General features: G+C 41.8%; 4 protein-coding genes across 7 annotated transcripts in view; all 4 read left to right on the top strand.

Moving 5' to 3' along the window:
- LOC310812648 (rho GTPase-activating protein 6) overlaps positions 1–8,845 on the top strand; it is a 16,333-nt gene extending 7,488 nt beyond the window's left edge. The window contains exons 2-12 of the mRNA XM_083681293.1: positions 385–544; positions 1,240–1,311; positions 2,277–2,539; positions 2,805–3,003; positions 3,141–3,196; positions 3,320–3,470; positions 3,712–3,860; positions 4,483–4,662; positions 5,972–6,069; positions 6,376–6,641; positions 6,934–8,845. Of these exons, the coding sequence (XP_083537419.1) occupies positions 385–544; positions 1,240–1,311; positions 2,277–2,539; positions 2,805–3,003; positions 3,141–3,196; positions 3,320–3,470; positions 3,712–3,860; positions 4,483–4,662; positions 5,972–6,069; positions 6,376–6,641; positions 6,934–7,532 (2,193 nt within the window). The 3' untranslated portion in view covers positions 7,533–8,845. The remainder of the gene's footprint in view (positions 1–384; positions 545–1,239; positions 1,312–2,276; positions 2,540–2,804; positions 3,004–3,140; positions 3,197–3,319; positions 3,471–3,711; positions 3,861–4,482; positions 4,663–5,971; positions 6,070–6,375; positions 6,642–6,933) is intronic.
- Positions 8,846–14,190: 5,345 nt separating this feature from the next.
- Positions 14,191–44,414, top strand: mid1 (midline 1). Of its 4 annotated transcripts, none has more exons than XM_083682182.1 (11): positions 14,191–14,279; positions 31,440–32,161; positions 34,041–34,094; positions 37,803–37,898; positions 38,739–38,846; positions 40,302–40,450; positions 40,561–40,688; positions 41,459–41,602; positions 42,319–42,480; positions 42,574–42,781; positions 43,049–44,414. In XM_083682182.1, the coding sequence occupies exons 2-11, from the start codon at positions 31,496–31,498 to the stop codon at positions 43,395–43,397; spliced, it is 2,064 nt and encodes a 687-aa protein (XP_083538308.1). In that variant the 5' UTR covers positions 14,191–14,279; positions 31,440–31,495; the 3' UTR covers positions 43,398–44,414. The 4 variants fall into 4 exon arrangements, with proteins under 4 accessions (XP_083538308.1, XP_083538307.1, XP_083538306.1 ...); XM_083682181.1 differs by lacking the exon at positions 14,191–14,279 and adding an exon at positions 24,072–24,197; XM_083682180.1 differs by lacking the exon at positions 14,191–14,279 and adding an exon at positions 28,789–29,328.
- Positions 44,415–46,877: 2,463 nt separating this feature from the next.
- On the top strand, positions 46,878–54,856 carry cog3 (component of oligomeric golgi complex 3; the record flags this gene model as incomplete). Its single annotated transcript, XM_083681616.1, has 23 exons — positions 46,878–47,048; positions 47,683–47,829; positions 48,018–48,079; positions 48,201–48,366; positions 48,489–48,563; positions 48,686–48,778; positions 48,917–49,042; positions 49,148–49,228; positions 49,325–49,368; positions 49,456–49,582; positions 49,815–49,906; positions 50,251–50,390; positions 50,606–50,766; positions 50,877–50,985; positions 51,125–51,243; positions 51,447–51,536; positions 51,744–51,864; positions 52,118–52,206; positions 52,312–52,446; positions 52,797–52,872; positions 52,985–53,112; positions 53,414–53,512; positions 53,676–54,856. 23 exons carry the CDS (start codon positions 46,878–46,880, stop codon positions 53,703–53,705), a joined length of 2,481 nt encoding a protein of 826 aa, XP_083537742.1. The 3' UTR covers positions 53,706–54,856.
- A 10,460-nt stretch (positions 54,857–65,316) lies between these two features.
- LOC310813260 (endothelin receptor type B-like) lies at positions 65,317–67,829 on the top strand (the record flags this gene model as incomplete). The annotated part of the gene is made up of 7 exons (XM_083682122.1): positions 65,317–65,733; positions 65,897–66,009; positions 66,272–66,476; positions 66,810–66,950; positions 67,047–67,180; positions 67,261–67,369; positions 67,695–67,829. The coding sequence occupies 7 exons, from the start codon at positions 65,317–65,319 to the stop codon at positions 67,827–67,829; spliced, it is 1,254 nt and encodes a 417-aa protein (XP_083538248.1).
- Positions 67,830–72,089: the final 4,260 nt, after the last annotated feature.

Raw genomic sequence — 72,089 nt, 5'->3', positions numbered from 1 at the left:
TTCTAAAAACCTGTTTTCGCTTTGTCATTCTGGGGTATTGTGTGTGGATTGATGGCAAATTCTTTTAATTGAATCAATTTTAAATTGAGTCTATAACACAACAACATGGGGAAAAAGTGAAGGGGTCTGAATACTTCCCAAAGGCATTGTACATACCAAGAACCTGAAAAGCAACTCTCTGTGAGCAAAGTCATGAAATGGCAGATGATTGATGTGCTTGAGACTGGAAAGTGAGGCAAAGGTATCTCTGTTAGTTTACGAGTACTTAATGGTCTTCAAAGAGCATGACCAGTCAGGAAATTTCAGAGTGAAAGCAGTGATAGATGTCTCTGACGTGTGTGTGTGTGTGTGTGTGTGTGTGTGTGTGTGTGTGTCTCCTGACAGGGTGACTTCACCTGGAACAGCATGTCAGGGCGAAGTGTTCGCCTGAAGCCTGTGCCCCTCCAGAGCCTCTCAGAGCTGGAACGGGTGCGTCTACAGGAAGTGGCCTTCAGCCGGCTGCTCCAGGACTATGACCTGGGGTGCCAGATCACCATCCCCAAAGGTACACACACAGACCTGGAGACCATCCCACAGTTCCTCTCCTTGTCATTCAGCTAACAGGGCTTTTGTTCCCATGCCTTTGGCAAGATCTTGTCACAACATGACTAAATGTTACTCAACAGACACAGGCACCAAACCAGGGTGAATCAATCGTTTGCAGTTCCCCGTCTAAAGTTTGCATGATGTCATGGACAGCACTTATTACAACTCTAAACAGATCAATTTGTTTACAATTTTGTTCTAAGTGCTATGTACTCTTTTCAATTAAAGAAGCTTTGAGTAGAGTATGTTTAGAGTAACTTTGAGTAGAGCTGTGTTTCCCGACCTACTTGACATGGTGTGAGGTTGTCTGTCTTCACCTTGTGGTCTGTTTCTAGTCAGCCAAGCTCTGCCATGGATCACATTCCCTCATGTGGTTCTGGCTTAACTTCCATATGCTAACATGGGAAAGACAGAACACAGTCATGCTAGCCAGTCAAAATTCTCTTGCCATGACTTCACTATGAAACCTCTGTAGAATAGTGTATAAATATCAGTTATTGTAGGAAAAACTAAATTTTATTATCTGAAATAGCACTCATGTTTTAATCACTCTGTCTACATATGGTTTGAGTTACGTATTAGACGGGAGGACACAGGACACAGCACAGTGGTAGAATGTTGTGAAATCTTAACACCTGTGTATTCTCTTTTCAGACGGTCAGAAGCGTAAGAAGTCACTTAGGAGGAAGTTGGATTCTTTAGCCAAAGAGAAGAGCAAAGACAAAGGTATTGTGGAACTTGGTTGTATTTTCTGTTCATTTAACATTAAGTGTTAAGGGTGTGATATGACATTTCACCGTATCATGTAATATCAATATTGGGGGATTTCCAACAGTCTCCATCACTTGATAGTATTGACTGTCTTGCACGTAGTCAGTGATAATATTATTGTTAGTCTTTCCAACCCGGTGAAGATAAACATAGCTTCGTTCAGTATTTGGGAATGGGAGGCTGTGGGATAGCCACTGGAGTCCTGTAGACCTCTGTTCCCCTCCAGCTGGGTACTGTTTTCTCACACACTGGCCCGGCCAGCCGTTGACAGTGGAAAAGACACTCTTTGATCCGTTTTGCTGGAGCTATGTGGAGCTCACTGGAGCAGGCATTCTCAGCTGTTTATGCCCACAGAGCACTGAGTGAAAATATACAGTGGAACCCCTCTCTCCTGCTGCCTTCAACAACTGCCCAGCCCCCTGCAACAATGTTCACAGGAATGTGGCTTTTCTCTGTCGTCTGGGCGGTCAAGGAAATAACAAAAACAATCTTGAGAGGTGGCTCAGTCATGGAAGCCTATCTTCAGGCATGGCCAACCCCCCTGCTCTCTTCCTTCTCTGTCTCTGTGTTTATAGAGACAAAACAGAAAGTATGTGTTCCTTCACTCTGGATACCGTATACACAATGGAATATTATTTAGGTTCAACTCTGCATTTCCCCGTGGATCTTTAGAGTATTCTTTGGAGATACAGGGTCTTGATATGATTTTTTAATTAGAAGGCCTATGGAAAATGAGAAGAAAAGGGAAACCGTAATAACACCCATGATTTACTGAGGACACAATAACATGATGGTTTTACAGTATACTGTATGTTACTTAATACTCTACTTGATAACAGATATTTGAATATTTCAGTGTTGACTTTGAGCCAATGATGAACATAAGCTCTGACTCTCCCTCTCTCTTCCCCCTACCACAGAGTCTCTGCCCCAGGCGTTTGGCATACCGCTATCGCAGGTGATCTCCAATGACCGCACGCACAAGCAGCGCCAGGACCCCCAGCGAGAGGAGCCCAGGGACCACAACGACCTGGTCACCTCCTTCCTCCACCTCACCTCCAACACCAAGAGGCCCAGCAGGGATCTCTCCAGCAGCAACTCCTCCCTCAGCTCCACCTCCGAGACGCCCATCGAGTCACCCCTGTCCAACACGCCAGAGGCACCCCCGCGCACACGCAGGAGGGTACGGATTACAATACAGAACTGTCAACCCAACTCATGGGCCTAAATACATTCTGGAACATATATACCAATATCTGATTGCATGATGATCAGTGGCAGAAACAGGGCTCACCCATCAATGTACTGTATACTTCACTGTATGCAAACCGCAATACTGCCATCACTTGCCAGGGTTCCCAACTGCAAGTCTATGCAACCAACTGCATGCTCTCTGTCACCTCTCCATACGTATGACTGTATTTTCCTCGCCTGTCTGTGTCTGGTAGGGAGGCGTGTCTGTCGATTGCATCACTGATTTGGATGACGACCAGTCTCGTCTTCTGGAGGCCCTCCAGCTGTCCCTCCCCGCTGAGCCTCCCAGCAACAAGAAGAAACATCGGGACAACAAGAAGCTGACCCTCAACCCCATCTATAGACAGGTGCCCAGGGTAGTGGACAGCTGCTGCCAGCACCTGGAGAAATATGGTAGGCACACACACACACACAAACACACAAACACACACACACACACACTTAAAACTGTGGGACTTCTGAAGAATTGCAGGGGTTTAAATCCTTACTGTTGTTAATGTGCACAATTTCCTTTTCTCAATTTCCTTTAGGTCTACAAACCGTTGGCATTTTTCGCGTTGGGAGCTCAAGAAAGAGAGTACGGCAGGTAAGCTACAGTTGCCACAGATGAACACAAATTGACACATAATCACTGACATGATTACACATCAAACATCTCGCACATGGTTCCAGTTGTTGAAGTGTGTGGTGTGTATTGCTTTGTCCCCAGCTGCGTGAGGAGTGTGACCAGGGTGTGGAGGTCCAGTTGGATGAGGAGCACAGTGTCCATGATGTAGCAGCGCTGCTCAAGGAGTTCCTGAGGGACATGCCTGACCCCCTGCTAACCAGAGAGCTCTACACAGCCTTCATCAACACCATGTGTGAGGAGCTCACTCTGACCCTATACCGGCATACACTCTCACACACTCTCCCCATGTCACACATCCCATACCTCACCTCAAGTCGTGAACTTACCCAAGATTGTATTATTATGCATTCACATGCATGAGTGTTGAATGTTGAACTTGAAGCTCAGAATTCACAGAGCTGGTTTCTGCACCATCTGTATTGTACAGTGAGGGATTTGGTTGAGTTGTGACTGTGTCTTGGCTTCCTCTGCAGTACTGGACCATTCAGACCAAGAGAGCTCTATGCAGCTTCTGCTCTACCTGCTTCCTCCCTGCAACAGTGACACTCTGCAGCGCCTCCTCCACTTCCTGTCCACGGTGGCCGCCCATGCGGAGGACAGCCATGACAGGGAAGGACAAGAGGTGAGGACAGTCTTGGCACTGGTAGGGGAACTCAGTCTCTGTAGTCAGGTAAATTAATGCAAGTCTAATGTATACAAAAGACTGCAGTCCGCTGTTAACACATTCATCTCGAGCTTGAAATCGATCAACATTTTCTCTTTCATTAGTGACCTTGCCTAAGTGTTTTATTATTTGTTCAACTTAAAAAAGAAAAGTCATCAGAATGTTTTATCCAGCGTCCACTTGAATAATATTTCCAATTAATGTCCATCAACGTAATTTTCAGCATGATCCTGTATCACCAAGGGTCAAAGAAAATTCCTTGCTAACAATCACCCACAAAGGCCTGAGCGTTGTGAGGCAACAGGACCGCTGGTCAGACAGCCAGAATCAGATCAGTTCAGGCTTCATTATCCTGTTATTACTGGGGATTTCATGTTGATGCTTAACAAACCCCTTTAATTCCACTGAGCAGAAGGAGTTTAGGTATGCCAGCACTGGCAGGAGAGACAGAATCAGCCACATCCTGATGCTCTCACGAAAAGTTCGAGTGTGTGTGTGTGTGTGTGTGTGTGTGTGTGTGAATACATGTTTTTTTTTTATCAACTCTAAATTGTCCCATTCAATTTACTATTGTGTTTAGATCACTGGGAACAAGATGACATCACTCAACCTGGCAACCATATTTGGGCCAAACCTTTTACACAAGCAGAAGAGCTCAGACAAGGAATTTGCAGTCCAGAGTTTTGCCCGTGCAGAGGAGAGTACGGCCATCATTGGGGTGGTCCAAAAGATGATCACCACGTACGAGACCCTCTTCATGGTAAGCTTTGTTACTGGCTATGACGCCAAGAAGAAGATATCTGACTGTTCACCATACTAGATAAAGAACAAAATAAAACTCTGGCAGCTGGCAAGCAATCCAATTCTCTTAGTCACTACTCCCCTTTCCGAGAAAAATACCACAACGTGTTTAGGGTTCTCGAGCTTAATAGAGTGGCTCCATGTAATGAAATGTAAACAATAAGTTTATACGTTTTGAGAAGGACTAAGCCTGTGTGGACTGTAGAGTCACTTGTAAAAACCAAGCTCCATTACACAAAAGCTAACAAACTCCTGCTATTGTTTTGGACTCCTGGTCCTTGTAAGGCCTAGTGCAATAGACAGAGCAGCTTTTCTTTGGCAGATGGATGGTGACTCACTGGTCCCATCTGATTACCGGGTCTCTCTGCTCCTACCTCTGTTTTTATCAACAGCAGTCTTTTGAGACCTTTCAACACACAACTACTTTGGCTTTTACTCTAACAATCCCTTGCCCTTTTCATTGCATTGTGTACAATAAGCCACAGTATATGAGCATGTGCTAATATACACTCACCGAGAACTTTATTAGGAACACTACACTAATACTGGGTAGGGCCTCCTTTTGCCCTCAAAACAGCCTAAATTCTTCGTGGCATTGATTCCACAAGATGTTAGAAACATTCCTTTGAGATTATGGTCCATGATGACATGATTGCATCACACAATTCCTGCAGATTTTTCAGGTGCACTTTAAAGCTGTGAATCTCACGTTCTACCACATCCCAAAGGTGTTCTATTGGATTCAGATCCGGTGACTGGGAAGGCCACTGAAGAACACTGAACATTGTCGTGTTCATGAAACCAGTTTGAGACGACTTTTGCTTTGTGACATGGTGCATTATAATGCTGGAAGTAGTCATTAGAAGATGTGTAAATTGTGACCATGAAGGGATGCACATGGTCAGCAACAATACTCAAATAGGCTGTGGCATTTAAGCGATTATTGATTGTGCCAAGAAAACATTCCCCACACCATTACACCACCCACCATGAGAAGGTGTACAGGTGTATAAAGTGTTCAGTGAGTGTATGACACAGGACACAGTAGCTTGAAACTGTAGGCTACATAGACCACTGAGATGTTGGACTCTGTTGATAGTGCTGGTATTCCACTTATAGATGATTCAGACGTATACAGTACCAGTATCATGAATGAATGAGTTACAGAATATCCAGTTTAAAAATAACAAGCATTGGGATACATGTACCAATTGTCTGCTCTCCTTAGAGTCTTACAGTAAAAAGATATTCTTTTCTGACCCTCGTAGGTACCACCTGACCTGCAGAATGAGGTTCTGATGAGTCTACTGGAGACAGACCCTGATGTGGTGGATTACCTACTGAGGAGGAAGGCTTCTCAATCCTCGTAAGTGTGGCTTTGTGTGTGTGCTTGGATATGCTGGTACTGTGCCTCTGCCAAAGAGCCCACTGAGAAACTGTGAGTGGCGGTGAGATAGTACATGGTCACCCCCTGGTGGTGCACCTTTGCATCCCAGCGTTCATCTTAATGAATCTCATATTCACCAAAAAATAGCATTTCATCTGATGAAATGCTATCTCACTGTTTTGTTCTCTTTTCTTCTGATAGAGAAATTGGTTTAATCTTGGTTGCAGTTTTTTTCTTACACAGTGACATACCCCAAAATGGGTCTCTCCTCTCTTCCCCACATAGAGGCGCAGGCCTGCCGAGGACAGATGCAGAGGAGTCTTTCTCTCTGAGTGGGAGACGCTCCTCCAGTGACTCTAACAAGGTCTCTAGTGGGGAGGTGTCTCCGTATGACAACAACTCTCCAGTGTTATCAGACCGTCTGCTGTGTCAGTGTCAGGGGGATAGCAGCCCCCTCTCAGACCGACTCTTCAGGGTCCCAGAGCAGTACACACTGGTGAGCCATGTCATAGGCCGGCCCAGCGACATCTGCAGAGCATCCACGGGCAAAGGTGAGTTACTGTCCTGAATGGTCAAGCTATAGGCAGTTTGATTCCCGAGAATAGCACTGATATTCACTATACTGACGCTTATAAAAGTACGCAACTGAAAGGTTTGCATTTGTTCTGTTTCCGTTAGAAACACCTGATGAACATACAAATATCTGGGGGGCCTGGCATGGAACACTGAAAAAAGAGTTTATGGAGCGTCATAGCAGTGGTACATCAAAATGTGCATGCTCATGTGAATGGTGTTACAGGATGTGCTGTATGTTAATCAGATGTAAATGATACACTCTCTCAGGTTCTCATGGGGATGTGTCAGAATACGGCTCCTGCGGTTCATCAGAGGGAATCGACAGTCATCAAGGCAACAGCAAGCTGCCTGTCAGGCGGACAATAACCTCATTGGGGGTGCCAGAGTGTAGGCCACACCCCCCGGTGACTCGTTGCAGCAGTAGCCCACAGGGGCAGAGTGGACAGAGACAGCCGGATGTGGACCCATTGCATGACAGAGCACCAGGCCTATTAGGACCCAGCAGCTCAGAGGACCTAGTGTTAAAGGGCGGACACCCTGCCAGCCCCTCCCTCAGAGGCAGGGCTGGCAGCAGGACTGACGGGAGACCTCCCCCTCCCTACCCTGGACTACTCAGAGGTACACACATATCCTTCTCCACACCCTCCCTCTCCACACAGCTGCAGCCTGGGTATCTGACCCCCCAGGCCCCTCGACGGCCCCCACAGGGTAGAAGCCCCGTGCCCCATACTGTAGCCTCCATGTCTCCCTCTGGTCCTTTGGAGGGCAAGGTACCAGGCAGCCCAGAGTGGCAGAGGGAGAGGTGGCAGATATGGCAGCTCCTATCAGCAGAAAATGCAGACACACTACCAGAGACGCTGGTGTGATGCACAGACACACACACACACACACACACACACACACACACACACACACACACACACACACACACGCACATGCACACGCACACACACTCTTACAGTACTACTGCACTACCACTGAGTAAGGAAAGGAGAGGAAGTGGGCATCCCTCTGTCAGTTGTATGTAATGCTGCCATTTACTTAAGTGCCAATGTCTGTGTACTGTATATTTGTGTTTGTTGATGTTGAAAATGCTTTGTAGTCCAGGTGTACAGTAGGCTCACTGCTCACTCTATACTTGGGGAAACTGCTCCTCACTGCCCCCTGTTTTTGATTGTTTGTTTGTTTCCCATACTTTTATAAAATTGATAGTATTGTCATGAGTTATTTGACTTTGGCTTATTCAACAAGTTACTGTATCTTTCTTTGTCTTAGTGTGTGAGAATGAATTTGAATGTATCCAAAAGTATTTTGTACAAAAGCATTGTAGCCAATATTTCTTTTTTCTATTCTATCTGAATAATTATCAGTTTGCCTGCATTTGCTTCCTGACGTCAAATGATTTTCCTGTTTATTTTAGTGTATTTGTATCCATTTACATTGTATCATATGGAGCTAATGCCAAAACATTTCTGTATTGATTGTTTTAGTGATATTGCACTTATGCAGCTGTTTTGTTCACTAGCTTTTTCACTAATTTTTCTTAAGATATCATAGGATTGTGGATTAGTCTTTCAGGCTTACTGCATGTGGCTGGTGCTATAGTATTTATCATTATTTAACTTACTCAAATACAGCAGACCATGTGTATATTACTGCCTTAATCATTTCATGAGAAATAAATGCAACTGGAAGATACATTTTGAATGTAATTACATAGTATTCAATATAATTACCCTTAGTCTCCTAGTCCAAAGAGAGGTGTTGTAGAAACACTTTTAGAGTGACCATTATTTAGCAGTCAGTTTGTGCTTTAATTTCACCTTTCTAATGTTGTATGTGATGTTGTATTCTCCTTTTACATAACATCTCATGAGGGGATGATTATGGTACTGTATTGTGGTCATGCTTGTTTTTTCCTGGGCAAACATGCCTTTGAACAATGGATCTCACTCTTAAGAGGTTGCGATGGAGCTGCAAAGTCAATATGTCTCATTCATTTTCATCTTGTATTCAGACAGGACATACCATTGCCTTGATGCTTTTATACTTTGTGAACCAGCAACATCAGTATTGTGTTTGAATTTTAATCAAGTTGCTTTAATAATGCCAACATAGACACTTCTTCAGCCTGGTTGTATTACTGTATGTGTTCTTTTGTAATACATCCAGGATGGAATAAATCCAATATTTTGTATATTTATCATCTTTTTTTAGATAATGAACATGAACAGGAAGAGATGGTTACATTATTCCTCACTCTCTTGTATTATGCATTTTGTATTTACTCCACACAATGTTAGTATGCTTCAAGTATAACCGTGCTTGATTCATTTTGCACAGCGTTCCTCAAAGTCCCTCTGCAGGGAAGTCAGGAACAATCAAAACAGTTCACACTCTGATGAAGCGGAGCGGAAGGTGTTTGTTTTGTCAGCTCCTCAGACTCCATTAAGATTTAATTGCAGCATATTTCAACACAGTAATAACGAGCAGGACCCCGAGCTGTCTGCCCTCCCAGAGACCTCTCTCTACCACCAGGAAGTGCACCAGAGGGTTGCAGACAGAACCACAGGGAGGCCACCTCTCTCTGGACCACAGGCAAGTTTCTGATAAATCATCTTACTGTATGACACATATATGACCAATAATTACCATTCACAATTATAGTGCTTAAAAGCATAGTTCACTTTACAGCTTATAGTCAGATGGTTCTTTAACCTGAAAGTAGTCCATGGGCCAGGAGAAACTGTAATCTATGGTTCAGAGGTGTTTAAATAGCCACTACTAACTTGAGCCACCGCTAACAAAAAATCAATGGGTGTGAATGGGATCAAGAGACAAACTTCCAACATTTATGGCCAAATCACCTCAAAGTAACTACCAACCAAGTCAGAAAGTTTATTTGAGTTGATTTGACCATGCACCACTACTTTCTCTCTTGATCCCATTCACATGGAGGAACCATCTGACTGTAAGGTGTAAAAAAGTATCCCTTTAATCTTTATTCATCTTTATGATATGATTTCCACCTGGTATGCTGAACATTAGTGCATATACTGTAAGTTTTGTAATTGGAAATTGAGAGTTTTAAAAAGTACAGTATATACATATATATATATTTTTTATTATGACCTACTGTATATTCTAGCCACCTACATGAACGACCACAAGAGGGAAGCAGGATCATACGAATGCCCCTTTCTCAACAAGCACAGACGTTTCTTTTTTACTTGCTTTGCATATTGAATTTGTGATGACACTATTGATCGATTGAAATATGTTTACAAGGAACATTTGTTCATCACATTATTATCCTATCATCATCATGGTTTTTCTATCTATGTTATAACCAGAAATGGTTGTGTACTGTACCATTACATCTCTTTGGTTAACAGTCTGTGTATACCAAAACATGTAATGTTCAGAGGGAGATGCGTCAGAGTTGTAAGTACACTATCAATATGCCTTTGTTCAATCTTTGCTCAACAGGGGCTGGTGGAGGTAGAAATCAGAGGACGGGCTCATTGTAATGCATGGAATAGAACGAGGAATGGTATCAAACGTGTGTTTCGTACCATTCATTACTCCATTCCATGCATTACAATGAGCCTGTCCTTCCAATTTCTGCCTCCACCAGCCTCCCCTGTTGCTCAATATTCTCCAATATCCAAGTGGGTGGATAAACGATGTGCTGAATGTAATGTCCAGTCATCCTGCTCTCCTAGGTGAAACAATTGCCAAAATAGGACATCTGGCTTCTCTTGTCATAATAAAGCTCTCTCCTTGTTAGGCAAAGCCAGGGGATTTCCTCAACACTGAGAAATGTGGTTAAACTTTGTGGGCCATATCTGGCTCCACATCTGGGTTGGGTTGGGCTGTTTGACTTCGGCCACCATAGAGTCCCAGTCTGACCAGGCCGGACAGACAGAACAGGATGTCTGGATGTGTTTTATATGGAATCCAACCACACTTGTATTTACTTCCTCTTCTCTATCTGTCTCATATAGTAGAACAGTCTTCCTCCACACATCCAAATTCAACCTCCTAACAACTAGCAGACCAAGCCTTGAAAAGCAGCCTGGAGACACAATTCCCTCACTGCTACAGATTTCACTCCTCAAAGCAGCAAATGAACAATCTCACATATTTGATTTCACTTCTTATCAGAGCACCGCTGGGGGATGCAACCTGAGCCTGTGGCTGGCTGAGAGCAGCAGTCTGAGTCCTCCACAGGGGTCCATCCTGTTCCTGTCTGTCTGGGTCCACTGGCATCAGCAGCATCTGCAGGGAGGACGGAGGAAGGTCAGAACACAGACTGTGGTTGGACATCCAGGAACCAGAGTAGGCCTACTCCGATTATATTGGAGCTGGAGGTCGAGGCTGACGGACAGAGCTTTCCCAGAACTATACTGAGCTCATTTCGGGTGTTATCAAATTTGAACTCAGATGCTTATCTTTTTCAATGCAGTTTTCTCAGTTCTGGGAAAGCTCTGTGCGTCAGCCTCAACCTCCAGCTCCAATATAATCTCTTTGACTGACCACTCTAGCTATTACAATCACAACCAAATTAGCTTTCACTGTAACTATCACTGGTAGTTTAGTACTGCATTTGCTATCACAATGTCTTTACTAAAGTCATTTGAAATATCGTCCTAACTGAAGTCACATGAAACACCCAATTGAGGAAGTAAACACTCTTGGTTTAAGGTTATGAATTTTATGTTAAATAAAGGGTTTCAGATTAGAAGATTAGCACTGATTGCATTAAGCCTTTAAACCAAGGCCAATTCAAAATTGTCTTAAAAGACCAAAATGTGAAACTTGATTTCAGATTCTTACTAAGGCGTTCAGAGATAAGACATGTTGAAGTAATTGGGTGCACTTTGTTGTCTATCTTCGGATTCTGAGCAAGACATATATTTCAAAGACTGAAAAAGAGATTTTTCTCTCCAAGGAAACTCAGTTACTTGATCTTTTCTTCAAGGATTAGCACATTGTTGTGAACCTATTTCAATTGTAAGGCCATCTGCGAGATACAAACAATGTTTTAAAGACAGGCCTGGATATAAACACTCTTATACACAGTCTTTCCAAAAATACTCCCTTTAAGTTACCCTTGAGATTAGCACACATAACAAGTCATCCTCATAAACTCTCTTGGTCAAACCTGACAGACGTTTTCTCCTTGTGTTTGCCAGGTTCCTAGTGTGAGGGGAGACACTGGCACTGTGGGTGCACCAACCCAGACCCTCTTATTGTATCTGTCCCATCTGCTCCTCCTCCTGGTCCTCTTGGCGAGGTTCCATTAACTGCACCAACATGTTTGAAGCAGACACAAGCTACAGTAACAGTTAGGTTGGTATCCATACAAATTACACAAAACATCCATCTAGCATTGTTTTCACATTTGCTACATTTAGCTCAGTGTAATCCCTCATCCTGAACTCAATGTTCCAGCCGAAGAATGTAATTATATTCTTCTAAATGTTCGTTTTTGCTCTGCAGTATGAAAGTGAAAGAACTCTGTTTTGGTTTGTTCACTTTTGGCAGCTCTACTTAAACCCCCTATTCAGTCTCCTTGAACTATGCCTAGCTTCCTCTCCATCTTAAACAGAGAGAATGTATGTAGAATATAAAAGGGAAAAGTAAACATGTTGGTCGAGAGGAGAATAAACCATCCTTGAGTCCACATGGCAAAGCATTCTGGCTCATATGGGATGCAGAGGTTTTGGAAATGGACAACAATCGATCAATACTGTATGTCCATCTTCTGGCAACTAGTGCTAAACAATGAAAGAATTGTTTGTGAAAATGTGTTAGCAGTCTGCTTCATCATAACCAAAAAGCAGTTCTCAGGCAGTTGTGTAACAATATCGTGTAGCAATCCAACTTCTGAAACAAACAGAGAATTGTGCAGTTGAAACAAGGACACACTCCCCTCAGAGGCACAGGCATTGTGTATCCAGATGTTTTCCTCCATAGCAGTCAACTGCTTGTTAACGAACTACTTTGAAAGGCCTGATTTTGCTTATCCAATGTTACACTTCTGATGTTATGTTGCACAGCAACCCTTATTTTTACGAACCCTCATATGGTGATGTTACTTTGAGTCATCAATGACATGAATATGCGGTAGTGTTGAAACACTGTCAAGTTTATGCTTGTCTGTTTTGCAACTGATATTATAGAACATGGCATATCTGTGCTATTTCAGATGAGTGCAGTGAGAGTATCACCACAGAAGGTTAGTGAATGTGATGTTTCACACTAGTATGTTTGCTTGGCCCTTAGTTACATTTTGTACAAATTTTTGTAAAAACACAAAATATCCCAACAGTGAATAATTACTGGAAAGAAACATAGTACTGGTTCTTATTAACATTCACTAAGGGTAACTTGTAGCATTGGCTAGAGACATCACGCTGTAGGCTATGTTAATTAACATTCCATGCCATTCCTTCATTTCAATATTAGTTCCTTACTTCATTGATTGGAAGAGAAGCTGGTGCTGCTCAGACAAAGCAGGAGACACACTGCAATAAATCTTGTTCCAACCATGTAATCTTGTGTTTTATGCCTCAAAAGAAAATTCACGTAGAAGCAAGCAGTAATTAAACAGAAGATATGCTATGATAATAAGCAGTCATTTTGTTTTACTGGAGTCAGTGAAACAGGGGAATTTCCTCAAGGTTAGGAAGGTCTTGATTAGGGTTTCTAACATGTTACAAAAACATCCAGTAAGCTTGTCTCTGTGGAGGTAATGGGGTGTTCACCATATGACCTCAACGTTGTAATAATAAAATCAGTTTTCAAACGCAGTCATCAATCCCACAGAGTGTACATTCATTACAGCTGAGAAATCCAATTCTCCCTTTTCTTTTCCCTTTTTTTCATTGTGTTCTAATAACAATGGATTTGTTGTCTGCAGGCCTCTATGAAAGATCAGGCTTTATCCTCTTGTATTTTACTGCTTGGTCTGCTGTGGTAACTCAGTGTTCCCTAGGGCCATGTGGGATAAACAGTTAGGATGAGAGACCATTTATCTGTGTTATCAGGGACTGATATGCCAACAAACAGCAAATAAATCCAGCCACAATCACCATGCAGTACTTCTCCCAGTTTTTCTCCTATTTTCATCTATTTTGTCTGCTTTGGCTGGCTACCAAAAATCTAAAAGTTGCAAAGTGACTGCATGTTTGAAGCAAAGCAAAGGCATTCCACTATCATAGTGGTGAATGTGATGATAATTAATAGTAACTGCTGTGTAATTAAGGTTACTTAGAATTAATCATAGGAATATTTTTGCTCTTTGTACAATGATAGAATTCTAACATTGAGTGCTATAATGTCAGCTCCCTGGGGCTTACATATTCACCTCAGTTTTGTGTCCTCCTGTGTGAACCTGCAGGGTAGATGAGAAGCAGTGTGTGTCAACCAGGTATGTGTGTGTACACACCCCGATGAAGGGGAGTGTGCAGAGAGACAGAACACCTTCCAACCTCCTGTCTACTGTCTGTTTTACCAGAGGAACTGTCTCCTGTCTGACACATTCTGCAAGTAGTACTTTATTCACCTGAGAGAGACACTCACGCGTGGCAACCATGGGGAAGCAGGTAAGATTCATAGAGGTATAAAGGAGTATATTTACAGTCTGATACCAGAAAAGGGATAGAATTGTGGATCGTGTTCAAGATTATGTTTTTTTGTTGTTGTTTTTAAGTCTATGACTTCCACTTGAGTAACTCAACCACACATTGGTCTAGCTACTCTAAAGCATAAAGAGACTTAAAGAGATTAAAGAGATTAATCTCCTCATTTAACTTGGCTCTTCCAAAGATTATTCTACTCTGAGGCACATAACTGTACTGTACTGTAAGCATTAATGTGACGGAGCTATTGGTCAAGTGTTCAAGTCCTGAGGGAAGAGGAGGGTGTGTGTGTGTGTGTGTGTGTGTGTGTGTGTGTGTGTTGGGTGTGTCAGATAGGGAAAGTGTGTTTTCCGTTAGAGGAGGAGCGGAGTCTGTTGTAGAACAAGTTGAGTCTTGTAAGAACATCAATCAAATTTGCTGACAGGTCCAGTGAAATACCAGGTACCACAAGGACTACACTGGTCGCTAGTTTGTTGGATTATTAAATAGAATAAGTGAATATATACTTCATTTTTGGATTTATTCAACTGCTGCACTTGGACTTAACATAACAATAGAGGTTTTCCGTTTCATGTAACTCTACACTAAAGCTTATAATTTGTAAGAAAATCTATGGCAAATATCTTCACTTTTGTGCATTGTGGTTGAACTTAAAGTGGTGCCATGTTATTCTAGGAAAGGACACAGAACATGTAAATGTGCCAAATATCTGTACAAGTAGGAATCTGGTGTATTCATTTAGGTTTTCTATAGTTTCCCTGATGCTCAGCATAGACATCTGGTAGTATTCAAAGACTCCTTCCTTTTCTTTGTAGACTTAATTTTTAAAGAGACTGAAACAGTAGTTTTTTCTCTCAACTTTAATCTTTTGTACGTTTAATGCCTTGAGGACTGAATTCCATACAATGCTCCATTATGAACAGGCCAGAGAATCAATTTCTTATGACTCTAGTTATATTATAGAGTGCTATGGATTTCTTGGGATATCTTATTAACATTAAACTCTATGAATAGTAGATTACCTCTCTTTATCACCTCTGAAACTGCCCTGCTGCCTCTACTGTAAACAACTCTCCACTAAGAGATGAATGATGCCAGTGTATCCATCCCAGGCCAAAAGAGCTAAGGCCATTAGTGGGTGTGAAATCTGTGTGCCTGGTTGTTGTGACAAGGCAGGAGTCTGTGTTGATCTGAGCCCAGTGTCTCTGCTTTAGTGGTGACAGTGGAAAGTCTGATGCTAAGTCTGTGAGTCAGTCACCACAATGTGTGGTTGGAGTCTCCTCTGCTGTTGGAGAGCAAAGCCTCCGTTTCCCAGAGACAGCGATCTGCATGCCTTCACTGGAAAAGGCGACTGTTCAACCCATTTTAAACAGTAAAAAATCTCCTCTACAAGCCAAGTTTGGGGAATGTGTCCTGCAAAGCCTTTCAAGCATGTGAGATACAGTACATATGGAGAAGGAGTGAAAGGGAGGAACGTTTTCGATCTTAAAGAGAGCTGAAGCAATGAAGCTTTCAGCTCTGTCCGAGAATTGATGGTGAAGATTATCCAACACCCTCTGGCTAGTCAGAGCCATCTGCAGAGAGTACTTTAATAACCATATACAGTATTCTGAGAAGTGATAGCTATCTTTCATCCACTGTATTGCCTATGGGTGATACCTATTCTGCTACTAACAATCCATAACAGCATTCCCAATGAGGGACCTGACCAGGGCCGATTGTGTTTTGACAAGCCCTAGTGTTAGTTGGGGCCTGAGGTTAGGAATGCACCCAAGCCCAGCCAGCCCGTATTCAAACAGCTGGGTCTGTTGCCGTGGGCTCCAACACTGCTCTGACTCTCCCAGGACACAGGAGCGTGGCGTAGCAAATGTTAAGATTCCCCTCTAGCTAATCTTGCCTTTGTTCACTCTTAGTAAGACTGTACTGTCTGTATATTGTCTTTATGTGAAGAGAGAAGAGATTTATTGTCTGAGAGTATACTGTATGACATGGCTCTACACGTAGGCAGTTCTCACCCTCTTTGTGTCTGTCAATACCTTACTGAATGTATTGTTACAGGCATACACAATTGCATAAACTGTATACTGTAAAATACTGTACATTTAAATTAGGGTTCAAAGATCTTTCTCAGGCTGCTATACCACGGTTTGCATACTGTACATAAATACATACATTAAAGTTATCCTAAGGGGAGAAGGCTTACAGTATCACCGTAAGGATGAATTATCTGACAGCACACAACTAAAGCCATCTGATTAGCAAATACAATTTCAGTTAAGATGATGCTGGATGAAGACGTACATATGATATTCTAACAGAGTCTAAGCAAATCTCTCAGAAGCTGGAAGCAATTACAGGGCTCTCCAAGCAGTCTAAAATGTAGCAGGCTTTCACCACAACCCTACAAAAGAAGGATACATTTTTCAGGAAAAAATAAAAGCCAGCAGGCTTTGGCTAAGGGCTGTGGTGAAACTAAACATAACACATGACCCTATTTTCCCGTACGAAAACGACAGACTTTCAGCGTATAATACTGTGTTACTGCAAACCACAAATCCCACGACCCGTCCCAACTGCTCTCAGCAAATAATTAATGTATGACTGACATTTGACTTTGCACTTACAATTGTATCTACATCCCTGGTAACCAACTAGTCACAACCTGCCTTATCTTCTTATCTTCACCTCTCTTTAAAAGGGGATTACGTAACCTCTGACCTTTCATGGGGCAGTTATCAGGGCCCTAGTGGACCACCAGAACTGAAACTCAACACCAACTTGCAAAGGAATCTCCTCAGTTTTCTATACTTGTAATGAGAGAGTGGAGAGAGTGTTGCACTGTTAACCACTGTTACAGTAAGCACCGTTAACGCCTGTGAGAAATGTGTGCCTACGAGGGAATGTCCCACCAAGCAACACACAGAGAGGAGATGTGGAAATCCCCATCTAATGGAATACTATGAAAGAGCATATCTCCATAGCTGAGTCTTTTCTTATGGTACTGATAATGTACCAGTCTGTGCCAGTTGAGATCATGGCTGATGCTGGTTGGCTACAGCTCTGGAGAGAGAGCAGAGCAGATTTGGCATAGATGCTGCCATGCTGGCAGGGGCAAGGCCATGCAGCCAATCATGCTGTAGAATACTCAGAGGAAAACAATCATTTTCAGGTCGATGCCCTCTATCTGCCTTATATGTTATTGGAGCTAATCATAAAACACTCAGTTGTAAATATTTAATGTGTTTGTGTTGTTGTGAATATGGCTTTCCACTCTTGACATGCTGCATCCCTGCTACTCAAACAAAAAGCACCTAGCAAAGACAGAGATGAAATAAGATTGTGTCTTACAGTATGCCATAACAGTCTCATTTTTTAAACAGATTAAATGGGTGTATCAGTTATTTCATGACTCATCTGTGCCTTCGCTAAATATATTCATCTATTGTATTCTGCAGACTGCCTGTGTTTGTGTACATAAGCCTTGGGGGAGATTATTTTACTGACAGGCCAGCAAAGTAATTAAAATCTTGAACCTTTGCCATGGTTACCGTAGGAACATTCAGAGTTAATGCTAATGTGCATTTGCCAATATTAAGAATGGTCTGTGGGGTCAGGAGGATAGAACAGGGGTGAACACATATTGTTCCAGTGTTTAGACATTTGCTCTCACAATGATGCAGCCTTTGTACAGCACAGAACAGAACAATAGGGTGTATCCATCTCTTAATGTAATCCCGTATCTCCTGGGTGGTTGAATATAAATATTCAACACAACCTTAGAATAAGTCTGTGAAACATTTATTGTGACATAGCCTTGCCTTTTACCTTCATCACTGTTTTCTGTCACAGCAATGCAAGATGAAGCTGTCATCTCTCCACTCAGATCAGCTCGCTTTGTATTTCCACACACATTTATTGGGTCCATGATCTGATGAACAGCGTTTATTGAGCACTTGAGTGTATCTATTGTGCTGATGTGTGGGGCTGGGTTGTGTATGGGCTGTGTATGGGCTGTGTATGGGATGCAGTGAAGCAGCAGATCCTTTGAGGCTGTCTGACCCCATCTGGCTCCAGCCTGGTTATGGAGAGGGAGCCTCATCACAATGAAGTCCCCAAGGTTCCCGCTCACCGCTCCCCCTTTGTCTCCCCATTTGCTCTTCTTTTGTTCCTCTAGGGTGAGAGGGGAGTGTCAGGGACAAGAGCACACAGTCTCTGTGTTAATGGAGCCAGCGTCCATGAAATAACCCAGTGGAAGTGACGCTTCCCCTGTGCGTTTCACGCTCGCGTGAGCATACGGCTGGGGCTGAGGCTGGGGTAGGGGCAGGGCCGGGAGCTTAAGCGGGGGGAGGGAGGGAGGGAGGGAGGGAGGGAAGGAGGGAGGGAGGGAGGAAAGGCACCACAGAGACAAGGTTGCTGTGTTTTGTTTGGAGGCAGAGTTTCATCCATGTGCCAGTGCTTCTACTGTCAATGGGAAGGATCATTAGGACTGTCCTGGACCATAGCATGTGAGTAGGCCTACTGTTTATACTGGGAGGGATGTAGTGGGTGGGAAGTTGTTCTAATTAATGATGGTGGCCATTCATGGTGAGTTTAGATTTAACATACTAATGAGAAGATGATTCACTAAAACTTGTACAGCATGAATTAATTTGCACGTGTGGTTTGTGTTTAGATACCTATACCTATAGGCTAATGTCTATATTTCTAATGTAGAGTATTTGAAGAACACAATATCCCCTTCTGGATAATATTCATAACTACCCTTGTTGAGCTATTGTATGAAAACATTAAAATAATAATCCAGCTAATGTTAATAGTGATAAACCTGTGCTTGAAACCTGGCAAATTAGGTAGAAGAAGTATAATGTGTTCAATCCCATGACTGTTCACCATAACTAAGCAGGAAACTTCAATATGACTGTTGTTGTTTTGTTGAAAGCATGTTCACTAGTAAAATGGTTCATTAACCAGACCAAACCAAGAATACTGGGAGAAGGACACAAATTATCTGTGAACCTTCTATTTCTGACTCACCCATGCAGCTTATATTCTTGGATACTCCAAGGCTTTTTCTGTTCCTTTCCTTATCTTCTCCTTCAAGAGGTTTTCCGACCCTCAATTTCCCATCCAATTAATGCAATTTGACGTGCCAAGCATCACCGATAGAATACCTTCTGGCTACAAATGGCCTTATTTAGAATGGATGAATATTCATTTACTTTGAATAATAGTTCTATATTAAAGGTAGTCAGTGGAGAGAATGACATACAGTATATGCATAATGTATGACGCAATAGCATAATACTATAGTGAAGTATTAAACTATTAGAAGTTGATGTACTGTACACATGCATGTTTATGACAGCCAGTCATTAATATGTTTATTGAAGTTTATTTTGAATTGTTAATGGTAAAAGGAACAGGTAAAATTGCAATTTAAAGCTCTAGTTTCTTTTCTCTTTTTCCTCTTGCAAAGAATAATAAACTCAACTTTCTGAAGGAGCCTGGATTTAAAATCAGGTTGGATTTCATGTGGGCGAGGTGGAGACAGTTCCTAAACCACAGCCCAGACATGTCCTTTTGGAGTGGTTCAAACTTACACAATAACAGTTTCCACATAATGCTTATTTCAGCTTAAAATTGGTGTAATGCTGGATGTGACCTTGTGCTGGTAGTTAAACCATTTGTACCAGAAAAAGCATATTTTACCAAATAACCTGGACTACATGCAACATTGCACTACTGCTGCATCTTCTGAAATCATAATGGCATGGTTTGGCACCTCAGAGAAAGCGGAGTGGAAAACGCTATTATGACGCAATACAGTATAGCCTTCTCTGGGGCTTTACCTGAAAATGTGCTTACTAAACTATACTATACTATTTAGCTGTAAAACCGCTTCAATTCAGAGCTTCCTGGAAGATATCTACTGTATGCTGTTGAAATATAAATTGTTTGGAAATAAATGTACAGGGACTGTGTTATGCTTTTCAGTTGGTACATTCAGAAGGGTGGGACACACTTCTGTCATGCAGTGAAGTGAGGATAATCTAACCTGGCTCTGTGTGGGTTTCAGTCATGTGATATTTGAACTGCTCTTCCTTTGTCCTATTCGTTTGAAACAAGGGGAACGTATTCCTGTCAATATGATATGTGGTACTGTGTTTTTCATTCAGTCTAACAATTATTTATGATCACTATATTTATTTGGATGTTCTGAGTTGAACTGAAACAGAATGGGGCAGGTGACTCAAGTGCACAATAGGTGACAAGCTTCACCAGGTTTTTCATTGTGCAAACCTTCTATCGGTGAGGTCCCTCAAGCTTCTTCACGTCAGCCTGTCAGCTGGAGTTCAGGAGGGGTCATTGGGAACAGAAAGACCCTTCACAGGTCCTTCTGCCTTGTACAGAGAGACATTTTGTAAACAAATTGCTTTGCCTTTTCAAACCTCCACCAGTCTTCACAGCGGCAGGAGAGAGTGAAAGTGGGGGAGAGCTGGAGAGTGACAGCCAGCAGTGGGCCTGAGTCGGAGAAAAGCAGGCTTTTGGACTTGCCATGAAAAGATTAGAGTGCCGTTTGGTACGAGTGCCAAGATGCACTGTAGAGCTGTTGCACACCACCATGGCAACCAAAGCCTTACACTTCCCTCTCCTAACCCCCCACTGCCATCCCTACTCATAAAAACATTGATTCTGGACACTTCTTAAATACCTGCAAATGCTTTTGTTGATATATAGACATTTTGAAAAAGCAAATATTCCTTGAAACGACCAATGTACTGCTTTGATCTGTCATTCATTCACATGGCTCTATTTTATCTTCACATAAGCAGTGACCTCACACTGAACAGGGGTGCATGAATGTCCATCATCAATGTACAGGTCATGCCATCTCCACAGTCCCATGTCCCCGTCCCATGTCCCCTAATTACCATCAGGGATGTCTCCTTGGCAGCCACCCCTCCCCCCTTCCACCTCATCCACCAGGTCTGATTGACAGCCTCTCACTGGAGGAGGGGGGATTATTTACCTCCCAAGTTCTCTAGAGACCAAGTTAATGATCCCAGCCAACAAAACAACACAAAGAGGAAAAGCCTGAGAAGTCCCTGCCTGCTGGAGTCATTTGGAGCGCACTTCCTTCAGAGAGGGATTAGAGAAGAGAGCTGTGTGAGGAGAATATCACAGATAGTGGCAAAGGCAGAGAAGCAGGAGAGACCAGGCTGAAAGTGAGTGTGTGAGAGAGAGAGAGCAAGAGAGAGAGAGAGAGAGAGAGGGGGACTCCTAAAGGAAACTGGTGTTCACAGCTCGTTCCCCTCCAAGGCGCCAGTGCTGTGCTCATCTGTCACCCAGACTGGTAAGGGATAATCGCATGGTTCTCTCTTTCGATTAGGTGAGTTTCTGTGATGCCCTCTGATTCATTGTCAGCCCGTCCAAGTCTGAGTTGGTCTTGTTTGTAGGGTCCATTGTTTGCATTGTGAAGAGGTGGTGATCTTATTTGAACAAAAACAGGACATTGAATTTGATCACTATAGTTGCGAATTATGATTGTTTCTTTTTTGCGGAGTGACTTACTTAATTTTGTCACGGCTTATGAAGCAATCTCAATCAATCTTACTGTAGTTTCTACCACGATTGAGACAATATGATGTACTATAAAGAATGATATACTACAATATATGTGAGCAAATCTGTGGAGCATATAGAAATACAAAAGTGGGTCCGTTTGTGCCTTCGGCTACTTTCTTTCACAAAACGTTACAGACACGATGAGCAAAAGTTTCAGTATACCACGGTCACTTTCAAGAGGTGATTGAAAAGTGATTAATATTCCATCAATGATCTGTTCATTTCCTCCTAACCTCTCTTTTCGATTATGAATCTGTGTTTGTCTGCTGGACATGACATGACAAGGAAGTGCAAACCACGTTGTTCATCTGTCACTAATGAAGAGGTCACTATTGATTGATAATGTATTTGTAAACAGCATTGTCCAGTGTCCAATACAATCCAGGATCTAAACTAGGGCACAGTCCTACAAAGTCACAGCTCTATATGGTGACATCCATCTGAGAGACTGAACTGCCAGTGTTGATTAGAGTGAAAAAGGAGCAATGCCAGTATTTTGCACATACTGTAGACCATCATTGTCATATGATACCAGATTTCCATGACAGATGCTATGCGGTAGCCACTCACACACTCATCTAATCTCTTGAGCTTCTATTTTGAAGAGTTGGCAAACAGACTATAGTATGTGGGTGAAATACTACATTTCATAATGACAATGATCTAGAAAACAAACTTTGTGTTACGCTTCGTTCACACATTACATTGCAGCACAAAGCAATTAAACCACTTTCCTTCATTATGTGAACCAAGTTGCTGTACTCGATCACAGAGACATTGTTATTCCTTGCTCAATCCTTTCTCAACCCCAATGAAAACAGAAATACTTTTTAGAGCTGATAGAGGACAAAAGAAAATATCAAGTGCCTCCTGGCAGGGGTCTTGCTCTGGGTAATTACTGATCTAAATCGATTAATATCATAGTTCTGTAGCCAGCATGCTGAGCTGTATGTGGCCTGACCACAGTAAACAAACGCATGCTTTACATGTGATACCGGTGATAATGGTATTATTGTGAGCTCAGTGATGCAGGTCATCTCAGGTACCAAGGTAGATGAGTTTCGTACCTCACCCTTTAGCCATGGCGATGGGATGGAGGCCAGGGTTTTGGATTAATCAAACGTTATACCATGTGATGCCATCAACATATTGCTGCCAAACTTGTCTAGCTGCAGATGTTTGGAAAGGCAGCTTTTTTCCACATGACCACAGAATGGTGAACCCATGCCAATGAACTGAGACGACTTTCAACACGGTCTCAGTCAACTGTTTCAACCACAAATAAATTCCAGTCTGTCAGTAAAAGTGTTTACAGTACATGACAAGATGGAATGAGGGTGTGTTGAGTGTGAGAAACTCTAGGCTTGTGAAGTTTGGTGAAAGTAAAGAGATAAACGTCCCGTAAATGTGCATTACTTGATCATCACCTTATTATCAATATGACCATGTTTCCTTTGATATTACAGAGACAATGCTGTTATGGCTGTAACATCTGTTGATCAGGGAGGTTGTTCATGCAGGTCTAGAAAGAACACTGGTTGTTGCTGCCTCGATAGTTAACTGTAACGCACTGTGACATCATTGATTGTTGTGCTTGGCTATAGGCTATGTCTCTCGACAGTATTGAGTTTCTCACATTGGATGAGACTGACCTCACAACTGAACAAATGTGCTTTTGATTAACTCGATTAAAATTCCTATGCTGCTGGGAATGGAATGTAAGAATATTTGCACATATGGGAGTCACCTGAATACACTGATAGTAGATCACTTTGCTCCGTAAACTATGATTAATGGCGGACATATGAGCCCCAACAATATAAAGTTATCTCAGAAGATGCTAATTTGACCAACTGTCTTTACAGAGTATTACAGTATGTGGCAGAGCCTTTGGCCTGAAAATGCCTTAACCGACACACCCACCCTCTCAGATGTCCCGCCCCCTCTGTAGGATTGGTCAGGGCAACAGTTTGCAACCCACAGTGGCTCGATACAGTTCTCATTTGAAAGGGGATAAAGGGCGGACAGTCTCAACCCTCCTGCTGCTTTTCAATAGGCGGAGAGGACAGGGTTAGAGGGCCAGAAACTCTCATAAGAGCCCGTACTGATACCGTGTGGATAAACAGATGAAGAGAGAGCTGGTTCAAACAGACCACTGCAGTGGATTGGCCTATTGTAGTATCATCAGCCTGTCAACTGTGAGACCTTCTCTCTTTCCTCCTGTTTGTGGATGATGGGACTGTAACCATGTTGCAGGTAAGAGAGGTTACTTCTTATTTAACTTTAAGGGTTAACAGAGTTTTATTCTCCCAGGAGTTGAAGTGAAGAGTTAATCACTGTGTTTCCATGTTTATGGAGGTAAACACTGAGTCAGCCAGGTTTCGTAGCCTCAAGGCAAAACTCAGTTCAGAGGCTGATGTCACTGTGCTGCATTCAGAAGTTCCATTGTGGTTTGATTACAGATGAGTGAATACAATGAGATACTGAAGACCAGGATAGTATGAACACAGTGGTGACCGGGTTTGGAGGTAGCGTCACAAAGGACAGCACAACACAACACATCAATAGTGTGATTTGCAATGGGGTGTCTGCAAACTGCATTCCTTTTGAATGTGACCTAGTTCCAATATGTGATGTTGCAATTAGATAAGATCTTCTGTGTACTTTCATTAGCTGCTACAGTATGTGATCTTCAGCGTGGACACCATGGTTTATATGCTGATCGTCAAGAAAAATCCTCTCGGAGATTTGGTCTGCAAGACCAATAAGTAAAATGATTCTTTTACCAAGCATGCCATTTGCAGAATGCAGTTGAAATGTCAGCATTTTCAGTTTATATATCAATTCCCCAATCCGAATCTCTAGGGGATATTCAGATAGTTACACCTTGCTTTTCCTGTACTCAAACACTTCAATGAAAGCTTTGTGTGGTCAAGTGAAGGCACTCTTCTTCTCACTTTAATCCCAATGACGTCTTTATGTTGTTCAGACAGTTTGACAGTTAAACCACTGTTGCCATGGGAACGAAAAGTCAATTTCAGAATAATCGGATGTCCTCATGTCCCACCACATGTCATTTGCTGCTCAGATAAAATAAGATAACACTTGTGAAAGACAGTCGTGCGCTTTCTGGCTCTCTCTTGGCTCTCTCAAGTATTTTCTGTAACATTGTGAGAAAAGCTTTGCCTGTATTGCAGAGGGCTGAGTGTACAGTGTGTGGGCATATCATACATAGTTCCTTATTCCATAACTTCTTGTTTTATATGTGTAAAATTGAGACTTTGCTGTTGGAACCCAGGGTCTTCACTATTAATTAGTAACTGGCCTTTTCCTAGTGGAGAGGAATGTGAGATGTTTTCTCTCCAGTGCCAGTCTTTGATCGCTTGCGTGGTAAACACACATACACCATCACTATGGAAACCTTGGAGGGTGGGAACAAGAGGTATTCGTGTAGGAGTTAGTGAATGATTAGTTGATATGCAGTCTTTTGGAATGAAGGTGTTGAAATAGTTAAACACAGAAAGGTGTGGGAAGAATGCCAATGCTGTTATGTTAGGTGTCTATGTCAGTCGCAACCTTTTCTGTGACACTACCATGAGTCTTGAGATATATCAATCTGTGTAAAGGGGCTCATATTATTATTCGGTGTCATGCAGTTTGCATGTCAGCCACAAGATGTCCCTCTCTAACCTGTTTTGTATGTTGAATTTATTAATTTGTACTGTGTGGGATGGTTTCAAATCCCAATGAGGAAATTTAGAAAAAGACAAGTTTGAAAATGATTACAGAATAAGCTTTTAAGTTAACCCATACGTTTCTCCTATGGGCATCATGAATGTATAATTTGCCTGAAATGTGCATAACAATGTAGTGCATTACTCATTATTGTACTGGGACTATTGGTTCTGTATGATGTATGATTTTTAATCAAACTATTGGTTTTAGAGATCTGCAGTGCACTCCAACTGTGAGGATAGCTATTATTGTGAAATCTTTGCACCCCTTTGCTGGGAAAGTCGGAGTCTGAGGGGGATTCTGTTAAAGTTCATGTTTTTATGGAAAGAAAACACTATTTTCCTGCTGATGCCACCTGCCAAGCCTCGGGGAGGAAATGGGAGAGTTTGGCGGTTCTGATTACTGACCAGGATGACCTGTTACAGTACAGAGAGACGGGCCCTGCCAGCAGGCCCAACAGCCTCTCTGTTCTAAAGCAGGTCAACTTGAAAGCTACTTGGCTGGCTAAAGGCTAACTGGCAATGAATCAATCCAGCATTTTCTAGATAAACTAACTGGTTTCCAGTTCCCAGTTTCTTATAACTTGTCTTCCATCGGAAGGATCTGCTTTGTAGGCCCACAGATGCACTAGGAATATCCTTTCTGTCGGTTGCATTTCATATCTATTGTACATTTGTGTTATTTCACATGTTCACCCTAATGTGTGGGCTCTTGTCTGTTATTACACTTTTTGGTCAATCCGGAGCACCTCCTGTAGAGTAACAATCAATATAGCTCTCGAATAGATGATTGAATTGCTTTCAGATCTCTTGCCCTCACTCTAAATATATACACACTGTAGTCACATGGACATGTATTTGCCAAAATAGAGAAAAGGCTTTAAAATGCCTACATAAATCTGGTTTGCCATTTCAACATAATCCTATTTGACAGGTGGGGCCTTCATACAAAAGTTCAAACAAATGTTTATTTCTAATTCCATCATCCGCTTGTCCCAGATTGCAGTGGCAGTGTGTTTCTTAATATTCCCAAGCCCAATACCCATTTTTGGTGAATGTGGGTCAGGATGCGGTGCCCTGCTGATAATCACAGTGATCTGGCAGATTAAAGCCTGTCTAATCATCTGCCTCTCACCACAGCTGTAAATCACATTAGGGCTGAGTGAGTGGGCCGCCGCCGCCACGCCACTGCTGCACCGAGCCGGCTGCTTCAGGGAGCCGCGCGAGGCCACAGATTGGTCACAGATACGCCAGGAAGAAAAGATTACAGATAAACATGTTAGATATCTGCCCCGGGAAAAAGAGAAAAGAGCAAAACTCTCCTTCTCTCTGTCTCATGATGAATACATGGACCCCGGCCATCATTAGAGTGATAAAAGACTGCGACCAAGAGGATTAGAAAGTGAAGCTGAAAGCTTGAACAGAAAACATCTTTTTCACCTCAGATTGACTCACAATGCTTATTCAACTGGATACCAATGTGTTTTTAGTGTCCAAGTTCACAGTGTCACTTAAGCACCACATTGTTTTGTGCATATGCCTTTAATGATCGCAGTTACTGCACCTATCCCATACTGGAAAAACCTGTCAGTGGCCACACACAGACTATCTTTGTTTGTTGTTCTTGTGCTTTCTCAGTTAAGCAGTTCCACAGCACCATCCCTAGGAAGAAGCTATTTATACTGTGATTGATTCACAATGAACAGGTTACACTTTTCTGGGATGAAGCTTATAGTATGAAGCTTACAGTTTTTTTTCTGTGCCCTGCTGGCAGTAGATGTGTCTCTCTATCAGGCCATGGTGGGGCAGAGTTGTATTGATTGTGGGTCCAACCTAGGCTGGCATTAGAGCTCTTGGACTTTTTCCATAGCTGGCAGGGGGCAGACAGAGGGCTGGCCACAAGGCCATTGATCACGCAGTTCAAGCCATGCATTATTAATGTTATGTCAATGTCAATGGCAATGGCAAAAAGGTTACAAGTGTCCTAAAACCACTGTACTGTATGTACATGGTTGTTACATTGGTAAAACAACATGACCATCACTTTAACGACAAAAAGGCATGAAAGTAACAAGCGTGCACATTTATTTTTGTAATATGCATGCATGTTGAAAACTATATCGCCACCTACTGTATGCACCATAGAAAGTGTTCTGATGAGTTGGAACATTTTTGTGAGTACAGTATGTTCCTATGTGAATGAAAAAAACAGCAGGCATGTGTGACACAGTAGGTGTGGAAATGAACTGGGGGCCATCGTGGTTTTTCCAATAAGAGCCTCTGGGTCCTGAGTGTGTCCTGATGAGTCCCACTCGCTCACTCTCCTCCACCCATACTGTCTCTGCACTACAGCCAGCATTCCTACCCAGCTGGAGACCTTAGAGGAAGCCAGAGGGATGCCATTCACATTCCCATTCCCATCTAAAGCACCATGTGTCTGTCTCACACCCACCGCTTTGTATTCACTGAAGCATGCCTCTAATGTCGACAGTATGGATCTGTCTGTCAGAGAGGATATTCATTCTGAAGGTCTTTTTGAATGATAGCAGGATTCTAACGTGCCACAGCAGGGTGTAATGCTGAGAACGGGGCACATGGAGAGCAGATGGTACCTCCTTACCTAAGTGATCCCCGCTTGAGGAACACTAGGAGTGATGGTGATGTGGATGGAACAGATAAACATAAGGATTACCGTTATTTAGTTTTTTTGTGTTGTTTTGCGTGTTGTGTGGAGACAAATGTTTAATGATTAGACTGGAGAAGAAGAGAAGGTCCGAAATGGGCCGAACTTTAAACAGAACAGTCGACCCTGGGTTTTGAAATCGCTGTAGTGTGACATGTGAGAGACACCGCATGGTGGCCTGTGGAGGAAAGAGATTGTGATGTAATCTGTGCGTTCCAGGTCAGCCTGTTGTTGGGAGCAGAGGGAAGCAGAGACTCCTGTCCCGTGTTCGGGATGAATCCTGCTCACACTCTGTGTGTGTGTGTGTGTCTGTGTGTGTCTGTGTGTCGTCAGCCTTTCTCTTTTTTAATCCCTGGTGACAGAGCCAAGAAAAGTTCCGCCACACAGGGCAGCATTGTGCCGCTGGAGAGGCAGAGGGACGGTCACAGAGGGAAACTGATCCTGACGCTCAGGCTTCTCTATTCCAGCTGAATGGGCAGGGCAGAGAGGACACTGTCCCGCCTGTGAGGGCAAGAGGAACACTGAGCCAGGGTCCTGCTGCTGGAGAGCTCTGTCTTCGCTTATGTCCGGGCTCTCGCTCTCTCTCTGTTTCTCTCTCTTTTTTTCTCTCTCTCCTCACTCTTTCTCTCTCTCTCTGTCTCTCTCTCTCTCGCTCTCTCTCTCTCTCTCTCTACTTCCAGTGCTGGCCGGCTCTCCTACTGTAGGTGGAGCTGGCTTTCCTGGAATTGTCGGCCAGCTTTTCCTGTTGTGCTTGCTACCTCTTGCTCCGTCTCCTGGTTAATGACAGCGCTGCTGCAGGATTACTGGGTTATGAAGACTTGTGCCATCTGGATCCACCGTCTGTAGGCACGGCGCCTTGTCGTTTTGGGGGTTTTCTTTTGTTGTCGTAAATATACTTTCATGATTTGAGTCAGAGGTTCCCCCCTCAGTCGAAATGTCTCTGGAGTCCAAAGCGGGGCGAAATCCATCGGTGGGTAAAGTAAACTGCGTATGAATGGGAAAGCTTTCAGGAGTGCTGTAAGGTGCAGTCAGTCATTTACTGTAGAGCACTTTGCGCTGGCTCCTGGCCAGTGTATAGTTTTACAGGCTTTTGTGTAACTCTGGGGGTTTTGAGCTGTGTGTATGATGACATCAACGCTGGGACATTTTTCTTTGTACCTTTGCATTGTGTTCCTCATGCAAAGCTCTCCTTAGCCTTTTCGCATATTTATGAGCTATTATGTGGCCTTGGTTGAATCGAGGCTAAATAATTTACCAAGCAGGTTTATGCACACATGGCATGACCGTTGCAATGAACTGTTAAATCTTAGTTTGCATAGGCATAGAAGATACTGTTTTGAAAAATATTCAGAATGTGTGTCAGTTGAATTGTAGAGGACTTGTCAAACGTGTTACGACAGACTTGTCAGGGCAGTGGTGGAGTGTGGATACTTAGTGGCCACTCCTCCTTCCACAACTCTTCTAACTCTGTAGTAAAATGAGCACTAGTAAACTGGTAAAATGGTTTGTATTTGAATGTAATCATTTTACATTACCTGATCTATTACCTGATTATTTTGTGGTATAACTGCTGACTAGCTTTTTATTATTAGTTGTCAAGTCATATTTAGTTAGATACATTCAATCAATCAATATTTGTTGATTTGAATATCTACAGTCTGTAAGGTTGAAATACTAATATTAGGTTTCTAGTATTGGAACTGTACAAAATTGTACACCGTTCACATCCATCAAATGTGCATGAAAATACTCTAAATTTTGCAAAATAGAGTTTATACTTTTGAGGATGCAAAAAGTCAAGGCCAACCATAAAAAGCTTAAAAGATTGATATTTGATTGACATGTATTTCCGACAGATGTCATACTGTTTCATACCACTTACAGTATATTTCTAGTTTCAGAACATTATTAATGAATGCTGGCTGTGTAAACTTTTCCCCCTATCTTACTCTCTGTATGCCAACAAATCTGCTCATCTCCATAACAACATGGACGGCAGAGAGAACCTCTTTGTTCCCAATGGAAAAAAAAATCATACAGACACCTGCATAAAGCTCTGTGTCTGCATAAACCAACAATAGTAGCATAACAAAGCCCTTCAGATGCATATTCTCTGTATCACAGACATGGGAGACAAGTGCAACAATTGTCTGTTGTCTCCTACAGTACAGTAGGTTAGCCCAGTGCCTCTGAGGGTTTGAATAGAATAGGGGGGAACAAGCACAGGCCTGTGGCTTGGAGGGTAATTGCTGTATCCTCACAACTTCAAAGGCCACTTATGCCCGGCTGGCCTGATAATGAGCTTTGGCCTTCTTTCACACGTAATGAGTGGAGGTAGAGAGTTCGCGGCAGGAGACACGGCGGGCACAGCATGTCCACTCACAGCTGGGGTGTCTGACGGGCTTGTAACAAAGGCTCAGTGTCCAAGGCAGTGTGGAGCCCCAGTCGTGCACAGGCATGGCCAGGGACTTCTGCTTCACTGGGCTGTCTGGCCTTACTGGACTGCTGGCTGGCCTGGACAATCTACTCCATGGGAGAAATGCATGGAGATAGGCCATGCTATTCTTAAACTGTATGTCCACTTATCCAAATGAGTCTGTGTTTTCTGTGTTACATCATCAAAATAACTCAAATAAACCTCTTATATAAAACATGTAGGGATGTGTTTGTTTGTTTGTTTGTTTATTCAATTTTTTTCATTTTGGTTTCAGTTGTTTTAGCCAGGGAATAAGTGCTGATGTGTATCCTAATAAAATATTCATGAGTTGTTTGAGTTTGCAGTAGACATTTTTATAGAAGTATATATAGACTAGAATGCATCAAAACTCAAAATAGTCTTAATTTCTTCTTGCCTTTCCTTTTTAGTCAATGCCCGATAGGAAATCCGATATCCAATCCTTATTTTTAATGCCACCCTCTCTAGTACACCAAGTACTCCAGCGTGGTCTTGAAATTAGGAATGCGCCAAGACCAGTCATTAATTTCTACTCTGGGAAAGTTGACAACCCCCAACAGCTTAACCCTTCCCCCCCCCTCCCACACTCTCTAACTGAATTACTGAATTCTATGTCGTCCCTACAGATAGCTGATCAGCTTCCCTGGATTTCGCTGACGACACTGCTTTGTTTTGCCTGAAGATGGAAACACTGGAGTCGGAGCTGACTTGCCCAATCTGTCTGGAGCTCTTTGAGGATCCGCTGCTCTTGCCCTGCGCTCACAGCCTGTGTTTTAACTGTGCCCACCGCATCCTGGTCTCCCACTGCACCCCCAACGAGCCTGTGCAGTCCATCAGCGCCTTCCAGTGTCCAACCTGTCGCTATGTCATCACCCTCAGTCACAGGGGCCTAGAGGGACTCAAGCGCAACGTCACCCTACAGAACATTATCGACCGCTTCCAGAAAGCTTCCGTGAGCGGGCCCAACTCCCCCAGCGAGACTCGGCGCGAGCGGGCAGCCCCAAACAGCAAGGCCATGACCTCGCTCAGTGACAGGGTGCAGTGCCAGTTCTGTGAGCAGGACCCTCCGCAGGATGCTGTGAAGACCTGCGTCACCTGTGAGGTGTCCTACTGTGAGGAGTGCCTGAAGGCCACCCATCCCAATAAGAAGCCCTTCACGGGCCACCGTCTCATCGAGCCCCTGCCGGACTCCCACCTCAGAGGACTCATGTGTCTGGAACACGAGGATGAGAAGGTCAACATGTACTGTGTCACAGATGAACAGTTGATCTGTGCCTTGTGCAAACTGGTAGGCCGGCACCGGGACCACCAAGTAGCAGCTCTCAGCGACCGCTATGAGAAACTGAAGGTAAGAAATGCAAGTACAGAGCTGTTTGGGGAACATGAGTGGTTAATGATACGTGGTTAAGAGCTCACAGTGAATACAGGATCTTGTTCTCACTTACTGTAGTTACTGAATATGGGTGGGTTTGAGTCAATTTAATAAACAAAATTCTGCCTGACAACTTTCAAACTGCATGCCCAGTTAAATAAGACTCAAATATTGACAGGTTCAATATTTGACTATTCTCTTTGTGGTATTGTGCACACACATATCACACACTTTGTCATACTACTGTCATATTACTGTATCACCTTCATACACGAAAGAAAAGATAAAGAAAATAAGAAATTAAATGAGAGCCTGTTATTGTATGATATCAGGTTGATATATCTTTGTCATATAATTGCATTAGTCATAGGAGAATAAGGTTAATGATTGTTTGTATCAATCTTTGAAATCGTATTCCTGTGTCCGCATCTAAAACAACTGTGGCATAGTTTGAGAATAAAATTAATAATAATTGGCTCGAAGCAACATGATAAGAATAATACATTTTAAATCTGTAATCATTAACATTATATATTCAGTATTTCCACAAGTAGTCATGAAAGTTCTGCGTTATCATACTGGAAATGCTTCTTCAGACTAAGGCTGGCGGGTGAAGCAGGAGTCATTGGGGAAGGGAAAAGAAGTACAGAAGAACAATATGATATTTATTATACATCTCCATTTTTGTAGGTTATTGATGCTAAAACATCAAAAGAAAGCCATAACAGTATCTGAAAAATGGCAAATGGAATTCCCCATTCAGTCAGACTGTACAATAATACATCAGTATTAAACTCATGTGATGTCTGTTAATATTTCAAAGACCTAAAGCTTAAAGGACAGATCACACACCATGACACTCTTTCTTTGAGGGGATTAAATGTAACATTTGCCGCGTAATTACGACCAATAAAAAAGATTGCTTCCAGGGTTTCAGGTTAAATAGAACTAACCACTTTCCCTGCATGAGTCCTTATTAGTAAGGCATCACGAGAGGATGCTGTTAGCTGGAACTCACAGAAAGGTGGCCACGCATTCCTTCCACTTTAGACTTGAATGAGTTGCTGTCAAAGCAGAGAGATTTGGGCTTTTGTCAGTCAGCATTTTGCCAATACACACCATGGGACTCGATCATGGCTCCAGAAACCTCATGGTAGCGATTAATGGTCTATTACAAGGCAGAACCATGCAGTTGTGTATTATAGTTGGCCTTTCAGATGGAAATTGCCTCTCAGATTTGACAAGTTCTATCGAGAGGCACAGTATGCATGGATGTAGCGATCCTCAACCCTAACCTTTACACTTGGAATGGCATATATTTTTGTTGTGGTTGTTTTTTCCCTCCAAAATAGATGTGCATTCATTATGCTGTCTGTTGTGTTTCAGCTACTGTACTAGAACATACCGTACTGTAGTATTTCTGTTTGATCAGAGTTGACAGATTTATTTGTCTATTTTAATAATTGTAACATTTAAAGTGGCTTTATTTCAATGTAATTCTGTCATAAACTAAAGGTTTGTAAATTCTAGTTTTAAGGTAGGCTACAGTATTTAGGGATCACATGGCATTCACTGCATGTCTTAAAAGACCATTTCATTTGAGACCCTCCCTCTTTTCACAAATGATGCAGCACTATGCATGACTCACAAAAAGGGTTTTTACACAATTTTCCCCCAAAAATATTTTTGCTTCGCCTTTCACCAACAAAAAAGAATGCAACTTTGCCAATGGCGAATGCTTGGTCACAGTGAAACTGAGATGCGGTAATCTTAGATTGCAGCACTATGGCGATTTAGGTCAGAGCATCAGCCTTAACCAGTGTCTCCTTTGTTTGGTCATGCTGTCATTGTGCAGAGAACTCCAGGCCGCTATCACAGTGAGGGGAGTGATGAGGAAGAAGCAGACCAGGTGATATCTACAGCATTACTCCAATCCCGCATACAGGGCCAGATTTACTATGAGTAAATCTACTTTACCCTGAGTAAATCTGCTGAGGTTATTTTCAAGAGGGAGTTTAGATAATGGTAGTGTCATGTTTTTTTGGTCTTTTTTTGTATACCCCTCTGAAAATAACAGGTGCACAATTTGCACAGTTGCAAATGCCCAACTAATCTGCCCCATAGCATCAAGTCTACACTCTTTTTTATAGATGGTATCACAGCCTTGATGCGATTATGTAAAGACATGTCACAATGTGATGTGAAACAATTATGAAATAAACCCCTGCACTTGGGTTATATGGTCCTTAACAAAACTTCATAATTCACTTAAAATATTATGTCAAGTAAACTACTTGTAAAAGGCCACCAGTGTTACTGTACAGTAGCTACAATGGATTATACAGTATAAGTTATCACATGAAGCAAACACATGAATGGTATTGCACATGGTGGACAGGGAGACAGATTGTGATACTCTGAAACCGACCTATCCATGTCCTGTACTTTTGTCCGATGTACTGTAAGTACACAGACACTACCTCCTCATGTTGAACACTCTAACATGTTGATAAAATGTTGGTGCAGATGTCAACTCCATTCCTCGGATATAAATGAATCAACTTGATGAATTGTCTTTTCCGGATCAACTGAGCCAGGAATGCTCCTTGTTTTTCCAACAAACCATAATACTTACTTTCTGTTTGTTTGTTCCCTCCTGACTTTAAGATTGTGGCACTAGAATGACCCAATCTTAGTCAAGTGTTTTTGCCCATATTACTTTGTGGCATCAATTCCCCTTTGCCCCCTGCATTTTGTCGAAGGGCTTATAGTCTTGATTTTGAGATACAACAAGGGGCTTCATCTCTAGCTAAAGATTATTATTCCACCTTTGAAAGTAACCCTATAAAAGATACAACAGCCAAAGTACAAAATAGCCCACATATCTAAATAAGTAATGTAAGGCATGGGGATGTAGGCCCCAATGCACAATGAAACCTACAATGCATTGCAAAATTAATTTCACTTAGCATGCTTCGTTTAGTACTTTCATTTTCATTCCCAAGTGTTGCCGAGCCTGTGCTAATGTTCTTCTCTGCCAAGCTCCAGCATTAGCCTCTCAGTTACATCCCAGAGGGCACATGCTCTGTAACACACTCTGACTTATGTAGGAGAAACAAGAATCTAAGACGGAAGACTAGTATTAACTGTGGATACACGTCTCTAACCGTGTTACTTCACCTTATGATTAATACAGAGAGCAAAAGGTGAGAGGAGGTGCAAAGAGAGAGGGGGAGAGATAGAGAGAGAAGATGACAGGGGGAGAGAGATAGAGAGAGAAGATGACAGGGGGAGAGAGAGACAGACAGTGAGAGATTTTCCATGTTCCACTTTAACAGTATGAGAATGAGCAATTAATTATTTGCTATCGCACTCCAGTACATTTGGTACATTTTCACGTGGTATGGTACTTTGGCTCAGTGCATCTACTGTATCTCTGCTTCTGCCATGTTGACTGTGCTTCTCATGTTTAAACAGTTACATCTGATGGAGTTCTTTTTTCCTAATGTAATCCAAAACTCATGAGGGGAAGGATAACAGCTTCCTCTTGCTGGGAATGCTTTTGGTCCCACACCTTTGGCTAGCAGAGTCTCTCTTCCTTCCTGACAAAACCAGGTCAGGAACTAGCGCTGTTTGGAAATTGTCTGATTATCTCCATATGAGCTATCTATGGGGACTAACCATTGATTTTAACACCTGATATGATGACCGTGTATGCTTTGATTGTGCCCATCGAAAACAGGCAGATGACAGCCTTGTGTATGTTATGGCCAATATCAATGTCAAGACCAGGAAAAACATTATTCAGCTCCATGAACTACAGTATGTACAGTATGTACAGTATGTACCTTATCGAAGAAAAGAGTTCACCAAAAAACAAGGAGTTCACTATGACCTGCCAGTGACCAGTGATCAGATAAAGTGCATCAACTCTCCAAACGCTGAAGCAGGCCAACAACATCTTAAAAGAATCACATGAGGAAATAACATGGGTTAGCAGAGATTATTCTCAAGTCACCATCTTGGACAGGGAGGTTTTGGTGGGATCAAACTGTCTCAGATTAATGGCACAGAATAAATCATCTCTAAGAGGAAGTGGATTCTTGATCTCCTAGTGTGATTAGATATGCCAACTGGCATGCCACCCTAACTGTCAAAAATATGGAAGAGTGACAGGAGAGGGTGATGCCCTACTGACATAAAGCAATCATGTATTGGCCTAGCAACAAAAGACCTCCACAAAATCTAGTAGGTCTACTTCACCTCCTTTTTCCATATAAAGTGTTATTCAGCATTTATGTATTTCACAATATCTGTTTTCTCAGATACAGACACACAGACAATGTATATGAATTGTTCACTTTTTAGTGGAAACTTTTTAAGTCAATTTATTCTTCATGAACTGTATCACAGCATTTTTTTTACCATTTCAATAGAGGAGGAAACTGTTCTTCTGTGGCTCTCTCAGCAGTTAGTCAAGGCTCTCCTCTGCACCTTCCATCAAGCTATCCTAATGGCTTCCATCACCTCTGCTTGGGAATGAATAAATAATTTTTTGTGAGAGCAGTTTAATAAAAACCCTGCTATTTCCGTGCACACTGACGCACAGGCCTTATGAAATCGCAATGTGAAAAGCCTGACCCGAAAAAAGCCTTCCCCACTATTTGCTAAACTGTGAATTCTTCAAAATTCTAAATTGTATGCTCTTTGCTCACTTACTTCTTCACTAGGATTATTCAGATTTTTAATCTCATGTATCACAAGAGCTTTAGTAAATGTTGATGTTGCAATGTTATACAATTATTGCAATGTTATATGAAAATAAATAAATTGTACATTTTATCTCAAATTCACTCAAGTTTTCAGTAGAGAGCAACAGTTCTAGTATTTTCCTGGATTATTGTTATCTATCGAACCATATCATAAGTGATGCAATCATAACATGGTATTAAGTTCATCCAGGATTATATACCATTAATGTGTAAACCTCTCAGGCATCTAACCAATGCCCTCCTATCCTCTTAAATCTGTTTTCTCACTGCACCCCTGCCCCCTGACAACGCAAGATAATCCTTATAGAATTGTAATCTGAATAGCTATCCCATACTCTATCAGACAACAACACAACATATAGAATGTCCTGGCCTCTGTTTTTTAAATCAGAAAACATAACAGCCCTCTTCCAAAGATGTTCAACTAATAGTTACCATAGACCAGAGCCAGAGATATACAACTCTGCCATAGACGAGCCATGTGAGGTTTGGATTGGACTCATTGGTGGGTGATTAATGCAGGGTTTAGTTAGAGCCCAAATCTCTGGCAGATGCTCTGCTGTGTTCCTTTCAGCTTTATGAGCTCAGCAGGCAGCGTGATGGGAGCTCTGGCACAGGGGGGTGGCTTTGAGGTTAGCGACTGATCAGACACCAAATGTGACAAGCCAGACCCGATGACTGGACTGTCTGTTAGCCTGTCGTCCTCCTCCAGTGGACACAACATGGTTGTGATTATCATTTTCCCTTTTTCTTCCAGATGTAGTCAAATGTTGACATGTTGCTAGAGAAATGCTTTTTAGGGAAATATGTTCTGTTGTTCAAACTTTGTGCTATTTTTTCCACAGCAAGCATTGGATTCTAATCTCAGCAGTCTAATCAAGAGGAACAATGAACTGGAAACTCTAATGGGCAAGTTGATCCAGACCTGCCAACATGTGGAGGTAAGGATGTTTATTCATTCCAGCTCAGACTGGATCAATGGCTCTTCTCCCAGATTCTGTGGCACTGCTTTTGTTTAATGGGGTATGATTTGTTGATTTCTTTCTCTTGTGTATTGTTCATTAATCACGTTTGGGTGTCAGACAACCCTAAATGGTGATTTTGCTGAGATTGTTGACTTAGTATTCAGATGTAACTGTAATATAGATGTAATACACAATCCATTAGAAAATATTATCTCCAAACTTCATTGTGTTAAGCCTACTAGCTTAATGCAGTGAAAAGGTTAGAACACTGCTGGGGGAGTATGTTAACTGGGCATACAGTCAATTGGATTTGCCACTGAAGTTGACTATGTAAAAGAGGAGTGTCCGAAGTATCACTATTTATATGGAGACACTGTGTGTCACTGTGTGTGTGTGTGTGTGTGTGTGTGTGTGTGTGTGTGTGTGTGTGTGTGTGTGTGTGTGTGTGTGTGTGTGTGTGTGCGTGTGTGTGTGTGTGTGTCATAGGAGGGGATGGCATCAAAAGCTATCTGTGCTAGCTAGTGTTCCACAGATAAAAACATGTGCATGAACCAAATTACACAGATGACACCACACTTGACCACAAAGAGAATGGCCCAGCCCTGGCTGTACATGGGCAACCAGAGCAACTGCAAAGAGCACGCTCAACTGATTCTCACCTGCGGCACTGGCTGGGCATGTTCTGTCAGCTGTAATTGGCCACATTCCAAGTGATATTGGCTGCAAATTGTATTCAAACATGTTATTTGACCATTATCTAGTCATACAGCAATTGTGTGTAAACAACATTTGTCTCTGTCCTCATGTCTCCCCAAGGTAAATGCATCAAGACAAGAGAACAAGCTCCTTGAAGAATGTGACCTCCTCATCGACATCATACAGCAGAGAAGACAGATGATAGGAACCAAGATAAAGGACGGAAAGGTAATTTTTAAAGTATTCCTCACCCTCCTTTTACTACTACATTACATACATTACAAAGCAACCCTGATAACAGCATATCAACCCGGTAAGCATGTACAATCCATTATTCTTCCTGTGCACTTCAGACAATCTCTGTATCTATTAAACTGCACCATATGCCATATGGTGCTTTTATACTGGTTCTCAAAATGAGAAAAGTAGCTGGAGTTGATGGACAGCTCTGCTACAACTTTACGTAAATGTTCCAACTCCACCGTGTGACTGATTGCAATTCCATTTATGCACACAGGGCAGATTTGTTTGTGCCCGGAATAGCTTTCTATTGCCCGGGGTTTTTTCGTAGCTACGTAAGTAGCTGCTGAATATTTTCATGGCATTAGTGTGTTTTGATGATTAGTGGAGAAGGCAGATGGGTCAGGCTGGCTAACCCCAGAGAGCAGCCTTGGCCTGCTCAGACTTGTTCTTCTGCTTCCTCTGCCCGAGGCTGAAATCAAGCTTGACATGGCTGAGGACCTTTTAACCATAGCATGAGAGAAGCTCAATGGCTTCCAGTGACTTTATCTCAGCAGAAAAACAGAAATAAGAGACTGCTTCTTTGTTTGAATGCATGATTTAATTTGCTTTGGAATTCATATTTTATGAAAACCAGTGTTGTAAGCTTGTTGTTGTGAGAGACCGAGCTAGTGAACTGTAATCACTTGTTTTGTAGTCTACGTGACATTGTGGATCCTGGAGTACGATAACTGACAGTAATGGAAGAGTGTTGGCTCAGCATTCATGAATTTGAAACAAATCCACTTGGGCTCCTCGAGTAGTTTCCCCTTCCTTTTCCCCATTAAATGTCATTAGAGAGGACTCTAAGGAATGGCTGTGGCATGCTGTGCCATGTTCTGTGTTAGAGCCACATCAAGCGTGTTTCCTGTGATCCCCCTCTGAGGAGCCCTGCTTCCTTCCTCGCCCCGTGCCTCATGTCAGAGTCACAGGCTGCTCTCTGCCACTGGGCAAAGAGGGCATGCTGCCTCCCACAGGGGAGGATGTGAGGGCTCTGTTACCATGGCCACATTACGAAGGGTTCTGTTTAGAGAAGGCATTCCACATGCCATCCCGAAAGTTTATCTCTGAGTGTGTCGGCTTGCCATGATGGCTTAGGTCAACAGGGAACTCTATAACAACCAGAGGGACTACTATAGAGACAGAATTCAATAAGAGCCACATTGCAGCTTCACAGAGTAGAAATAAACATACAGCACGTTGCTTCCTGTGGTCAAATGGAATCACAAAATGCTTTTGGGTACTGTGAAAATATCAGGCGAATAGATTACCTCATAGGCAGATGTTTCCAGTTGAAAGTATTTGTTCCAGCAGTGGGTTGTTTTATGGACTCTGATCCTCATACTGCAGATCCAGTCCTATCTTTGTTCTGGGCTCATGTAATAAACCATGATTTCTCCTCAGGCTACGCGGCTGAGAAAACTAGCCCAGCAGATAGCCAGCTGTAAGCAGTGCATCGACAGATCCTCCTCCCTCATCACTCAGGCTGACCAGACCCTCAAGGAGACGGACCATACCCGCTTCCTGCAAACAGCCAAGAACATCTGTGAGAGGTGAGGGAACAAGTGCAGTACTAGTGTTGTGGTGGTGATATTGCTGCAAACCCCAAATGGAGAGTCACAGAGATTGTATAGAAGTGATAAGAAAAACCCTTGTGTTTCAGAGTGTGCATGGCAACAGCCTCGTCTCAGATCCTGATACCAGAGATCAACCTGAATGACACGTTTGACACGTTTGCGTTGGACTTCACAAGGGAGAAGAAGATGCTGGAGAGCTTGGATTATCTTACAGGTGAGTGGAGTTGCAAATCGAGTGAATTATAAACAACCTTGAATTTATCATCGATTTTGGAGCATGTAAATGAATGCCGCATACTCTGTAAAAAAAATATGTTTATCTACACTGTATCACTCTACTATGTTTATCTACACTGTATCCCGATTGTAGACAAATGCTATACAGTAATTTGAAATGTCAATGGTTTTTGTCGCGTGTACTGTGGTTAGCCCTGGTACTTTTTGAGTGCATCCTGGGGGGAAAGTAAATGCTCACAAGTTTTAAGCTGCGGTTTGGGGTGTCATTTGCAGATGAATGAAAAAGGTTTGGATTGTTCTGGCTTTTAGGGCATTCTCTGCAGGGTGTCCTCAGCCCTGCACTGTGGTGGTGGCTTTTAGCTCAAGGGACAGCATACCAACTCAATCACATGGCACAGTGCAGTCCCATTAAGAGGCCCTTACAAAAGTGGCACTGCCTGGTGTTCCTTCACCAACCCAGATTTCTGCTCTTGGACATAAGAAGAAGGGGTGTGTGTGTGTGTGTGTGTGTGTGTGTGTGTGTGTGTGTGTGTGTGTGTGTGTGTGTGTGTGTGTGCGTGTGTGTGTGTGCGTGTGCATGTGCGCGTGCCTGTGCGTGTGTGTGTGTGTGTGTTTGGGGCGGTTGTTTGTTTGTATCCAGTTTATTGCCTCTGGTTTTCACTGTCCATCCTTGGCTTTAGATTTCCTGTCCTGAGATGACACAGAGCAGTGAGGTTAATAACACATTTTTCTGTTTCTCTAATGCAGCTCCAAATCCTCCAATAATCCGAGAGGAATTATGCACAGCGTCATACGATACAATTACAGTCCACTGGACGTCAGACGATGAGTTCTGTGTTGTCTCCTATGAACTCCAATATGCCATCTTCACAGGCCAAGCCAATGTTGTCAGTAAGTAAACAAAGCTTATACAATTTCTCTCTGTATGGCTGCTATGGAACAACATTTTTAAATGCATCATGTTTTTAATCTTTCAGTGTTTTCAATGAAGGGTATCTGAAAGGATGGTAAATAGAGGGTTTCTTTTATCGTAAATTGTCTGGGGGCTTCATTGCATTATCCAGATGAAAGAAAGCATTTTATTCTGACTGCAAGGGAGAACCATGCTCTCCTTCCTTCCATTGTGTGGTTAATAAGATATCAGAAATCTCTGCTCTGTCTCTGTATCACTTGCACAGACTCATCTAGGGCAGTGGAGATAGGCTAAGTCAGAGTGGATTCTAATCCAGACGCAGTGTACAGGCTAGATATTACCCTGTGGCTCTTGTGAGCGGCAGACTGTTCGAATAGATCACCCTAACAAGGTCACAATCAAGCAATGTGCCCTCTTCCGCCCCAGTGGGCAAGCATACTACATAGAGTATACTGGTAACGCTATCATGCATGATAGGGTCGATCATTGCCTAAAGAAATGACATGTGTGCAGAGGAACTGTCCCTCCTACTGATTTATTGACAGCATTCATTGGAACCGTTCTCATGAAGTCATCCCAATCACTGTCAGTGACTGTAGATGTAAGTGTAAATGTAAGGATCCAGTGGTTGTTTCTGCTCCTTTATCTACTCCATTTCTCCACCATTGATTGAGTGTGTTTGTCTGTGGTCTAGGTTTGTGTAACTCAGCTGATAGCTGGATGATTGTGCCCAACATCAAACAGAACCACTACACAGTGCATGGCCTCCAATGTGGCACCAAGTACATCTTCATCGTCAAGGCCATCAACCAAGCTGGGAGTCGTAGCAGTGAGCCTGGAAAACTCAAGACCAACAGTATGTCTGCACTTCTAAGAGCAATGCTGATGTGAGACTTAACACACAATGTTTCAGATTGTTGACTGGAATCTGTGTATTGTCTTTTCGTAGGTCAGCCATTCAAGTTGGACCCAAAGTCTGCTCATAGGAAGCTGAAGGTGTCCCATGACAACCTAACGGTGGAGAGGGACGAGACGTCGTCCAAGAAAAGCCATAGCCAGGACCGCTTCACAAGCCAGGGCAGTTACGGCGTCACAGGAAACGTCTATATCGACAGTGGGCGCCACTACTGGGAGGCCCTGATAGGAGGGAGCACATGGTGAGCATATGGACCTGTGTCTTAGATGTTGTGGTTTTAAGATACTGTACAGTACATCAGATTAGATACAGTAAGTGACCACAGCCTTGTAAAATGCAGATTTGCAAAGTCCTATTACTGACTCTGTTACAAACCATACTGTATTAACACGATAATTAACAAAACTATTAACACAAATATTTTGGGAGGATTAATTCTCATTGTGTAAGGTGCTATGACCACTGTCACGATCAGAGCTAATATTATTTTCTCTATAATCTTTATCAGGTTTGCAGTGGGCATTGCTTATAAGTCAGCCCCTAAACATGAGTGGGTGGGCAAGAACTCAGCCTCATGGGTACTGTCTCGCTGCAACAACTCCTGGGTAGTCCGTCACAACAGCAAGGAGATGCCCATTGAGCCCTCCCCCCACCTGCGCCGCGTGGGGGTCTTGCTGGACTACGACGCTGGCTCCCTGGCCTTCTACGATGCTGTCGGGTCACAACACCTGTACACCTTCGACATCGCTTTCGCTCAGCCCGTCTGTCCTGTGTTCAACGTGTGGAACAAGTGTCTGACGGTCCTCACAGGGCTGCCCATTCCAGACCACCTTGAGGGGACAGACTGCAAAGATTAGCAGCCCCTGACCATCTGAATATTCTTTGAACACTCCAATGAAATGTGAGAAGAGCAGACTGAGCACAGGAACTCCTGGTTGACTTTGTTGCCCACTCCATGCTGTATAAATCAGATCAAAGCCATGGCTGCAAATATTTCTAATCAAGTTCAGAAGTAAAGTAATTTTTAGAATTATTTATGGAAACCATTTATTGGATTTCAAAAAATATTGTAGATGTATTTTTTGCTTTGCACATTAATGTACACCACTATATTTATGCTTGATGGTTTTTGGGGTTCACTTAGAGGTTTGTTTTGGATAACATTTTGTAATTCATTGGAACTTATTTTCATGATTTTATTTGATTCTCACACATACAGTAGATGATTTATCTCTTTCCGTGTATCAGTTGTTAGCAGCATGTTGATAAACCTTTTAAATGTAACCTGTTGATTTTGTCACATCAACAGTGTCCCTGATAATTTCATACAACAGTAATAACAGGACATGGACCCTCTTCTGTTTCTCCAGGGATGTCAATAATCATTGTTAAGTTTGTGAAAATTATTTAGTCTATTTTCAAATTAAAATCCACAGCACTTTTAACGCACTGCAAGCTTGACAAAGTTGACAAACTCACATAGACACAATGGCCCACTGACAGTGATCATCTGCACTAAATATCTGAAGTATGTTCTTCTTCAGCTGTTTGTCGAAAACCACTACAATGTTAAGAAGTTGATTAGCTTTGATTATTACTAAAAATGTAAATTTTAAATAGAATTCATGTTAAGTGAAATTTCAATAGAGAATAATTTATTAATTGTAAGCAAGTGCAACTTCTGCAGTCTCTTTGTAAATATCATGCAGCTGAAAACTTAAAAGTTCAGACAACTGTCCATCTTCTTCCCACATGTTGGCTCGATGTTCTGACACATTTGGAATTTGGGGAGTTTGACTTTTGGTTCTGATGCCTGCATCATTATTTTCCCACTAGTATAATTGTTAAAAATGTAATAAAATGGCATTGTCCAATCCAAGTCTTATTTTGTAATGAAAAATCATGTTTTCCTGACATCATGATGACTCTTATGATTCTCGACACAATCCTATACTAAATGTTTTTTCATTCATAAGAGGGAGGGGAAAATCGACTCAATAAATTATGCTTGGATTAATTTCACACAGATGATAATGTGTTGTCACATTTTGGGTATAATATATCCTTTATATCACCACACAGTGAAAGAAGTGTGTCACCATTATTTTAAAGGCCACTTCAGCACCATACAACAATGCTGAGATGTGACATGATTTCCCCTGACATGTCTTTTTGTCCTCAAGTAACATGGCTTGAAGACCTCTGGGCCTCCTTTCAAATAAAGTAGACCAAAGAATATCTGAACTTGCTCTGACCTCCCCATCAGACACCCCTGAGACAAGGATCATGACAGAGTTGGAGTGTATGAACATCGCCTGCATAGAGTCATGTCACAGAGACCTTCCCAGTCTGATTGGGGGCGTCTGTAAATATCTCTGTCCAAACAAATAATGGGAGCGAGGAAGGAAACGTGGTGTGGATCAATTCAGTCAAACCTGCATTCCAGTATTTACGTTGAAGCTGAATGTTTTCCTGAAGTCAAATAAAATAGTAGGATGGATGGTATAGCATACTACACAAGTAGCAGTAGACTCCTATAATGTGTTTTCACAATAATATGTGCACAGTATGTGCAGGATTGCAGTTGTATGTGCTTGGTCTTTGCCAAATGATGTTACAAGGGATACCATTATTTTTTTATACTGATTTCAGTTTCTGAAATTGAAAACACAGTTCAAACCAGTCATATTTAATGTATCTGCATGAAAATGGTGTACTGAGTGAACAGTGGATGTGCATGCAATTTGATCCAAAATGGGGTTAAGAGTCTGGATGCCTTGAGGCGATTAAGAGATGCTACAGGACTTTTGGGTATGTTAAACATGCAATCCCCCACACTCCAGGATAGGGAAAATGGTTGTACTGAGTTCTCTACTATGCCACTGCTGGTGGTGAAATCATCTCTGGTTTCAGCATTGTAGCTTCCACAAAGTCCTTAAGGAGAGAGACCAGTTAAGCAAATATGGGATTCCATCAGTTTTTTTCATCTGTAAAGTGTACCATTTGATTTTGATATTAGAAAACCATTGTATCAAACATCTGTGTTTTGAAACAGTTTAGTTTATTGGTAACTAAATCAGGTTAACTATATCGATATCAGGTAATTTATCTGGTGAAATTATCATTTGAATCTTGTGACCGGATATAGTTTATATGGTTTCTATTATCCAGTGAACAACAGTCAAGCAATCTGGAAGTATGGAACATAGCAGCAATCGGCAAGTAAATCCTAATTCAATTGGTACAAATGTGTTGTTCTACCACAACACAAAGAGAACATTGTGTTAGAAGAACATTATTTGCGTGATCACCAAATTGAATTTGCTTCTTTAGCCTACTCTTCCCCTCCATTATCTTATAAAGATATGAGCCTCATTGAAACAAAAGCTGATGATTTGCAGTGGTTGAAAATAGCAAGAAAGAGAGAAATGATCAGTTATACTTACAATCAGATACCTAAAACCATGTTTTATTATTTATCCAATATATGCCACTACTGAACTGAATATGCCCAGAAGGCTACACGACCCTGAATGGAGGTCTGTTGTTTATGTTTCAAGGGTTCCTGTCTCCACAATATGTTTCAAACATTCCATACAGTATATGCCAGGAATTTTCCTGACATTGTGACCTGCACTAGGGCACATTTTTGTCTAGTCTGGTCATGTGGTCAGGAAAAACAGCTGGCCCTGCCATATGTCATATGCTGTTACGAGTTGTCTTTTTTCATTAATGCACATTGTGGTATCCAACTGTAGTTCTATCCTCAAGTTGCAAGAAGGAAATGTGTCATTGGGGATTAATGTCAGTCTCACCAATGCTCATCACAAGTAAAACTGTGTCCAGGGCTCCACCTGGTGGACCTACTCTTATTTCTAACTTGAAACAATTTGAGTGTGTGTTGAATAGTGTAAGTATTATCAATGGTTGCAAGGGTGATCCCTTGGTACCAACTTACCATGAACCAGATACTAATCCAAATCAGTAGTAGTACATTACAATATGACATGAAGCAGATCCAGAACATGTGAGTGTATCACATGAATCAGGTGTGTCATAGGCTGGAACAGAAATGTGCAACACAAGAGGTAGGCTCACTCCATCTTCAGATCTAGCTAAGAAATAGTGATACAGACAGACACAGTTCATTAAACTACATATCAAGAGAATAAAGAGAAAAACACTTGACGTTTCTAGTAGCATTGTACATTTCTATCTAACAATAACATTTCACCCACCTGTTTTCTCATAGTAATATCATTGGCTGGAACTCCCCTATTAAACCCCGCCCATTAGTCCGGAACAGGAACTGTTCTACTGCTGACGTTTAATGTGAGATGATGGCGTCCACAGACCAAGCTCTTCTGGACCTGACAGATAAAGAAACTCGTGAAAAACTGTCACTCTGGGACCGTCGGACCGATGCCATGGCGCCCCTGACAGAAAAACAAATGGACTCTATCCTGGATATCCGAGCTGCCGCTGAAACGCTCCCTATTCCCGCAGAGGTAAGCAGACACCGACGAGACAGAGTAGGCTTGCTGCCATCGCTATAGCTAATGCTATGCTACTAAATTGCTAGCTAGCTATGCTGGGTTGACAGCTGCAAATATGCGTTCCAGTAAACTATAAGTGGTTACATTCCCCTGCATCTGTTAAGGACGGGCTTGCCAGCTAACTAACTAGCTTATAGTCAATGAACTAGCTGTATCTAGCATCACGCAAGGCTTCCAAAACGCAACAGTCATTAGCGATCTAGCTAGGTCAATAATATAGCTAGCGATCCACTCTGCCACGTCGTTGATTTAGATGGTATGCTAGCTTTTAGCTAGCCATTTGCCAGAGTTTATCCACTTGTCTGATGACATGTATGAAGACACCTGATTCTAGCTAGCTACTGTATAGCCAATTAATGACAGCTCCCTGTGAATTGATGTTGACTGTATGAGCAGATCATACACAGTATATTGCTAACTACTCACTCTACTAGGCACTGGAGTAATAGGTGGATATGTCAATCTCATTGGAATGGATTTTAATCTGGTAATTTGAGTTGTAGCTACTTTAACCATAAGATATCTAAACAACTGTATGACATTTTGGAATCATGCCATGCCACCTTCTTTTGCATTTCACATCCAGTTGCCCATTGAGGACTTGTGCAGCCTGTCATCACGCTCTTTACGGTCCCCATTCACAACAACTGTACCAGCCTCTACTGAAGATGTCCTGTTCAAGGGCTTTCAGATGCTCGATCTGGAGAGTGACAGAATAGAGACTGCACAACAGGTATTAGCTCTACTATTCTACTAGCCACTGAGACTATATGCACTGTGTCACTCACTCACTCACTCACACAAGTAGGCCTATCATTACTTGACTCAAAGTGCCATCTTTTGTTCATAGCATTAGAGTGCTGCATGCCTTTAGTATTTCTTTATTTGGGCACATATTTACTGTGTCTGTTTGCTCTACAGTTTTTCTCCTGGTTTTCTAAGCTACAAACGCAAATTGATCAGGATGAAGGAGCAAAGCACAGGTGAGTTTTGTTTTCAAAGCTTTCCCTTCTCTGATAGTCACAGTTTGTATGTTATATCCTAAACAAAATAGGAAATGATTGACAGATGTCTAATGAAACAAAATGTTATTTTTCCCTGTAGGAAAACCAGAGACCATCTAAATTGTTTTCAGGAGCAATGTGATGCCATTCTGAAAGATGTTAATGCAGCCCTTCAGCACCTGGACTCCTTACAGAAGCAGTACCTGTTTGTGTCCAATAAGACAGGAACCCTACATGAGGCCTGTGAACAACTCCTCAAAGAACAGGTTGGTGGGCTCTCACCTATGACTCTCTCGTTGTCAAAAGCAATTCATAATGTTAACTGATGGAACTAATAGCATGTGTTAAAATCAGTTACTGTGTAAACATTTGGTTTACTCTTTAACAGTCAGAACTTGTGGACCTGGCTGAGAGCATACAGCAGAAGCTTTCATACTTCAATGAGCTTGAAACCATAAACACAGTAGGCTGGATTTCTTATTTAACTCTTTATCCATCCTCATTTGGATTTAAGTATTCTTGAAATTTCTCCAGAATGTTTCAAGCAAACCTTCTAAACAGTTCATTGTCTTTCTGTCTTTGCAGAAATTGAATTCACCCACCCTGTCTGTAAACAGTGAAGGATTTATACCAATGCTTTCAAAGTTGGATGACTGTATAGAGTATGTTTCTTCCAATGTGAGTACATTTCCAACCGCTTACCGCAATTGCATCAGTGGGTATTGTACTGTACGACATTAGTGTGCGTTATCATATCCCTTTCAGACTTACATATTTCTTACTACTGTCCCTTTGTCCCTTTTGTCTTTACCACAGCCTAACTTTAAGGACTACCCAGTTTATCTGGCCAAGTTTAAGCAATGTCTTTCCAAAGCTATGCACTTCATGAAGAGCCACACTGTGAATACTATGCAGAATCTCACCAGCCAGTTAACAAAAAGGGTATGAAGAATAAAAATCCCTCATGACATTGTGACCTCCATTGACTCTTATCTCTGTCTGTTATTTCTCTGATTTGACCTGTTTTTTTGTTATGTTTGTTTTCAGGATCCATTGGGCCTGGTTAATGCAGATAATGCCTTCACATTGTACTATGTAAAGTTCAGAGCAGCTGCACCAAAAGTCAGAGTGAGTTGCTATGCCATCCACTGAATGTCTAACAGAAACATTCTAGATGAATTATCTATTAATTCATCCTTTTAAACATTTTTTCTTTTCTTTTAGACACTGATTGAACAGATTGAGCAGCGGGCAGAGACAATTCCAGAGTAAGTATTCGTCTCTGAGATGCTGGAATTGCATTACCCGGTTTTATGCTCGCCTTGTTAATTCTCACCCACAATGTGTTGTGCCAGGTACCGCCAGCTCCTAGAGGAGATCCACCAGTGCTACCTGGACCAAAGAGAGCAGCTCCTCGGACCCAGCATCACCTCCACCATCACAGACCTGACCAGCCAAAACAACAGGGACCACTGTGCACTGGTAAGACAAGACAACCCACTTGTGTTCCCTCGCTGGGTTCCATTCACATGTGGTTTTAAGATTCTAAGAAGTCTGTTCAGCCTTCAATAACCTTTTTTTAATCCTGTCTTTATTGAAGATACTACAAAGAATTGTTTTTTTTTGTTATCGCTTTTTACATGATATAATAATACTGCAGAAACTGGACCTGTGAACTCAGTGCTACAGGAGTTGATTGAGTCCTTGTTCTCAGGTTCGCAGTGGTTGTGCCTTCATGGTTCACGTCTGTCAAGATGAGCACCAGCTCTACAATGAGTTTTTCTCCAAACCCACACACAAACTGGAGTAAGTAGAACCAATCCACAAAGCTGGTATGAGAGATTAAAGCTCAACTACACTGTTTGTTTAGGAGGCATGACTCACACGAATGGCTGTTTCCTGGTTGGTATTCTCAGTGACGTTTGCTCATACTTGTCCTATTGTTGTCTTCGTTATTCATGAACAGACAAAGCAATGCCAGAAAATACAGCAGCTGCAAAATATTTGGCCTATGTTACAGTGAATATCATCATTCTGTTTTAACAGAGCAGGACACATGTTGCCTTTGAATAGGATTAGTGCCACTCTTACATGTCGGAATTGTGACTGAAAGTAATGGATCTAATGTGTGTTTTTTCCCTCCCTATCAGTGAGCTGCTGGAAAAGCTCTGTCTGTCTCTGTATGACGTCATCCTGCCTTTCATCATACATGTCAACCACCTGGAGACCCTGTCTGAGCTCTGTGGGATCCTTAAGAATGAGATGCTGGATGACCATGTCCACAATAACGGTACTGGCACTCAGTCAACTCATCTGATTAATCGTGACCATTCAGTTAAAAACCCACCTTTGGCAAAATATACCTAATCATACAAGAGTGCCATATACACCTGACCATACAAGAAAAAGTAAAGTAAAGAAAGACTGGTATATGAAAGTGAATGCATTTAAGCAGGTTGAATCAAGGTGTATGACCTCAGACCTCTTTATTGTATGTCTGTGTAGCCAGTCAGCTGGGGGCCTTTGATGCATTGGTGAAGCAGATGTTGGAGGATGTCCAGGAGAGGCTGGTCTATAGGACACACATCTACATCCAGACTGACATCATCGGCTACAACCCCGCCCCTGGAGATTTGGCCTATCCAGAAAAACTGGAAATGATGGAGGTGTGTGGGACTTACAGGCCTGACTTCATTCAAAACAAAATCACTGTCTGAAATGATCAGGTAGCATAACGACTATAGAGATTGTCAATGTCTTTCTTATTGGGTGACAGAAAATCGCCCAGAGCCTGAAGGAAGAGCAGGTGAAGCTGATGTCACAGGAGTCTTCATTCTCTGACGTGCAGCTTGAAGATCCAGAGGGTAGAAGACTCAGTAACGCAAGTCAGTATTTCGACAGTGGAACGACATCACACACATTGGTCAATGTCTATTGCTTACCACACAAAGGATGAGAATTGTACACTCATAAACATTGTATATCTTACTGTAATATGTATCCCCTCCCTTGGGTAACATACAGGCAGTGTAGACTCATCCCGTTTGCAGACATCCATCTCTCCTGCAGACCTTCATGGTATGTGGTACCCCACTGTCAGACGGACATTGGTCTGCTTATCCAAGCTCTACAGGTGCATAGATGTGAGTACTTGTCTGCCATTTGCCGTGCTTCCTTCTTCAATATGAGATGGTAAATATGATAAGAACTTGAAGAGGACAAAACTACCAAGTCTTATGATTCAGTATGTTCATCCATCCTAAGATAAGAGTGTTTTGACTGTTTCCTTTGCTCTCTCTATTCCACATTCTGTGTTGATGATGAATGTGATTTCCTCGTCCTGCAGAGAGCAGTCTTCCAGGGCTTATCTCAAGAAGCCTTATCAGCCTGCATCCAGTCCCTGCTTAAAGCCTCTGATGTCATCATAAAAAACAAGGTTGGCTCAGCATTCTGCAGGCACAAAACAATGCATTGTATTAAGAGATTTAACTGCACTGAATCTGTCCTAGACACACAAATCTGGCTTCATATTTTGCCCTGTTCTTTTGTATCTGCTTCAATGAGAAAGTGCCCGATTTATTTTGTCTAGGAAAACATGCATATTCAGATTATGTAGTTATTGCTATGTTTTAATAATTTGCAGACCCAGGTAGATGGGCAGCTGTTTCTGATCAAACACCTGCTGATCATGCGGGAACAGATCGCACCCTTCCACACTGACTTTGCCATTAAGGAAATCTCTCTGGACCTGAAGAAAACCAGAGGTGAGTTTAGTGACAGGGAAAGTGTGAGTTTGAGCTCCACAAAGCCTATTATTACATTATCAACATCAGTGAGAGATTACATTTGTACCCATTACATACATGTAATTCAATAATTGCAGTGGAAATAACAGATTAATATAAAACGATTATAAAGTTTATCATTTTCATCTTTGTAAAGGTCATGTCTTATCTGTAACTCCAGAGGGCACTGTAGTCCTTCTCAAGCAGGATATAATCTCTGTGTTCAATTTAGATGCTGCTTTCAAAATCCTCAACCCCAAGGCTGTTCCGAAATTCTTCAGACTTAACAGTCACAACGCTATCCTGGAATTTCTGTTAGAGGTACAGTTTTTCATAACATTATGTATTATTTATGAAGAACTGCCGACTGGACACATCTACCGACCCACTTAACGGTAAACACTCACTCTTTTCTATGTACCTCAGGGAACGCCAGAGATCAAGGAGCACTACATTGACTCTAAGAAGGATGTGGACCGGCACCTGAAGTTCAGCTGTGAGCAGTTCATCCAGCAACAGACCCAGATCTTTGTGGGGAATCTGGAGGAGTTTCACACCAAGGTAACTAACAGTGCCAGTCAGAGAGGAAGCAGACATAGCCTCCGGCTTAGACTGCATAACCTGACCTTGTGCTTTCTTGTCTCCTTTCTTATGGAAACCGTTGTTTGGTTATTCTCTGATAACTCAAGGTCAAGTTGTGCACTAATGGAATGATAGAAAAGGCTTTTCAAATATGAAGCTATTTGTTCACAGTGTGACTCTACTCCAGGTCAATTGTGCATTGTGTCCTTTCACCAGTCACCAGTCTTATTTATCCATGTATCAGCCAGCTACTAGCACATGTTTTCCTTGATGTCAGGTTGTCTGTTTCTTTGGCATAATGACCACTTGTTGTCACTGTGTTTTTTCAGGTGTCAGCGCTGAAAACCATGGCTATCCAAGGAGGCCCCACGTATAACCTCTCTCAGCAACCTTGGGCTCAGCCAGGTGAAAATTGTCTACAAAAACCTTTGCATACATTTTCAGTCCAGTTTAACCTCTAAATAATGTGTTTGAAAGCATGTCACAGAAAAATGTGGTTTTCTGTCTCCCCTTTTAGCTAAGATCAACGATATAGTGATGGCTACCTACAGGGTGATGAAGAGCAAACTGCCAAGCACACTACAGAGCATGTCCTTGTACCTGGCGAACAGAGACACAGAGTTCATCCTCTTCAAGCCTGTTCGGGTGGGTGTCAGACACTCTCTCCTCTCCCAAACCCTATTTATACCTGATAATGGCTTTGGTACTCATCCACAAGACAAAAATAAAAACTTTTCAGTATGATGACAGTCTGCACAATTAACTCTTCACCCTCATTCACTCACAAAAGAAACATAATTGTGTTCTCTACATTAATGCTAGTCTAAGTGAAAAATAACACTGTTGACATGGAAACAAGATACATAAGGAATGTGACCTAGACCAGATGGAAATGTACTGTAGCTTTCCCTCCAGCATTTTGAGCAACACAAGATTGTCTCTACAGAACAATATCCAGCAGGTGTTCCAGAGACTTCATGCCTTGCTGCAGGAGGAATACAATGGAGAAGATCTTCAAATCATCGCATGCCCCTCTATGGAACAGGTGAGCTCGACTGTCAAACTAAGTCCTAGCCCAAGGCATCTTATCCAGGTTTAACACACAGCAGAGAAGGTTGTTTGATCTCAAGGTGTTTTTTCAGTGCAGGACCAGTCATATTTTAGTGGAGATTATTGGTGAAATTTTGCCTTTTTCTCCTCCCTCTCAGATTAACCTGCAGCTGTCTGTGAACAAGTAGCTTGCTGGTCTGGTTAGCGGAACATGTTGAGCTCTCTCTGAACAGGACAGCAGGGTGGCAGTGTCACTCACCCCAGCCTTGACCAGGAGCCCTCAGTGGAGTGTCAGGACCGCAGGACTGTGCTAGTCTATGGCCCATGGGTCAGACTGGGGAAGACAGCAGAGGCACAAAGATCCTACCGTACACAAGGCAAAAGATACCTCAACACTGAAATAACAGCTCCAAGCAGGCTGAGGGCCAGTTAGCGATTCGGTCAGTAGGAATGGGGAAATGGAGAATATTTCTTTTGGAACTGATCTTGATCAACATGTTTGACTGAAATCAAAGGTTGATTGGGGTTAGGCTTGCTTTTCTGTGGAAGAGATCCACATGGACTAGGGTTATTATATCAACTGCTTGCGTATCTCTTCATATCATTCAAATGTTCGGAGTAAAAATAAACAAGCTTGCACGCAGGTGTAGAGGAAACTAGGGTAAATCATATTGAAAGGCTTAGAAGAGGACATTCCGGCCAGGCTAATAGGGGCGCTAAGGGTAGTTCGTCAATCAGGAGGCTAATAGGCATGGATGGGCCGACACTCCTATGATCCGATATTATTTCCCTTAATAGATGTAGAAGAAAGAAAAAAAACATGCTGCACAATATCTAATTAACTCTCAGCCTTTTCTCTGTACACATAGATCTCCATGACAGCCTGTTCTGCGGGGCTCTCAGGTTTAACATGGTCCCCATTTTATCTCTGGAATCTTCTAACTGTTTTTCTGTATGTCACTGTTTTCCAAAGGATACTTCCATATGGTCTTCATAAAAAAATGTTGTAAACTTCTTGCATATAATGTAAAAAGACCTTGAGAAGTTATGTTTTATACCTTTTCTTTTCTATTTGGGATGCTTTAGGAACTTCTACCACATAACCTATATGTAAGTTTGACTTCAGCAGTTTTGCACTGTACATGAATAGAGAAGCGGTCTACTCAGAGACCATACTTAATATATCCATACTTAGAAGTATGGGTATATTTGCCGATTCGCTATTACCACAAAAGTCAATGATATGTAAATGTGTTAACTGCTGCATTTTCTTTGGCATCCTCTGTATATAATTCTGTGTATAGTATAACTATTTATGAACATTCTGATTAAAAAAGGATGATTATCTGCTGTCCTCGTCTCTTTTATCACACACAAGTATTGCAGTATCATCTCATTATGCAATTTTAATTGCAAATCCTTTTAACACCCAAAAATCTGAAAAAGTCTTTGTGTACAATGTATGGCACTTAATGAATAATGAAGACCCAAGGGCATTAAATGTCTCCAGGGGCCGTGTGTACTCTCTTCTTGGTCTTCTTGGCTGACCGGTGCTTGTCCAGTGGTGTCTTCAGTCTCTCCATCTGTGAAATGAGGCTGTACTGGGGCTTGACCTTGCCTGGACTCAGGGCCTTTTGGTAGGTGAGAAACGACTGCATCCTCTGAAGCAGGGAGTAGATCTCTGCACTCTTCAGCTGGAGGTGTCTCTGGACCATGTCTGGCCCTGGTAGCATCAGGCCTGTTGTGTGCTCCAGCTGATAGAGCAAGTGATAATTTCAGTACACACTGACGTTTGTGTGCATTTGTGATTACGATAATCTATATGACACCATAACATTTTGACCATGGTGTTGTAGCTGTATTGAATCTGCAATGGATTATGTGACAGTAACTCACCTTGAGTTTGGCCCCTACGTTGAAGCGCACACTGTTCTTGCGAGATGTGAAGGTGAGGTAGATAGAGCTCTGGGTTTCGATGCGGATGTAGATTTTGGGGCTCAGAGCTAAACAGACAGGCTGGAAAGGAGGAGCGTGGACGTGAGGCTCATGGTCCAGCCAGCTCCAGCGCCGCTTCAAAGCCCCAGTGTCACTGCAATAGGTGCCTCCTAGCTGGGTCAGGTTTAACCTGCAAGATTAAGTTTCACAGTTCCACAGTCAGGAACTCAGTTTCCCAACATATCATGTGTAGAACATCAAGATTACAGACATGTCATGTTCCTATGTACAGTAGCTATGCATGTATGTAAAAAAGCAAGACCATTTTTATTTTTAAACATACTGCACATACCAAATAAGGCCATTTGGATGGTAGCAGGTAGCCTGACCCCTGGATGAGAAGATGGCCTGAATGCTTGGTAGGAGATCTTTGTCCTCCAGTATCACATAAGTGAAATCAGCAGCACTCACAGCGGATATAAGTATGGCAAGCCTTCCCGATGCATAGCTTAAGAATCATTAAGGCAAACAATCCAATGTGATACTAATCAATCAATAATTAAAAAATGAATGAAAAAGTTCAGAGATAGACATTAAAAATACATACAAAATATTCTCAAGGATACAAAACCTGCCCAGTTCCATCTGGCAACATTGTGATGAATGTTTGACCACTCTCGTAGGGCTTGATAAGTGTGTGCTTTTTCTGTAAAAGATCATGAATTGACATGTGAACTGACATGCCCTGCATACCTATTGATATTAGTATGTTGAGTAAGCATCTACTCGTAAGTGTCATTCCAGAGACGACAGTTGGTCATTAAGAGTTCGGTGTACAGTACAGTACCTTGTGTCCATGTTCTTCCCCATAGAGGGCGAGAGTGTCTGGAGAGTCCATGATTTCCATCTCTTGGGGTGGGGTCTCCTCTTCAGCTGTCCAGACTTCATTTGAGAGTCGATAACAGATTGTGTTACGCAAGTTTCCTCTATGTCCTGCCATTGTCAAAGCATCAACACAATGAGGAGGAAGAGATCAATAATGTGCAGCACTCCTGCTTCAGATGTTTGTCTCTACAATATGATTTCCACTTGTATCAGTGGATCAAAAGCATTGTTCAGCCAAAAGTGTAACATGTTATGTACAAAGAGTTACGTATTACTGTAACCTAGAGATTGAACTTACTTTGTCTATTTGGAAACAGGCCTGCACTTTGTACCCTTTGAAACTCCCATTCGTTCAACCTGAAGTGAGTCATGGGAGAGAGGTAGCATTAGAGTTCAAGTGAAGATTTAAAGAACTTCCTTATAAGTACCTTCCAGTAAATTAGAGTGTCTTGGATCAAGAACAATTTAGCGCTACATCAATCATAGGCAACCCTGATCCTGACCTTTGCTCAGCCCGCTCCTTTGCAGTCTTCTGGAAGGGTGGGTGAGGGCCCACATCAATCTTTATGCTTTCCTGGATGGCAGCGAAAGCCGCCTCATCCTCCTCCAGCAGGAACTCAGCCATCTTCCAGGCCATCTCACAACAGAACAACTGACAGCCAAAACAGTCACATCCATGAGTAACAGGCATATTCAAATATCCCGCAGTTTTACATTATTATCTAAACTGGATTTGATGACTTGTTCTTGCAATGTAAGTGACAGCTACTTCATGCCCACCAAGTGGCTTTTAAGGAAATGTCAGAATATCAAGCCATGATGGATCTTATTTCCATGGTAATGTTTACTGGAGGCCCTCTAGTTCCATTGATACTGTGACTGAGTGTATAGAGTATTCTTAGCTTCACAATGGGGGTCTGTTTGTGAAGTTGCTTCTTAGTGGACTTTTAAGATGTGTGAGTGCATTACAAGTTTGAGAGGCACGTACCTCCTCTGGGTCAGTTTTGTTCACTAGCTGGTCTCTGGTCACAGGAGATTTCCTGGGTTGCTGGCAGTACTCACAGGTAATGGAGTCCAACTTACTCTCAAGCAGCTCCCCTGATGACTCTGAGCTTGATGCCCCTGTGATCTAAAAGAATACCATTCAGTGCTGTTGAGAACAAACAGTGCAGTGCACTAAAGCTGTTGCTTTCAGCCAGCATTATGCAAGTGGACAATGCTGCATGGTGAGGATGGAATTTACCACTGTTATGCATACAGTATGTTGCTTTCATTTAGCACATTTGAAATGCAATATCGTAACAATAATTGCACGTTTACAATTTATTCAAGGTACTTTGTGTGACATGCAATTATAAGTTTACAGGTACAGTATGATTGAATAGTGATGGTTGAGATAAGTAAGCCATGATGTACCTAAAGGGTAACCAAATATTAGATTAGATTCAACTTCATTGTGCAGAGTACAAGTACAGAGACAACGAAATGCAGTAGTGTTAATGCATTGGCTGGGAATCGAACCCGGGCCTCCCGCGTGGCAGACGAGAATTCTACCACTGAACCATCAATGTCTTTACAAACAATCAGAAAGTGCAAAAAAAGAAAGAAAAAAAGCCTTACCATGTCAAAATTACTTTGTGACTGTTTAGTTTCTAATTGGAAAGCTGGGGCAGTTTGGGGATAGGGATCCTTGCTAAGTATATCCAACACTTCATTATCTAAGGACTTATCCATCTCAAGGTCCTCATTCTTAGGAACATTCTGAGGAGAAATGACAGACAATTGATCAATCATCAAAAGCTCACACAAGCTTAATTCATCATGAATAATTCAGTAAATTAAAAATTAATGTCAGTACTATTATATGTACATACTCTATGTTATAATAATCGTTGAGGCTGTTGTCCTTTAGATGAGTATCAGAAAGAAAAGAAATCCTCCAGATTAGATTAGAATTTTGGGCACTTCTCAGAGATGATGCCAAATCAATCGATCACATAATGGTCTTCATTGCACAAGCACAAACAAGTCCTTGTTTACCTCTGAGTCAAGGGCTGTATCCAGACCCTGCTGGGATGTCCCTGACTTCTCTGCAGGTTTTGAAATGACCTTCTCTGATTGAATACCGACTGCAAAGAAAGGAGTCAGGACATATAAGCGCACTAAGCAGCCATACTCAAGAGACAACACTGCCTGAGGAGAAGAGTCTGTAAAGTGACAGTTTTCCCCCTCTCTTGCCTTCACTGCTTGGCTCATGTCCCCTCTGGTCCACCCACTCCCAGTCAGTCTGCGTCCTGGTGCTCATCGTTGAGATGACTCTGCCATCGAATGCATGGATTTCCACAGGAGAGCTGGCCCTAGATAAGGATATGGGGCATTCAAGTGAATCAAAATCATATTAATAACATTGCATTGGTTCAGCATTATTCTCTTGAGTCGTCTCTTTATCTCTCTTATAGGCGAATAGGCCTATCTAGATTATAGCATAAGATATATTACATTTAATATATTTTAACATCAATCTGGTTAGAGGCTACCTTGAGCACATATCCTGAGATGGTGTCCTCATAGGGTCTTGCAGGTCCAGCTCATCTGATGTAGTGGAATCTTCAGAAACATCATATGGCATCAATTGCATTGACAACCTAATTGTGTGTGGTGCAAACAACTGAAATGCTTAGTCTTTTTTTCAGACAACGAACAATATAATGTGTAGGCTGTGTACTGTGCTAGCCCACGCGTAAAAACCGTGCGCAATGCGCACTATTTGACACTATTGACCATTGGAGTAAACTGTACCATTGTTATTCTGCTCGCAAATTTCCCCGACTCTCCCAGCTTCCCAGTCCATCTGGCTGCATTGCTGACTGTCTTCCACATAAACCTCCACTGTATAACTGCTGCTGTAGAGCGGACCTGCGCCATCGAACTGCTGCTGTAACCTCTGGACATTTGTAAGTGTGAGTTCAAGAGGCGCGCCTGATTCAACTGCTTGTGATAGAGATAACTGTGGTCCCTCATCGTCTTCATTGTTAGACAGTTGACTCATGTTGACATTTGACACGTGCACACTATTAAAAAAGTCTAAACTTATATTAAAAACCTATCCTTTTATAGTAAAAGAAGAGTTTGTCTTATCTGTAAAACATTAGCTAAGTAGCGACATGTCTGTGCTATGGTTTCATAGCAACACGATTTTATTCCCTGGCTATTACGTCAGGTTATCCTTCGATATTCTATTGACCATAAATTAATTTCTTCCTGGACACTTTAAAGTTTACCTATTGCTTTCGGGAAGGGGACATTTTGAAATGCATGTAGGCCTACATTCACAAGTACAGTGCCTTCGGAAAGTGGAGAGTAGTAGTAATTTGTCCACATTTTGTTGTGTTATAGACTCCTTTTGCTCAATTTGTAATGACAACCTGATCCACACATTGTGTAATTGATTCCTAAGCAAATCAGATACCCTATAAAAACAAAGATATTAATTCCAAAATTACATGAACTATTGTCCTTGCATTAAGATGGACTCAATTAAACTTATTGAGTGATTTGTTGATTGCATTTTAGCTAATTTTAAGAGTGTCATAACAAAGGGTCTGAATACTTATGTACATGAGGTATTTCTGTATTTCAATTTTAATAAATTTACTGAAATTTCAAAAAACATGTTTTCGCTTTGTCATTCTAGGGTATTGTGTGTGGATTGATGGGAAATTATTTTAATTTAATCCATTTTAAATTGAGTCTATAACACAACAAAATGTGGGAAAAGTGAAGGGGTCTGAATACTTTCCGAAGGCACTGTAGGTTATGGATTTATTTAATTGTTTTCTTGCTTACTGACAGGTGTTCTGAACCTCATCAATGCCTTGAATATAGCCTACTGTGGGCCTACAACTTTGAGTTGTAAATGTAAAATCCATTTGTCATTATTTATCATGCAGTCCATTAGTCCTTCTAGTATAGGCTTAGTTATTCAACATATTTTGAAATTTACAACCAACTATTTATATGTAAAAACAACACAGGCATGAGTTTATACACAATACTATATTTCTTTTGAAACCATAGGTGCTTTGGTCTTTTTGGGCAACCTCTGCTTTTCCATCTGCCTCCTGAGTCTCTGCATTTGGGAAATGAGGCTGTACTGGGGCTTAATGTTGGGATTTGCAGTGTGCTTGTAGGCCATGCGGGTCTGGATTCGGTCCAGCAGAGAGTAAATCTCCAGGCTTTTCAATTGGAGATGATTCTGAATTATGTCTGGACCCGGCATCACAAGGCCTTCTGGATGGGTCAGCTGGTAATAAAACAAACAAGAAAACAGTCAGGCCACATGGGATGGAGCTTGTCCGTGAGACAAAATAGCAGCAAAGTATCTATGTGTTGTGTGCATGTCCCTGAAGAATCTGTTTCCAATGTTATCCAACAGGGGTGGGGGTATCACTACAGTATGTGAAGTTGAATGAACTGAATTTGTAATGTTATGTTTGTTTGTAATGCACGCATTACAAACCTTGATTTTGGAGCCTACGTTGAAGCGCACTCTGTTCTTAGAGGTGAAGGTAAGGTAGATGCGCTCCTGGGTTTGGATGCGGAGGCTGATGTAGGCACCCAGGACTAGGCAGATGGGCTGGAAGGGAGGGGCTTGGATGTGTGGCTCCAGGTCCAGCCAATTCCAGCGCCTTCTCAAAGCCCCGGTCTCACTGCAGCAAGAGCCTCCAAGCTGGGTCAGGTTCACCCTTCAGACACACCCCACAGGTTATAGTTACATTTCCACATACAATTAGGTACAGTGTATCTTGGTTTATGCAGAAAAGTGGAGGTTTTTTGTGTACATTTCCAAGTGATGTTAGGACCTACCATATAAGTCCATTGGGGTGATAGCAAGTAGACTGGCCTCTGGTTGTGAAAATGGCCTGAAAGTTGGGCTCAAATTCCTTGTCCTCCAATATAATATAGGTGAAGTCACCAGCTTCCACAGAGATTATAATAGCAATATTTCCAGATGGATAGCTTTGTTTCCATTAAGAAACGTATTGCAAAACAATTCTGATAAAAATGAAGAACTTTGCTCTCACATTAAAGCCTGAGGGCATGTAGGTCTTCCCTTGTTATTCAAGTTACTTTAAAAGGATACAAAACATTACCTGTTCCATCTGGATAAAGAGTGATGAAAGGCTTGCCATTGGGGTATAACCTCATAATCACATGCTTTCTCTAAGATACAAACAGGGGACAAACATCATTCATTAAATGACACATCAACATAAGGAATCTGACTCAGATGAAGAGGACCCTGTCTAGAAATCCCCTTGCCCCAAATCCCTCTGACACGCGTAGATCTGAAAGGACTAGATAGGTATAACCTAGTCATGGGCAAGGTGGAGCCATTACCATCATGCTTATCCAATCCTTATCAGATGTGTCTAGGGAGAAGGAGCTAAAGGTTGCTTTTGGACAGGGCTGTGATGTTAATGCAGAGACTTACCCTCTGCTGACCATCTGTCTCTCCCTGGAGGGTGAAGACGTTAGTGGAATCTCTCACATCCATCAGAGGAAAGTGAGATTTCTCTCGGATAGTCCAAACCTCATTGGACAGTCTGTACGCGATAGTTTTGACCTGCTGTCCACCTGTACAGACATCATTTTATAACACTGTATTGATATTTTGTCTGAGAGACATTTGAGAGGCTATGCTCAATATCTCATTGATCATTAATAACCATTTGGACCGTTTTGTGTAGGCTACAAAATTCTTGTGAGAGTGTGAGGATGGACTCTCACCGGAGAAAAATCGATTCTGAGTGCCTGTGTTCTGTACCCTCTGAAGTTCCCATTCCCGCAACCTAAAGTGGAAATTGGAATTTGATTTCTCTACCAACAGAAAATGTGAGAGTGATGGACACTTGGAAATCTCACTGGAAATCAAGTTCCCAAGCCACCTCCCTCTTCACAAAACTCAGACTTTGACTGAAAGGTTGTTCCTTGCCACATTTACCGTTTAAGTATTAGGAGGACCAATTACACATGTAAGATCAGAGGTGACTGAAAATATTAGAGACGTAGAGAAACTGACTGTAGGGGGGGTTCAAATAGCTGGCACAGAAATGGACAGGGCATAACATCAATTAGACCCTCTCACCTCTGCTCTGCCCGCTCCTTTGCAGCTCTCTTCTGTTGCTTGCTCATGAAAGGTGGATGAGGGCCCACATCAATCTTCCTGTTCACTTCAGCAGCAGCTAATGTTCGTTCCTCTTCCAGCAGAAACTCTCGCATTTGTTGAGCCTGTACACAGCAGAAGAGCTGAGGGGAAACATGAGGAAAATAACAGCATCACATCAAAGCGTCTCTGAGGGTGGGGGAGATGTTAATTCTGCCCATATCTACAATCTTAGCAGCATGCCATCTTGCACCAAGAGCCATAAAAGAAACCTAAGAATGCAATAATTCCAGTCTCTTTCTGAAAAGGGGATCAAAAGGCTTAGATTAACTATTGTTACTTCAATTGATTTGCTTGAAATTTATAGTCAGTAGAAAACATCACCTCCGGCTGCACTCACCAACTCCAGGTCAGGATTATTTTCCAATTGTTCGCGGCTTATGAAGGGCTTACTGGGCTGCTGGCAGTAGTCACATAGAACAAGCCCTGTTTCCCTTTCAGACTGTTCCCCTGAGGATCCAGAGCTGGACACCATTGGGACCTACAGGGAACGAAGCAAGGCATCCCTCTCTCAACTTACAGTACTATATTATGTTACTACTGTATTTATGAAGGAACAATGGATCATCATATTTTATGATACTGAGAGGCATAGTGGGTAGCATAGAGAAACAATGGTTGAAGCTGAGCTTTAGTTTACCTTTTCAAAAAGAACAGGGGGTTGTTTAGACTCAGGTTTGTAAGCCAAGAGAGAAGGGGGCCCCACACCAGGTATACCATAAAACTCATTTTCTTCTTGTATCTTTCCTTCCTCTGTGTCTTCATTCTTTGAAAGAGAAAAACACAACTTTAAAGTTCTCCCCTTTCATCATGTCATTTGAGTAGTTGTGTTAGTATTTATTTCTTTATTATTATGATCTATTTACAGATGATCAGGTGGTAAATTGAGAGTATATTACTATCATTTTACTCATTTATATAACTGATCAAAGTGTATAAAGCACCACACAAAACACCTAACTTCCACTGCCATATGACCATACCTCAAAATCAGGACCAATTACTATTCCAAGCAAGTCTGTCTGGAATTCCTCTACAGGTTTTGGCTCAAAATCCTCAAGTTCACTTTGAACTAGGCCTATAGGAGAGAGAATAATTGCATGAAGTAGTTGACAGATGTTTGAGTCATGGGTGTGACCCATTCGCACCCAAACAGTCTGACAGTGACTACCTTGACATCTGTCTGAGAGTTTCTGCTCCACCCACTCCCAGTCTGTCTGGGTCTTGGCGCTTACTATGGTGATAGCTCTGCCGTCCAGCGCGTGGACCTCAATGAACTCCGGCAACAAAGAATTGCTCCTTGATGCAGCGCTGAACAGGGCAAGGAAAAGTGCGCAAAGTGGTCTCCATGTTCAGGCCAGTTCTGCGCCAAATCAGTTTCAAGCATAGATAGTTTGGTAATATAATTATTGCACTGCTAATTAGATGGCAAATCTATACCTCAATTTTAATGATTTCATTAAGCACTAGGTCAACCACTGAAATCTGACATTAATTTCACAAAAAATGACAGAATGTCTTACAAAGTTTTTTCATTTGAGCGCAAACTCCTGGCACGGCTTTTTCTTCCTTTCTCACCTAGAATCACGCAGATAAAGCTAGATTAGTGTTTATGATGATAGATCACAATTTCACCAACAGAACTCAGATTAGGCCTACAGAAGGTATAGGCTAGATGTATGTTTGCTGTATTCAGTAGGCCTACCCTCAGTTTTGCTAGCAGGCCGTGGTAGATGGTTGTCAGCTTTCCAAATGTCATCCATCGCCATAGGTGGGCAAATGTCAATGTTGTCAGATAAACTTGTATGCCTGTCGGTCACACCATTTGCAATGGGGTCTTGTTGATCGTCACAGGTCAACTGCACCTGTAGGCTTTGGACGTTATCCGCAACAAGCTGAAGAGCGGAAAGGTCCTCCGCGTCCAGGAAATCAGTGGATGTCGGCGGGACAGCATCCCTGGAGTTTGACGGCGAGCCCCGACTCATTTTGACAGCGTTTTATGAGGTGAAACCCCTCGTGAAAGTTAACATTAATTGACAAATTAAATCACGTAGGCCGACCCCCATGATATTTGTTGTTTCCGCATTATTTATGTCTGTCAACGATTTATTTGGAAAAAAAACATAGCAACAACTTATTACATCACCTGACATGCCTTGAGTCTCTGAGTGTGTAGGCTGATCATGCACGGATTGTGTACTCATCCACGTTTACCCATTGTGTCATTACGGTGGTTGTGGATAGACACTGTTATGTTTGTTGGATTTAAGAGATTATTTCAGACATGATTTGAGGAACATGCTGCTCAAACCTGCAGAGTACGTAGGTATGATCCAAGCAAGGGCAATAAACTTCAGTGACTGACGCCCTCTCATCCAATGTGATGCACCAAGGGGAGTAATTCTAGTGACAGACTGATGACTAACCTTGCCAATGAAATGGTCTATATAACCTCATCAGCCTTAGCCATATGAGTTTAAGACACATCCAGCATGTAGACAACAGTTGGCACTGCATTATCAGACTGTGGAGAATTGTTTGATGCTGAATCAATTGGTGGATCGGTAAGCTGACATTTCAATGTTTTATGTCTATCATTTTACAAATAGTCTAAGCATCCATGCTTTTTGTTGTGATCAATACACTTGACATCACTTTGATTAGGTTGTGGTAGAACTTGTTATGTCAAGTAATGATTCTCATTCTTATTTTCAGCCAGTACATTTTCTGGGTTTTGGAGAAAATCATCAACAATGGGTCTTCTTGTTCTTGTTCTCTCTCTGCTACTCACCAAGGAAATTATTCTAGTCAATGCCGAGATCAATGATCAGCATTCAGAACCAGTTCCTCTCACTGAACTATATGAAACAGCATCTCCATCTTTTTCTGAACTTCCAGAGAACCACATATCCCACAGCTCCAATCCAGGACAGAACGCACCTCTCCCTCCTATGTGCTTAGAGTCAACTGGAATCAAAGACATATTCAAATATATCAATACTGTAGTGTCCTTTTTTGTATTCATTATTGGAATAGTTGGAAATTCAGCTCTGCTGAGAATCATATATGAAAACAAATGTATGAGAAGCGGACCTAACATTCTCATCGCCAGCCTTGCTTTGGGGGACCTATTGCATATTGTGATAGACATTCCAGTCAACACTTACAGGGTGAGTTATTGGCAATGTGGTGTGCAAATACTGTGTGAAAATGAAATGTGTTTAATATCTATCATGACTAAAAAAATGTATCTGTTGAACTGAAATAGTTTATCTTTTGTGTTGTTCTGTTGGTTCATCTTACTGTATATGTTTACTTGTCTTATCACTACAGCTCATGGCTGAGGATTGGCCATTTGGATTGGTGCTCTGTAAACTAGTCCCCTTCATACAGAAAACATCTGTTGGAATTACAGTTTTGAGTCTATGTGCCCTGAGTGTTGACAGGTGAGAGCATGGCATTTCTTAAGATATGTTGAGTTTACTGTAACAATGTTTTACCTACAATTAAAATCCCAAAACAAGTGATTAAAAACATGACCAGTAAAACACAATACAGTGAAGGGCTAGAATTGGTTGATATCTACATTATACAAATACATACATATATTCTGTCTTTGTAGTTGGGCCTGAAATGTCCTTTTATGTCTTTTTTATTGTTATAGACAAACATCTCCTCAACCACATAATTTCCTTATTGATTTTTTAGGTATCGAGCTGTTGCGTCCTGGAATCGAATCAAAGGCATTGGAGTTTCAATGTGGACCGCAGTAGAAATAACTTTGATATGGGTGATATCAACCATCCTGGCGGTGCCTGAAGTTATTGGCTTTGATATGATAACAATGGACTATAAAGGACAACATCTGAGAATATGTCTGCTTCATCCAATGCAGACAGCTCAATTCATGCAGGTAATTCGTGCCAGTCTTCACAAAACGCAGTGGTATACAAAACAAAAAGGTCAATATGTGTTTGATTTTGTTTCCTTTTGATATCAAATTGAGAGGATGCAGCCATGTGAGGTAAAATGTAATGAAGACAACATGTTGTTAACATATGTTGTGTTTGTCAATCAATTGTATTTATTTCCAGCAATCCTCATGCATGCCATATTCCTTACCCTTGTGAATAACGAAATGTGTTTTATTTATGTTATTTTATTTATTTTTTTTACATGCATTTAGGTGTAATCTGGCACAGTAACAGTAACACTAATATGTACCTTTGTTATGTTTTAATAACAGTTTTATAAATCAGCAAAAGACTGGTGGCTCTTTGGCTTCTACTTCTGCATGCCGCTGTTATGCACAGCTATCTTCTACACACTGATGACCCGAAAGATGCTGAGAAAGACTGATAATACCCTGAATGACCACACCAAACAGGTTAATATAGACACTCTCTCTTTACGTGTCATATTTGGATTTGAATGATTTGAGACTTAAATGTCTTAACGCATTTCCATATCTCGTTTCACCTAGAGACGAGAAGTAGCAAAGACCGTCTTCTGCTTGGTGCTTGTGTTCGCTGTCTGTTGGTTACCTCTGTACCTTAGCAGAATCTTGAAATTGACCATATATGATCAGAAGGATCCCAATAGATGTCAGCTACTAAGGTAAGGTAATGGAATATAAAAACTTGTTTGTAATGGTTTCAATTGTTTCAAATGTGACTTATCTTGGTTGTATTTCTCAGTGTCTTTCTTGTCCTGGACTATATTGGGATTAATATGGCATCGGTGAACTCCTGCATCAACCCTATAGCACTGTACATGGTCAGCAAAAGGTTCAAAACCTGTTTCAAGGTAAGATTTTATGTTTCCTCTTGGTTTGTTACTCTATATATTTCAGTTCTTACACATGACACAGTACCTCTCAGTAGAGACAGATGAATAGGCAGGTAAACCATGAGACGGACACATGCTGTATGCTCTGTCCGAGGCCAACTCTGACTCACCAGGAAAACATTGACCAGAACAAAACACCAGACATCTGTCTGTTTATGAAAAAAAAAAATCCATGGTTGACTGTATGGTACATGTACATCACCTATGGGACTCTTTCTCCGTATTAGAAACATGCATTATGCTTGTGGACTTCTTACCTATTGTCTTTGTCTTTGTTGCCCAGGCATGTCTCTGTTGCTGGTGCATACCTCCTGAAGTGGTGACGCTGGATGAGGTGCAGTCAATCATGAAGTCCAAGGTGCAGGAGCAGCCCTCTGAGCACAGCAACACCAGAACCAATAAGAACACCTCCACCTAAGCAAGAGGACTGTTAAAACTATACCGTGTATTACAATGACAGATGCACTTTAGGGTTATTTGCCCTGCACTTGATGTGATGTTTATAATGTTGTTTGAACTTCTTTTCTCTGCCAGGCTTTTTTGCCAAATATGGACATTTGCCTATTAATATTACAACAATTACTTCATGTTATTCTATTTATGTAATGACAATATTATTGATTTTGCTTTGCTTGGTAATAAAATGGCCTAATAAAAGGCTCTTTTCATCATGCTTTTTGGTGGGGATGTCTGGTCTGCGGTCTATGGCTGTACCTTCAGGGACTCTATAGCACTCGTATTTCATGTAGTTCTGCATATACTCTGACTGTGCTGCACATGCTTGAAGTTAAGGTATTGCTATAATGTTAGTTTGTAACTACAGTAACTAGTCTTGTGGCAGTGTTTGTTTTTGAGATAGTGATTGTCATCAGTCGAACATCTGCTTTTGGCATGAGCCACTCAGACAGAGAGAATGAGACTGCTTACTCTGTTCCCTCCAGGTATGGACTAGCTCCAAAACATTACCTCATGTATTACCCACAACCTGTATCTTATACAGTACCACAGCCCTATTAGTGACAGGCTGTGACTGTATCGGCCAGATGTTCACCTGAAAACTTCACTCAGGGCACTTTGAGTATGACTAACTCCTACTCAGCCGTACTCAGTTTACCACATGTAAAGAGGTTATCTCGATACATAATAAAACTGCACTGGATGGTTATTGTTGACAATGTTGACAATGTTGACAATGCTATAAAATAATGAGTTCTCCTTTTTACATACAACAATGATATCAACACTGTGTCAGGAAAAGGCATGACTATTAGGACGCACACGTATATACTTCCATCTCCTGGAAAAGGAATGGGAGAAAGCCTCCCACTCAATGATGTAAATGTGTGTTGTTCTTTTCGTTTGCAGTCATAGAGAAACATGACCACTGGTGGATTCTGTCTTCTGTGCTAAATGACTGATTGATGGTGGCCTATTTTTAATGCATTGTTAAATGTGTAATGCATGGAGACACTTTATAACAGACCTGAGAGTGGAAAAGAAGTAAAACGAAGATGACAGAATGGGGTCAGGAAGAGGCGGAGAGGACGGGGGAAGAGTTGACTACCTGATAGGTCCTCCTGTCACAGGACAAAGCAAGCAAAGATAGGAAGATGTCTTCTATCCAATACTTTACCAGTCTACAGAACCATTTTGTTCGTTGGTATGAAAAGTTCCCCACTTCTAAAGAGAAAAGATCACTTTCAATCTTTTATGAAAAGAGTTATCAGTTGTCATGGCCAAATTTCTTTAATGATTTTGTGAGATCATTTGGACTGTACCAAAATGTGTACCCTCCTGACTGTATGTTTATTTATATAATACAATACAATAACATTTTCCTTTATGGTTTGGGAGCGAATAACATGAAATAACCGATCATGAATGAAGTACATGAATGATGTATCAAAATAAATGTATGTCGGTCGTAAGCAAGTTATTGGTTAAACGTATTTATTAGCATATTATATGTTTTTTGTATATATTTATCCAAACACGATGCTATCAGTTGTTATCTTTCCCTCATAAATGTACAGAAAGGGACTTGATTTCTTGTTTTTTTCGTGTGAGTGATAGAAAGTGATTTTTTCCTCTTTTGTCCTCTCTGTTCTTCTTCAGTCGGCTGAAGAAACTTGGCATGGCCCCTCAGATCCTTACCAACTTCTATAGGTGGATCATGTCTGGCTGCATCACCGCCTAGTACGGCAGCTGCACCGCCCTAGACCGCAAAGGCTCTACAGAGGGTGGTGAAAACTGCACAGTACATCACGTGAGTGAGCTCCCAGCCGTACGGGACGTCTATTCCAGGAGACGTCTGAAGACGGCCCGGAAGATCATCAAAGACCACAGCCACCCCAGCCACACCCTGTTCTCTCCTCTACCATCTAGCAAACGGTTCCGTAGCATCCGGTCTCGGACCAGCAGCTTCTGCCTCAAAGCAAAAAGACTTTTGAACTGATTCCCCCAGCTGCCCAGCAGCACTACCTGCTGCTCACCTGCGCTAGAGACAATTTGCACTTACCTCAGAACATCACGCACACGCACATGCACACACAGACATATACTGCCATTATTTATTGCTTTATTTAGTACTTTACTTCTTATTGTCTATTGTGTTTTGTTATTATTCGCTTTTTATTCCTATATTTATATTTACAATGCACTATTGAGAGGTTGCTTGTGCGTAACAAGCATGTAATTGTACCGTTTCCATATGTATCCTGTGCATATGGTTAATAAACTTTTTTTTTTAAATGTGATTCTTTTCCACATATCAACCACTAGGATGTGCTAAAGATTCAATTTCATCAATCTCAATAGTGTGACTTACAAAATGTATTTATAAAACAGTGCTAGATTCTCCTCAAATAGTATACTCATAATTATAATCCTCTAAATTATATATTCACAAATTGAAAACAAAAATCATAATCATGCAATTACAAGCTAATTTGAACATCTCATTCCAAATGTGCCGGTTTGTGATTAAAGCCTCCAAAAAATATGTTCCAAATGAATAGACGGAGGAAAAGGCGTGCTTCTCATCCCACATTGCTTTGTCACCTGCTGTGATACAGGCTCCTGCACCTCACATCTTCTCTTCTCACATGAATGCTGCTTCAATGCTTTGACAGCCTGGTACAATGATGTTGGGGGTAGAAATACTGCACTGGGGTCATGTAAAGCTCTTTTGCAAAAGAACCAATTAGTGTTGTTTTGATCTAGGAGAGCATAGCATCTCATCCTTGTGGATAATCACATAGGCAAGCTAAAACATAATGTTAAGTGTTCATAAAGTATTTCATCGTTTTACATAAAGTAGGATTTATAGTAAGGAAATATTAACTATTTTCTCTCGTAATTATCAGATGTTGGGCATCGTTCTGTGACAGCAAATGCCAACACACCCTGCAAATGGTGTGGTGCTATCATGTCCCCTGCAGTGTATACTCATGACTGGCAGATGACATTGAGACAATTTATGCTCTTCAGTCCCCAGAGAGGATGACGTCAGTGTCAACTTGTGCACGAGAGCAGTTGTCTAAGACCTTCCCTAAGTAATCTCTATGCACACAAGGACCAGATACAGCTTCCCAGGGCGGTGCCGAAACTCCCCAGACTGTGGGTTTAATTAAACACTGTGAAATTAATTAATCAGTAGGGTGGCAGGTAAAGGGACTTCTCACTGGAACTGCTCACACAACCAAGACAAGCATTTCATGTGCGCTGACAGTTATTAATTTGCTGTATGTTTTATTATAGTGTGTGAATATACAGTATAGATGTGGAGAAAGCTGGAAGATTAAAAGGCTTGGCAAGAAAAAAAAGTATTGCAAATTATCAAAATAACAGCTCCCAGAAATCAAAGTATGAACCTGTGTTTGATCTGTTCTATAAATTAATTAAAAAATTCAGTTCTGTATAATAATTTGGTGCAAATTAGATGGAAATGAGATAAAATATTAATTTAGTTATCTGGGGAATCTGCCTGGAGGGCTTTTTAGTCTTCAGTCTGGCTCAAAATGCTGTCCATATGGCAATTATGTACAGTAGTGTTGCAGGAGGATTGGTCTGATGCCTACTGGCAGAGAGGAGTCTGCCTGTGACAAACTGCTGCTAGGATCTGATCTGAGTTGAGGAAGATAATGAGGCTGTTGTAAGCCTTAAGTATAGAGCCTGCCCCAGGGGTGGCATATCTAAGCGCTCAGGCGCTCATTGTTGCACGTGCTGCAGAGGATTAAAAACACATTTACTTTCTTCTTCATAAACTTTGTCAGTACTTCCAGCAACACTTTGGACAACTTGTGCTTTCATGTTGTAAGCCTCTTGACATTTGTGTGGAGGAGCTAGCTAGCTTTTACAGTTTGCACATGAAGTCTTGATTTGTGCCTTGAGTTATCTGTACAGTAGCTCTGCTTAGCACATGCATTCTAGGACTACAAAACCAGTGGGAAGGTTTCAACAAACATTATAAACAATGTCATTGTATTGTATATATTCTGAGGCACTGCCACTCAAGGCTTTTGCTATGCAAGATGAAAAGTATGTGGATACAGCAACTGAATTATATTTGTCCTTTGGGCGGTTACATAAACCTCTCTCAAAGCAAGTCTACACAAGGTCTCACTTGCTGTATTATAATGATAACCCACCTCTATACCAACGTGGCCACAAAGAAACA

This window comes from Argentina silus, assembly GCF_951799395.1.
Source record: "Argentina silus genome assembly, chromosome: 12".
Lineage (NCBI taxonomy): Eukaryota > Metazoa > Chordata > Actinopteri > Argentiniformes > Argentinidae > Argentina > Argentina silus.
Note: the sequence above shows the minus strand (reverse complement) of the source record. Positions and strands in the feature narration are given on the sequence as shown.

Bases quoted from the DNA above. Each gene is read 5' to 3' on its own strand.
- mid1 (XM_083682182.1), top strand. From the start codon at position 31,496: ATGGAAACACTGGAGTCGGAGCTGACTTGCCCAATCTGTCTGGAGCTC. The intron at 37,899-38,738 runs GTAAGGATGTTT...TGTCTCCCCAAG, and splicing joins AGACCTGCCAACATGTGGAG to GTAAATGCATCAAGACAAGA. The intron at 40,451-40,560 runs GTGAGGGAACAA...CTTGTGTTTCAG, and splicing joins GCCAAGAACATCTGTGAGAG to AGTGTGCATGGCAACAGCCT.